Source organism: Agelaius tricolor, unplaced genomic scaffold (genome assembly GCF_023055355.1).
Source record: "Agelaius tricolor isolate 1412-34295 unplaced genomic scaffold, bAgeTri1.0.p SCAF_9, whole genome shotgun sequence".
Classification (NCBI taxonomy): domain Eukaryota; kingdom Metazoa; phylum Chordata; class Aves; order Passeriformes; family Icteridae; genus Agelaius; species Agelaius tricolor.
This window is the reverse complement of record NW_027269269.1, coordinates 1,110,292-1,182,380: the sequence shown is the minus strand read 5'-3', so window position 1 is coordinate 1,182,380 and position 72,089 is coordinate 1,110,292. Positions and strand designations below refer to the sequence as shown.

General features: G+C 38.4%; 2 protein-coding genes across 4 annotated transcripts in view; one reads left to right on the top strand and one right to left on the bottom strand.

The window, feature by feature from the left end:
• HSPH1 (heat shock protein family H (Hsp110) member 1) overlaps nt 1-3,507 on the bottom strand; it is a 23,467-nt gene extending 19,960 nt beyond the window's left edge. Inside the window, exons 1-2 of one of the 2 annotated variants that reach the window (XM_071433962.1) lie at nt 3,258-3,507; nt 2,296-2,353 (exon numbers count right to left, since the gene is read on the bottom strand). In XM_071433962.1, the coding sequence (XP_071290063.1) occupies nt 2,296-2,353; nt 3,258-3,364 (165 nt within the window). In that variant the 5' untranslated portion in view covers nt 3,365-3,507. The remainder of the gene's footprint in view (nt 1-2,295; nt 2,354-3,257) is intronic. The other variant, XM_071433961.1, reaches the window with a different exon arrangement.
• Nucleotides 3,508-18,414: 14,907 nt separating this feature from the next.
• On the top strand, nt 18,415-64,643 carry B3GLCT (beta 3-glucosyltransferase). 2 transcript variants are annotated; one of them, XM_071433964.1, is made up of 15 exons: nt 18,415-18,647; nt 26,569-26,630; nt 28,918-28,957; nt 31,898-32,007; nt 43,340-43,416; nt 45,710-45,821; nt 47,376-47,512; nt 48,358-48,421; nt 50,963-51,094; nt 52,094-52,163; nt 56,121-56,234; nt 57,933-58,032; nt 58,999-59,118; nt 59,649-59,793; nt 62,963-64,643. In XM_071433964.1, exons 1-15 carry the CDS (start codon nt 18,560-18,562, stop codon nt 63,128-63,130), a joined length of 1,539 nt encoding a protein of 512 aa, XP_071290065.1. In that variant the 5' UTR covers nt 18,415-18,559; the 3' UTR covers nt 63,131-64,643. The 2 variants fall into 2 exon arrangements, with proteins under 2 accessions (XP_071290065.1, XP_071290066.1); XM_071433965.1 differs by lacking the exons at nt 26,569-26,630; nt 28,918-28,957.
• Nucleotides 64,644-72,089: the final 7,446 nt, after the last annotated feature.

The window sequence follows — 72,089 nt, the reverse complement described above, 5'->3', positions numbered from 1 at the left end:
ATTCACTACCCTCAAAGAAAAGCATCAATTCCTGGTTGCATTAAAAATTTTCCACCATGAGATAGAAGAATTTGAGCTACATCTTTATTAAAAAGCTACTCAACTAGGACAGTTCTCCTACAGAAAAGCTCCCTGACAAAAAAAGGAGGCCATACTCCCACTAACAATCAGTAACTTTCAGACAGCTGTGTCTGTGGAAAGATGTCACACTTGGACTGCCTGCTGAGAGTCATCCTTGGTTTATTCTCATCACCAAACAGTGCTCAGCAATTAATAGTACAAGCACAAGTTAACACAGGCCAAAAATCATGCCAGGAACTATTCCAGTACTTAAATGTGATTGAGTAGTTAGGTTCCTATGTTGAAGATCGTTGCCCAGCATGGTTTTATTTATTTGTATAGCCACAACTTCAGAGTGCTTGAATGCTACGTATTTCCCAGCTGTATGGCTGAAGAACGTAGCAGCAGGAATTATTACCATGTAGTGGGGAGAGAAGCACAAACACTCTGGCAGCTTTTATAGCCTAATTTAGAATTAACCTCAAAGCCTTTTCTAAGAGAACAATCTTAAGATATTTTTAGAGTAATTGTATGCCATTAGGTCTGTAGCATGTTTTAATATCTTCCTGCTTAGTCACAATTAAGAAAGCTGAGAATTATGATCTGTTAACTAATGTACTGTTCTCAACTCCAGTGCTGCCATGCTTATCTAAAGGTTACAGAAATTCACTGAAAATTTGCTCCAGTAGCAATTTCTCAAATATTAAAGACAGCACCTTAAAGTATTTTGAGCTCTCTCACAAAATCACACAGTAAAAGTCACCAGTCAAAACTTCTTTTTATTTTGTGGGATTTTTTTAGGTTTTTTTAATTTTTCAAATGAAAACAATCATTGTACTCCTTGATTTAAGTAGCTACTACACCCTAAGACACCAAAAATGTAACTCTCAGTAGCCCATGGCAGGAAACTTTCACATTTACAAAAGAAACAATTCACATCTCAGATCATCAGCCAAACTGGACCACTTACAACTACAAAAATAAATGATCTGTCATCTTTTATCATTTAAGGTATTACATTCTTTTTTCCTGGCAAAAATATTTAGCTTCAACTTCTAGGAGAGCCAAGCATGAAACAATCAAGTAACAGCATACAGGTTAGTCTGAAGTCACAGGTGTTCATCACTGCAAATACACACTTGCAAATGCAATCTAAGAGAGAATCTGTCTCACTTGCAGCTTACTTCTTGTTTCCACAGCACCTACTGGAACAATCTAACAATACTGAAAGATGCTTGAGAGTACATCGGGTTCAGATCAATTCTCATTTTGAGTAACAATTCATTTTTGCACACTAATGAATCACACTAGTTTCTGACTTGCAGCAATGTCAGCAGTCAACTCAGCAATGCTGAAATGAAATTTAAGAAAGAAACACAAACACATGTATTTACTTCATTACTCCAAATGCTAACCTGTAACTGAATGTGCATGTGCTTGCTAACATGTGAAGTATTTGTATTGCTTCGGCTATTTAAAATTAAGAGGAGTGCTGTTACAGTGAAATAAAGTCTCCTTTAGTGCTCTCTCCATGGAAACCCACTGCAGTCCTTTGCTACATGAGAGAGATGCACAGGCCAGCCGAGGCTGCATGCTTGATCTCCCAGCAGCAGTTATGTAACAACACACAATACCTAAGGATTTGTTTCATCATTACAGTTTGTTATTCTGAGACTTGTTGGAATCAAGTTCTCCTTCTAAACTGAAAATACTACTTTAATCAAGAAAACATTTAATCTTTCAAAGCACCTCAATAATAAAAAACCCAACAAAACCAAAAACAACAAAAAAACCAAAATAAGGACTTGCACCTTCAAAACCAGCAGCATTTAATTTACAGCAAATGCAAGGGTAGTAAGGTACCCTAAATAGCTTTAAGAATCTGAGCCAAACCTCTCCCCTTACATCTAATTTTAAGAGACTATATACAGAATTTAAAATGTTTTCCTTCAAGTACCAGGAAAATCCTGTATACAATCATTAGGAAAAGAAACCCAGTGACCTTAACTTGTCAGAATATGAACATATTCCACTGGAAAGCATTACATTAATGAAGGAGAGAGCATTCTAGCAAAAACATCCCACATTTCTCCAAAGAAAGCCTGGCAGCATAGTGCAGCATTTCTAAAATAAAAGACTCAACAAGAAACTGAGGCTGTTTGGCTTTAAATACACACAGCCAACTCTCTTTACAGACACTGGTACTTCAACAGTTAGCAGCAGGCAATTACCTACCTGGTTTTTAGCTGCCACACCAATAGCTCTGTTTTTGGATCCAAATGAAACCACCGACCTAGAAAGAACAACAGGCTAATTAACTCGGTCCTGACAACAAACACGACTGAGAACTGTCACGGATTTGTTTTCTACTACTGCAGATAAAACACCTAAGTCTTTCTGTCAGTGTCATTCCTGTAGTAAAAAACTACAGGAAGACTTTTCTCCGTCTTAAAGCCTTGGCCCGAGTCCAGGACTTTTCACAATGGCTTATCCGAACGGTAAAACAGGATGATCGCAATTCAGAGCTCACAGCTGGACTACACCCTACCCGTCTATGCATGGCTGCTTCCAACTTGTCAACTAACTCTTGCTTGGAGCCAGAGGCTTTCTATATCTAACCTCTGACTAAGGGAGAGCTGCCCTGGAGCAGCTGGCAGAGCCCATCCTCCGCAGCACGAGTGGGAGCGTGTCCGCCCGTGTCCCACTTACCCCGGGCTGCCCCCCGGGGATCCTCCTGCCGCCCCCGGCGCTCCCCGCCCGCCGCAGCACGGCCCGAGCGGGCTCCGCACGGCCCCGCAGCCCCGGGCACTGCCCGCGGGACGCGCTCCGGCTCCGCGGCACGGAACAGGTCGGGACCGGGGAATACAGGGGAACAACGCGGGCGGGGATCGGGGCGGGGGGCACAGCGGGACCCAGCAGCTGAGGGGATGGGGGCACACAGCGGGTTGGGGCGGGAAGGGGAGCACGGGGGCACACAGCGGGTCGGAGGGACACACAGAGGGCTGCCGCCCGGCCCCGCCACCCTGTACCGACCCCCCGTCAGCCCTCGGAGCCGGCGAGTACCGGGGAACGCGCTGGCCCCGCACAGCGGGAACCCCCCCCCCCCACGCCCCACCGCGAAACTTCCAGCAGCTTCTCCACGGCGGGCGCTCCGCCGGGCACGGACCGGCCCCCGCCCGCCATCCCCCCCCACTCACGGCGTGCACCGGTCGCTGAACTCGTTGGCGACGGTCTCGATGCCGCCGGCCCGCGCCACGGCGATGTAGCAGCTCTGGAAGCCCAGATCAAAGCCCACCACGGCCATGGCCCCGGCGCCAAAGGGAGGCCCCCGCTCTGCCCGGCTCGCTCCTGGTACTGCTGCGGCCGCCGGTCCCCGTAGCGTGCGCGGGCGGGCGGGCGGGGAGGGGACGCAGCGGCGCCGCCGCCGCTTTAAATATGACAATGAGGCGAAGTTTCCAGAAACTGCGGCAGCCACTCACCGGCTCCACGTGCGGCTTCCGCTTCCGCCCTCGGCTGCCTTCTCGAACAATTCCCGCCAATCGGCGGCGCCGGGCGCGATGACGTAGACCGTTTCCACGGCGACCGCGGACGCCGCCGGCCCCCCGAGGGTGGGGCCAGGCGCGCAGGGCGGGGCCGTGCGGAGGTGGTGGCGGGGGCGGGGGCCGGGGAAGGCGGGGGATCCGCGGCCCCGGAATGTGCGGGAGAAAGGGATACGAGCCGCTTTCCCCGTCCGTGCCCCCACTTCAGTGCACTGGGTAACCTCTCTGGAGCTCTTTGTCACGTTGTTGTGGGTATCTCCCTCCCGCGCTGGCAGGCGAAATACTCTAATTGTACGCGCTACTGGCTCTCTGCAAAGGGCTTTTGTCTCGGTATGCTACAATCAGCTATAACATAAATGTTCTATTGCCTCCTAGCAGTCCAGCTCTAGCTTTTTGTGCAGGACCCCATCCCTATTAGAAGAAGTCTTAACCTTCTGCATTCCGTATGGAGGTGTGGTGGGTACACAGACCCTGATTTCTGTTGTCAGCAGTACATCCATCGCAGAATCAATCCGGTTGGAAAAGACCTCTGCGATCATCGAGTCCAACACGTAACAGAACCATAACAACCAGACCTTGGTACTGAGTGCCTCATCCAGTCTTTCCTTGAACCCCTCCAGGGACAGTGAGTCCATCACCTCCCTGGGCAGCCGATTCCAATATCTAATTGCCTTTTCCGTGAAGAAATTCCTACTAATGTCCAGCCTCATATCCCCCAGGCACAGCCTAAAGCTATGTACTCTCTGCATGTTAGGGGCTGCCTTTCAGGTCCTGGCTGTTACAAAGGGCAGGGAGAGATGATAGCCTTCATTGTCCTGAAGGTCCCTGCATGGAAGAGGCAAAATATTTCCACCCCCACCCCCAACACCCCTTTCTAGGAACTGTGATTCAGCAATTTCTGATAAAGCTTTGCTTCAGTGTTGAGTAGCATTCAGCTCTGCTGGATTTTGACCCCTCTTGGGGGTGTATGGGGAGGATTTGGTGTCCTAAAATAGTGTTTGCCTGTTTCAGAGGGACACGGGGCTGAAAAATTCGTGAGACCAGCGTGACTAGCTAAGGATGCAGTTTCTAACTTCAGAATGAGCTGATAGGTTGGCCTGGTAGATGTGTGTGTGTGAGCTGGTGAAGTTTCATGTCCTTACTTGACATGGTAAATATTCATGGTAATGTATTTCCAGCTTTGAATGAGGAGACAGACTTCATCAAAGTATTTAGCTGCTTAAATATCCTAATACAGAAATGCTTAAAGTACTCAAGTGGCCTCTATGAGCATCCAAAGTCCTTGTATCCTGGATAACACTTCTGTAGAACTTGAAGGTGAAAAACCAGTCTTTTAATTTATCAGTTCACCTGTGTGCCACCTGTCACCCTACCTGACAAGAAGTGGGGTACCTAGCATTTTCAGTGATTGTTTAGGAATTCCTGTTCTGGCAAATTATGGACATGCAGCATATCTGGTGGTTAAAGCGTTGCCATAGATGATAAAAGTAGATACCAAACATTCTTTCTGCTTTTTCTCTTTTGTTACAAACTGTTTATCCTTGAATAGAAAAAGAAGAAAACTTGACTGTTTGCCCAGATTTGCAGCTGCTCTCTAAAGGGAGGAAAAGATCAGCAGCGAATTTGGAAGTTACTCTGCTGGCACCATCTCTGATGGTGCAGTGCAGTGGTTGAGTTATGCCTCCAATGAACTGGAATCCCAGTATAGGAATAAAGTTTATTTTTACTCAGCCTAGAGCAGAAGCACATATTGGTAGTGACTCGCTATGCGTTCCCACTATGGAACTGTAAATGGTGTTGAGGAGGAGTAGAGAGGAGATAAGAACTGTTGAGGGAGGTAAAATTGGTAAGGTGCTGCTAGAGATGGTTCCTGCCTCTGGGCCTGGGGCAGCTGAGGCCATGGTGAGGGCTGCTCTGAAAGGATGGGCCAGTGCTGCATGCTGCCAGCAGATCTGTGGGCTGAAACCCTGTGGCTGTGGGCACAGCCCAATGCCAGCAGGAAGTGCTTTGTGCAGGGCTAAGTTTGAATGTTATGGTGTGAATAAGAACCCCCTGGTGTTCATCAGAAATACAAGATCAAGGAGGCATCAAGAAATGACACGACATTGGCTGGCTGAGGTTAACACACTGGTGGGGCCTGGCAGTGAGAACACTTGCATCTGTCTGTCCAGACTGATGCTCTGGATAAAGCCAGCAGGATTGGAATCCTTAAAACCCTGATTTACCAGGGGCTGTAGAAATGAGACAATAAGCTTTATTTCAAAAGTCTAAGAAAAGATTCTGAAAAGTCTTGGTTCTTTCTTCCAGCAATGTGGAGACTGTGTGTGTGTCTTCCTTCTAAACTAGGGACAGGAAGGGTTACATATGGACAGTCAATCCTCTTGTAGGGGTGGGTGGGAAAACACTGTAACCTCTGCTGGTGTTTGTTAGCCTTGGAAAGCTTGTGAGTTTCAGAACTGAGGCTAACCAGTGTGCTGCCCTTCTTTTTGGGTGTCACATCAGCCTTTACTGGATGTCCATGTGGACAGTAATGCTGGCCTGATGTGAAGTTTCTGTTAATGTTCTCCTTGGTCATGTAATCTGTGATCTTAATGCTGCTGGGAAGAGCAGAGGAGAGTTCCCCTCCTCCTGCTTTCTCAGTGTTCAATGGGGTATTTGGTTCTTTCATATGGCTGCTCTGTTTTAACCTTTGTGGTTTTGCAAAGCATCAACTATTGTAGTTTGTTACCAGAATATAATGACTGAGCTGTGTTTTTCAAATTTTTAAGGTTGCCTTGCACATTTAGGATGAGTGTTGCTCAGTTTACCCAAATATTCTTTCTACTTTGGTGTTTAACCTATGACAAATGGAGAGAGAGTTTGGTGACAAAAAGGTGCCTCTGGTGGATTTTTCCTCACCCCTCAGTACATGCAGGGAATTGAGCTGTCTAAGTGCTCTTACTGTGGCACTTAATGGCTTCTGTAAACATGCTCACGTTCTGACCTGGAGGAAAGAGCAATCTGACCTTCTTCAGTGCAAGCAATGCTTTAAAATGGTTGCTGATCAGGCCTTTAAAAATTATTTTCATATTTGATACTGTGGCCTCTACCAGAGCATTGATAAGGGTGTTCAGAAACTGAATTTAACTTGGGAACAGGAGTTATCTCATCTGTTAAACCAGTCCTAGTGTTGGTAACCTGCCATGGGGAGCAGAGATAGAATGACATTAGTGTCTATACAGGGAATGTTACCATTATAAAACATGACCTCAGTCAGCCAGAGGATGGGCTGATGTCCCTGTGGAAGGCCAAGCATAGGCACTTATTCCAAATTAACATAGGAATCAATTGAGTACTTGAAATTTCTGCTGTGTTGCCAGAGGCCCAAACAGAGATCTACAGGACCTCTGCTGGGACAGTAGAGGCAGTGTTCTTTGTACATAATCTTCGTATTTTAATAGAAACAGAAAACAGGAAAACCCATCCCAGTATAGGCTGGCAACATGGAAACGTTGCACTCCAAGCAAATAGGTCTCTGTCATTTATCTGGGGACTTTATATATGTTCTCACTTTCCATTTGGGGATTGAGCTGCATTCCAGCCTGTGCTATTGTTCTAATCTGTTTGGAAGTTGCCTGTGCCAGCTTTACTGCAGCTGCCTCTCTGTAAATGTGAGCAGTTGGCCCTTGTGATAGCACATGCTGGTCAATCAAAGCTTCTGCACTGCTTCTGTCTCTCATCATTTGAGAAGGTCTTTAATGCAACCTAATGAGATTAGGGTTCATTTGTTCCTGGGTTCCCAGCTAAGTTTTAAAAGGGTAAAGAGCATTTCAGGTCATTGCTTATTCCAAAGAAGGACTGCCATTCCTATCAAGTTGTGGTTCTCTGGAAATATGAATTAGTTCACTAGACAGCTCCAGTAGTCTCACCCTTGCAGTACAATCTGGTACTTCAGCTCTTGCTTTACACTGATTTTCATACCACTGTGTTATCACTGTATGGTATTTATTTTCATGTATATAAGCATGCTGTAAATCAAGTGAAAAAAAGGATTGTGTCAAGGAAAATAATACAAGTTGCCAAAAGTCTATCCAACTATGTGAGTTGGATCCAACATATGATGCTTGTATTTTCACTTAATTTTTTTTTTGTCTCTTCTGTATAGGAAGTGTTAATGATAATTCCTACAGAATTATCTTTGTTAATACCTCCATTCACATTCTTATCCTGGAGAAAGAGGAAAATTGAAGAGGATATGTCACCAATGTGGTAGTGTAAGTAGCCTGAAGCATAGCAATCTATGGGCACTGCTTTCTGAGTGTTTGAAATCTGAGCTGAGCTGTTCAGAACATCCCTACTGAGGGGAATATCCACTTTGTACAAAATGCACAGGCTCTTGGGTAAGGCAGATAAACTTAACTTGATAGATTTTTTCATGCTTCCTGATAAGAGCTTTAGCACTTGGCAAATTCTAATGAGGCTCTTTGTGGCTCTAGCCATGTGTCAGCACTTGTACACACAGCACAGCATGGATCCAAATCCCAGAGTAACCAACAGGGTGATGATGGCTTTATCTTCCTCACACTCTGAATAAGACTCTTAACCCAAAGAAACCTTCTTAATCTGAATACAAGGATGTTCCTTTTCTTGTGACTTTTTTCATTTTCATGCCTATTAATATATCTATGTTCTTATAAAATGTGAGTTAAAATAGAGCAAACTTTATTTTTGAGGTTAACATGAATTCCCCAAAACCTGTAGCTGTGAATGTTTGCTTTGATGGCTGGGAAACTACTGTTACTGTCTGATGTTGATTAACCATTATTTGTATTTAGAAAAGCACAAATTAAGAATGAAACTAACGCAAAGGTGGAGAAGGCAAGTGAAAAGTTACAGTGCCAAAGTTATTGTGAAATTCTTAGTTTTATTCCCTTGGATGTACAGATATTTTCATCCTTTCACTTAAACAACTGGATTGTCCCACTGGAAAATGTTAAGATTTTAGGAAAAAGAACATTTATTCTTTCTTTACTTTGTATTTAATAAACTTAACACAGCAAGGTAGGTATACCGTAAATGCTTTAAGATCCAAAATTATGGAGATTGGGCACATTCAAATAGTACTCAACCTGGAGTGGTCATGAATCTCAAATACTCTAATTTGAGTGATTATATGTTTATATTTCCCTCATACACTTTTCTCCTGTTGCTTAGACATGAGATATGTTTTAAATAAGAAAATCAGGCAATGTGATTATGGTTGAAAACAAAATTAATTTATGTGACCAGCTGAACATCTCTAATTGGAAGAAGGAGAGAGATGGATGTTTTTTAAGTAAATATGGAACTAGACTGTATAAACTCTCCGAGGCCTAAGTGGAATTAATAAAATAAATGTACTTGTAAAAGCAGAAAGATTGCAAATCCTCTTTAGACGGTCTGGATTAAAAAAAAGTATCAGTGGGGTTTTGACTGGTTTTTGTATATGAAATGAAAGGAACTGAATGCTATTTTTAAGTAGGGAAATGCAAAGGGATGAAAATGAAAATAAGGGATGAGGGGAATGGAGATAAATAAGCTAAGTTATTACTACTTGATCTGATAGCAAACCATCTGGCAATATGCTGCCAGATCATTATGTATCATTTATATGACTCAGTGCTAATTAGATGTGCATGGATTATGCAGACTTCTTGTGCTTTCAACATTGATAGAATGTTTTAAAAATATCACTTACATTATTAGTATGACATGTTATGAATGACTTGTTATGAATTTCTGACAGTAATCCAAACCATCTTTTCACTAGAAAGTATCCAAAGCACTTCAAAGACTGTTCAGATTTTGACTTATTTAAAATATAGAAACCAAAAAAGAAACTAATATAACACCAGGATCTTCTGTCCAGGCACTAAGAAATTAATTACTTTTGCTTTTCCAGTGACTTTCACAAAATCTACTGACTGACTGGTTAGGCCTGGACAGCATGAAAAGTTAACTAAGTACATAAATATATATGCACTACAGGTTACAGTAAACATGCTTAGAAAGATCAAGTAATAAAGCATCTTTTAAAAGTGTATGTGCATTGCACTGTGTCTATACATACACAAATCTAACACCTTTTTTTTCAAAAAGAAATGTATGTATGCAATTTCCCCACTTTCATTCTCATAAAGTCAAAAATTGCCACAAATTGAGGACTATAAAATTTTCTTTTGAGTGTGTATAGTACCTCTATATCTATACTTAGAACCTATCAACTATTATAAATATATGTCTATCTTAAATATGCTGCAACATAAACCTGTTAATAAAATGTATTCTGAGAGTTGAAAACTTCACACTGTTTTCATATGAAAGCTATAAAAATCTATTGGATGGAAGATGAAAAACTGAGAGTTAAAAATGAACAGGCTGAGTGATTAATAGGTGAAATTGTTTTCTTTTCAAGGAATGTGTCAAAGGTGGTGCATCTAAAACTACAGAATTTTTCTTAAGGAAAAAAAAAACAATATGCTTGACAAAGAAATATTATGTGCACTTTGAAAAGTAAAGGCCTCTGAAAAGAACTTGTTTATTTGTCCCATGAGCATAAGGCTTGGTTATGAATACGGTGAAAATAAGGCAGCACAAACCCATACTTGCATAATGAACCAGGGAGTGCAAAGAAAGAAGTAATATTTGAAAAAATATCAGAACATTCTTGTACAGGGAAATAGATCTTAACACAATAATACTTTTTTGTGATGTGAGTGCTTTAGTAAACACGCATGACTTGGCACATGTAGTTTGGTATTTACATTTACAGATGATTTGGAAGAGTCAAAGAGAGCCCAAAGAGCTGGCAGAATGCTTTATAGCATAGAACACATGATCTGCAAAGTGGTATAAGTGAACATTTATAGACTTAGAATTATTCATTATATGCTCATTAAAGCATGTTTCTTAATTTCAGAAGAAGTCACATGATGTTCCTCTAGTAGAGGGAGGAGGGCAAAATTCCAAACAAAAGTGGGATGTACACTTTTAACAGTAATTGTCATTAATGATTTCCTGCTGAATTTTTCCAATATTATAAAGTCTTTATTTATAGTTACAGGTGCCTTTCTAAAAAGTTACTGTCCTTTGAACACAGGCTAGATACATTGGTTTATTAAAACTGTGTTATTGTGCAAGAATTTTCATTTTAGTAGTGCAATAGTAAAGTCCCTGCCCTGCTTGAAACAGGCTGAAACTGATCTCTGTGAGAGGCCCCAGCTGAGAGGCCTCAAAAAGTGAGAAAATGAAATAATGAGGACCTTGGGAAAATGTTGGTAGGTGTTTTGACAGCTTGAATGGATTTACCTGAGCTATGCTAATATTCATGTTACAGAGAATTCAAGCTGAAACTAAAAAAATATTTGCCTGATTGGAAATTTACCACATCTGTTAATCTTATGCCTGAGCCAAGCCTTCACATACAGTTATGATTACTAATAACATTACACACAGCTTGTTGAGTTTGGGATTTTTTTTGTTATTGGATCAATAAAACCAATTTATGTATAACTTCTGGACATTGGGTGGCACCATTGCCTCATATAAGCCTTCACAGTGTTGGCTCTGCTCCTTTTTTCCTTTAGCATAACTATATAAGGCAAGTCAGAACACAGAACTGGTTGCCTTCTTTCTTTCTTCTCTCTCTCTTTTTTTTTTTTTTTCCTTTTTAGTTTGATTTTAAGTAATCATCTTGCTTTAAATAGTAACAGATTTTTAACCAAGAACTGATGTTGCGCAGTTTGGGGCAGTAGTGTTTTGATTTCAAGTGCTGAAATGGAAAGATATTCTGTACAGCCAAACTGCTTTCATGTGCATGTGCACCAGCCAGCCTGTGATGAAGCTTTACACTAATGCAAAAAGCAGGAATAGCACCTGTGTGGTTTATTGTCTTTAATAAAATTCAGTTTAAAACAATTTTTAAATTCAGAGCTGATTTGTGTCTGTAGCAGGGCTGATATATCAGATACCACTATGTGCTTCTTAAGGTCAAGATTCCTCTAGGTTTACTTTTAAGTTGTATTTAGGTCTTTTTAATTGGACTTTGATCTCCTTCCTGGCAGGGACAAAAGCTTTGCTCCCAATAAGGAGACTGTTATAAAAACTTACAACAAATATACTTTTCTTTACACCTGTATGGATTTTTTTTCCCGGGCTTCATTAAAGTTATTGTACAAAGTAGATATCTCAGGTAGGTAATCTCAGATGGTATCTCAGATAACAAAGTAGGTATCTACTCAGTAGATAACCAACAGTATTTTGTCTTCACATGAATTAAACCATCAGATACTGAATTTTGAAAGTTTTCTGACCAGTTACAAAGCAGTGACTATTGTGGAAGTAGCCCAGTAATGAACCAGTAAAAAGAAATGCAGTTTTTCCATTAATTTTTAATTTATGGCTGTGCATCTCATGTTCATTTTCTTAGGACTGGTTATGTTTTCTGTTGAGCTGTGTAAAAACTTGGTACTGCTGTTATAACCAGTGTGCCATACTGCTTGGTCACAAAGCACCTTTTCCAGACTCTTAACTGAGTGGTTCTGATTTAGGACTGTGTATTTTGAGGGTTTGGGCAATGTTTTCCTAGATGATGTTGCCATCAAACTCTGAAACAACTTCTGACTTTTGTCATTTCCCTGTGTCATGTTGACTTGGCGTTGTTGTACTTGAATGGTTCAGTACCAGATGTGTCATTCTGTGCTTTTTTTGATCCAGTTTTGATCCAGCAGAATGAAAGAGTCCTAAGGGAGCAATTGTGGGTGGACATAATCTAAAATTGCTCTGAGGCTAATACAGGCTGTGATGAGTGCAGTTGCTCTGAAGTGACACCAGGCTGTAATGGCTCCTAAGGGCCACTGCATAACTGAAAACTTCTGAGTGAGAAGTGCTCCAGTTCCTACTGTCAGTTTTGATCACTCATCTGGTTAACTATCCCAGCCCTTGTTTCCCCTTATGTCACTGAAAAGGACAAGGCAGATGTCTTTGAGTGAAGACAATCAGAATGCAGAAGTTCTTTTCAGATAATTAAATCTATTTTTTTTTTTGCATAGAAGATAATTTCATGTGGATTTGTTCCTATCAAGGGATAGTTGTTAGGTGACATTCATAAACAAGGATGGTTGGCAAGCTAAGAATTGAATAATTTTACCTTTAATGATGACTGATATAATGACTTTCAACTGCTGTTTCGCCTAAGTGGGAGCAGGCAGCAAAAACCAACCTCTGTTGTTGGTAGTGAGAGTGAGTTTACATATCCAAAGTTGACTGGCTTTGTCTACAGGTGAGTGTCAGGTAGGTGTTGTCTTTTTTTATTCTTCTCCCTACCACCTCAGAATAAGAGAATAACTAAGCTGGGAAAGAAGATTTGAGGTCATCTGGTCCAACACCCAGCTCAAAGCTCCTTCTGAAGTGGCACAGTTTTCCAGCTCTGTTTGTTCAGTGGCATGATTACTGTGCACACCCGAGCTGGTTCAAAAGAAAACTACTTCAGCTGAAGAAACTAGCTGTTATGCACCTGCCACTGTTTAGAGTGTTCACATCTAAGTATACAGCCCCTTTGCTTCTGGAGATTACTGGAATTAAAAGCTGTAAGACAGACATACCCCAAAATCTTTGTGTCACCATCTTATAGGATGGATTTTTCCAGTGTCTAAAGCCTCATTAAGGCTTCAGCCTCATGCTGGCTGAATGCCTCTGGATATTACTGTGACTGCTTGTCTCTTCCCCTCTCAGGGATTCTTTTTCTTTTTTTTGGCTGCTAAATTGGGATGTCATAACAAGGTTTGAGTTGGTTTCTGGACTGTCATGGTTTACAGGTCAGCCATAATAAGGCAAAACAAAATATATGGAAGTTATTTGTGAGGTATGGGACATCTTGAGGCACAAATGCCAGGAGATGATGCAGGTTAATCAATGCTTGAGTGATCATGATATTTACAGCTCAACAAACCAGCAGAAATGTTAAAGACAAATATATAGGACATTATTTAACCACCTACTTCAGTGTTTCTTGAACAGCTTGCCTCATTCTTTTTCCCTGCCACTATGACTTAGTACACGGCTGAGAAAAGTGGGTGATTCTTTACACCACTGTTTCTTTTCTTGTAAGAATTACAAGCTGGGGAAAGAAATTAATGTAGCCACTAAGCTCTCTAAGACTTATGGAAGCATTTTGTTCATATGTTCTTTTGCTCAGTTAAATCCCTTATTATTCATCTATATTTTGACTTTGTCAGTTGACAAGATAATATTTCCACTAATTTATTAAAAGATAGGATCAGGTAGTTTAGGACAGATTTTTTGTGTTTTTAGATAGCTACATTTCAGCAGGGAAAATATAAAGAGCTCAGATAAGCTTGGTAGAGGCAGTTATGTGTCAGATGGAAGCAGCAGGAGACCAAACAGGAGAGAGCAGCAAGTCTGACAGTTCTCTAGACAAGCTGCTCATTTGACCAAGGGAGTGGGAAACATGCCCTTGGCTTATAATCAAGACTGAACAGCTTCAGTCCTCTACACCACCTGCCTATAGAATTTTCTCCTTGACTGTTTGCAGTACAGTAGGCAGGAGCATCTGATAATCTCATCACCTGAACTCTGGGGACCTGTGTTAAGTTCCACAGCTTGATAGATCTGTTTCTTATCTGTAGCTTGGTCTGTAATAGTTCAAATTAGTTGAAATTCCTGTGTCCTGCCCCATCCCCTTAGTGCATATATTCTGCCTCTTGGACAACACTAAATGAGCACCAGAGGATATGCTGCAGATGGTATTTTCACTGTTTCTCTGCCAGAAGACAGAGGAGGTGACTGGCAGAGACAGTTAAGCACTCATTACTACCCCATAGGAAAGGAATTGTCTTTGATCCATCTTTACCATCTTGTAAGAATCTGTGGCTGATTGCTTCACACCCAGTGTTTTTCCAAGTCCTTTCTAGAGAGTGTGTGATCTAATAACAGCAGTCTCTATCGTGAAAAATTGCTTGGTTGAACTCTGTTCCTGGGATTCCTCACTGCAGCCTCACACCAGTTCTCTATAAAGCTTTGATTGAAGGCTCCATGACTTGGCTCAAATGGAGTCCTCAAATTTTAATTAAGAACAAGCCCTTCCCAGGTTAACCCAGGAAGAAGAGAGACTAAACTTAGACTACACTGTGGACTGCCACAGGGGTTGACTGGAGCACTGAGTTCCCTCAGTGATTTGGTTGTCAGATTTACAGCATGCACGTGCTGGTACTGCAATGTTATCAGTTCTCCCAAGCAAGATGGGGCAAGTCCCAATACTGAGTCATGTTTGGAGTGTAGGGGGCTTTCCCTGCTGCTGCAGGTTTCTCCCAGAGAGATCTGTTTGGGGTGGTCCAAAGGGGACAAGCTAGTGTAGTTCAGATCTGAGTGCTGCAGAGAATCAGAGCTCCCCTGCTCGAGCTCACTGCCTAGTGTTTGACAAATGTAGGTGTATTTCCAGGGTATCAGTATTTTAGGGTACATAATAATGGACTAGAACTGGCATTGAATTACTGCCTTGAGTACCTGAAAGCTGAGAATCTCTGTTTCCAGATGTATGTTGTAATTTAAAAAGTAATTGTGTGGTTCCAAACTCATTGGGATTGGTTTTGCTCGTTTCCACAGGATTAGTCATCACTTAAAGTTATGCCCGTCCTTAGGTAAGTTCCTCAGTAGGACAGAGGGATCCAATTGCAGAAGCCTGAAGAAGAGCTGGAACAGAACTTCACTTGTGATTTGCAGGGCTGTCTCTGACAGAGGTTTTCTGCCCAACCTATTGAAAGAAACTACAGAAACTCTCATTCCTGGATGAAACCTTTCTAGATGGCTAAAAGAACAAAGTAGCTGCAGTCAAGATCTCTAACTCAATAATTGCTGTTGTGTCTGGTTCATAATTTCTCTGTTTCCCCACCTTTTAGTCCTTCTATAGAAAGAGATGACAGAGCCACAAGGGTATCTGGAGGCACTGCTGCAATGCCTGCACAAAGAGCAAGCTACCTTTGAGCCATATGCCAGCCTTTGCATTGGATATGCATCTATCTATCTATCTATCTATCTATCTATCTATCTATCTATATCTATCTATACCTGCCAGCATTTATTTGTATTTGCAGCCCCTCCTTTTCTAATCTCAGAGGTGAGACAGCAGCAGTGCTACATTTGTATATTTAGGAATCTAAAATATATGTAATACTATAAAGAAAGGAGGCTTGCTGGTGTTTTAAACCTCTGTGTTCCTTAACAGAAAGTTCATTATTTTCAACTTTCCTGAGATGGAAATTCTCAGTGGGGTAGTAAGAATAACAAACACAATCTGAGAGTGTAAGTAGAGTACAAGGCAGGAAAAAGCTTTATTTCATACTTCCTCCTCACAGATCTAAATATAAGATTTAAAACACTTAAGTGCTATTTTTCTTAACAGTTGGAGAACACCATGTTTCATGGTAGAGTTTCATATTTCTTGGGGGTTGCTACAATGGAATTTTTCTTACATTTGTGACAAGTCAAAACACTTATTACATCAAAGCAAAAGGCTGGGTTTTTTTTTTCCTTACAGACTCACTGCATGGGGAAACATTGGAACATGGGATTATCTTAACCATTTTGAAAGTGAAAAGTCTTATGTTTATCCCAGATGTTGTAGGCATGATCCTTGTCATGCAAGTTCTTAAAGAAAGAAGCACAAAACAGAGAAGTGGAAGAAAGGGTGGGAAATGCTGCTGAAACTTATAAGAAAAACCAAGTAAATGCAGATATACATGTTAAGCAAAAGGTTTCATGTATTTTATATTGTTGTAGTTCTGGAAATGGAAGGATAACTTTATACTTTTCTCTTATTTTTTTCCTCCTAATGATGAGCATGCACATAAAATCAGAAATAGTATGTAAGTTTCTACTTAGCTGGCATCAGAATTATTATTCTTGAGGCCGGTAATTTATTTAGTGAGTTGGAATGTCAGCAACAAGCAGTTGTACTGTAAGGCACATAACAAGCTGTTGTTCATGCTTGTGCCTCATTTTCCCTTCTCTTGGGATATCAGGGGTGTGTGTTTAGAAAATACATAAAGCAGGTTGAGAACTGCAAAGAAGTCTGGCTAACATGTTTCTATTGCGAGAGTTTTAAAGGAAAGTGTGAGGTCTGCTACCAAGTTACTGTGATATAGATGTGCTTGCCTGAGGTTGCAGTGGGAGTGTGTTCATCACTGTGAAAAGGTTTCCATTCATCTTCACTATCACTTCCCTGGCATATTTAAGGTATCCTGTTGTAACCACTTGACCTTGAGGAAAGGAATGCCATAGATCTAAAGGTTGCAGTGTTTTGAAGAAAGATCCAAGTTGGGTCCCGTGCTGTTTGGCCTTGCTGGATTAAAAATAGTTCATTGCTGACTTGGACTCTTCACCATTTTTCTCCAGTGAAGTCAGTGCATATTGAATGGTTGGGTTGCTAGGAGGGGTCTGTGTGAAAAGTATTTGATGGGAAAATGTGTAGAAATAGACCTGGCTGGAATTCATGTTTACATGTAGCCAGCATGAAAGGAATTGTTACATAGGGACACTAGGTGTTACACTCAAAATCATGTTGAAGAGCAAAGAAGAAGCACACCTTATATGTCAAGAACTTTTTGTTTCTTGCTACTATAGTTGAAGTGTGAAATTCTAATAATTATCAATACAGATCTAATTGCTACAGAAAAAAGAAAGAATATCATTGCGCTGAAAATTTTCTACACACTGCTGAGTTTCTAGCCCTATCACTGCTTGCCTTTTTGAGGCTTCTCTAGGTCTGAAGGGCAGTAGTTTAATTCTGGGGTGTATGGGGGAACTTATAGCAAGTTGTTAACATGTGGTGTGCTTCACTAGGACAAATCTGACATTCCCATGGATGGTTTCTTCTTACTTGCGCCAGGATTCATGTTGGGGCATTTTTTTGTTTACTAGCAAGGCTTCACATTCTTGATCTTTCTTCTTTGGTCTGTGGCTCTCTTATATCCAAATTTACTGTCTGAATCATGACATATAGGCACGTTCGAATCTACTTTGTCTTCTGTGCTGCCCCTAAAACCAGTTTTGTGCAGCTCCAGGTCTGCATTTCTTTAGCCAAATAGGGTGAGTCATTTTAGCTGTGGAGTCTCCAGTGCCAAGGCTGTGCTCCAGATCCCATGCCTGTACTCCATGCTGCACCCCATGTCCACACTCCTGGTCACACAGGTAGTTTAGGAAAGGCTATCTGAAGGTGCCGTGCGCTCTCTTGGGTAAGGGTTTGTGAGGGTTGGTCTAGAGATGAATTAGGTCCCTTGCTTTGGTGGATGAGGTTCCTGTTGGAGCGCTGGGTAACATTTCACAGAATAACAGAACCAATTAGGTTGGAAAAGACCTCTGAGATCATTGAGTCCAACCCACGACTGAACACCACCATGTCAACCCCACCACGGCAGTCTTTCATTAAGCACCTCCAAAGCCGGTGACTCCACCACCTCCCTGGCAGCCCGTTCCAACGGCTGGTTAAGAAGAGTTGATGGCTAAGGAGAGCTGTGCTTACTGTGCTTATTTGGGGCAGGATGCTCACTCCCGGTCCCGGGGGTGGCGGGTGTCCCGTGACGAGCGCCCCGGGAGCGCGGGGAGCCGCGGGAGCGCGGGGCGCTGCCTCTCCCGCTGCTGCCGCCAGAGGGCGCCGCGGCCGCCGAGCGCCTCCCCCCGCTGCCGGCGCTGGCGGCCGGTCCTGCCGGGAGGAGGGAACGGGAAGGCGGCGGCAGCGGCAGCAGCAGCAGCAGGAGGAGGAGGAGGAGGAGAAGAAGGAGGAGAAGGGCGGGCAGGCAGGCGGCGACCGCGGCACCGCCACCAGCCGGAGGCCGCTCGCCCGCGCTCCTGCGGCAGAGGCGGGCAGCCGGGCGCACCGTGCCCTCCGCTTCCTGGCCGCGCCGTGCGGCTCCGCGGCCCCCGCCAAGATGTCTCGGGAGCCCGGCTGCAGCCGCTGGCTCCTCTTCGCTGCCTGCGCCCACCTCGTCTACCTACTCCCGCCGCTCCGCGCCCGGGGTGAGTGGCGGGGGCCGGGCCGGGACGCCATGGCGAGGTGAAGGGAGGAGACCCGGGACGCTCGGCCCCTCCGAGGAGGGGATGGAAGGGAGGAGGGCACGGAGAGCTCGGAGTGGCGCCGGAGCCGCCGCCGCCGCTGTTTTTCCCGGCCGCTGTGTCCCGCCCGGCGCGGAGGCGGGCGGGGAGCCGAGGTGCCCCGTTCCCGAAGTTTGTTGGCGATCCGGACTGGAGCGCGGCCGGGCGGCGCGGGGTCCCTGCGCGGCCCCGGCTGCGGGGGCAGCGCCGAGAGCGCCTCCCGCCCCCGGGGCGGGGTGCGGGGCCAGGGGTGCGGGCAGGGACAGCCCGCGCCGGGGAAACCGGCCCTGGGAGCCGGAACAGCTTCGCGGAGCTGCCGAGCCCAGCGCGGAGCACTCGTGCTTGTGTCTGCGCCGCACTGACGGAGTGCTCTGCTCAGGGCGGGGGGAAAGGTAAAACCGCCCGCCTAAAATGCCAGCCGAGAGGAAGGAAACGTATTACTCTGTTTTAGAGATGTTCTTCATGTGTCTAGTCAGCTGGGAGAAGATGAAAAGAGAAGGATTATTAGAATGTCAGAGACTGGGTTGCTACAGGCTCCTGGAGTTGGGAGCTGTTGGCGTGAGTGTAAGGCAGAAGTAAATGTTTACATCTGTTCTCTTTCTCATTATTTCTATTCCTGAATATTTCCATCTCTTTCAGCGTAGGCTTGTCAGCTTATTGTGAGCCTTTGGATTTGATTCTCTTCCACTGCTATGGCTTGTGCATCAAAATCATGCAGGGGAAAACTGGTGCTAATAAATCACAATTCCAGCAAAGTAAAACTGTGATATTTTGGTTTTCCTTCTGCTAAACACTTTTCCTTTCACAGACACAGCTTAGTTTTTGGAGAGTGCTAATACTCTACAGCTCTTCCTAAAGCAGCATTTCATTCTTTCCAGGATGAGTAGTTTTGCTCTAGTAGGTATTATAGCACTTCTGATGGCAAACAGATTGTAATCACAGAGAATAGCAGATTCAGTTTTTCCCATATCTGTATTTATTGTACATGCATAGATACCTACCCTACATGCAGGTAGAAAGCAGAAATGGAAACACTTGTGCTCTTGTTTAGTAGGTCTTGATTAATCCTTGTATGGGATTTATTCACCAGAAGCTTCCTGCAGTATCGTGGTTTTCTTTTGGTTTTTTAATACCCGTTTTTGTTGCTGATCTGTCCTTTCCCAAATATCCCATGCTTTTGAGATGGCCTGGGTAGTAAATTTGTTCTTCGAAAACAGAAATAATTGGAATTGCCTTCCACAGAAGCAAACAGTTTGTCTGTCAGTAGTTGGGTAATTTCATAAATTCCAGCTTGCAAGTGGCAGCTTACAGAATGGGAAAATGTATTCAGATGATTTTGTATGGAGTAGCTTCTAGGCAATCAGAAGGGATCATGATGATGCTTGTTCTTCTACTGTTTTTGCTTGCCTTTTATAAAGATAGTGGTGTACACAGCACTCATTTAGCCATTCCAGTGGTTCAAAGTGGTGATTTCAGCTGCCTTCTTCCCATATGTGCCATTTGTGTAAAGAAGTATAAGTAGTTGCTTTTATTTTATGAAAAGCTTCAGATGCTGCAAATTTGCTTGCATCACCCTCTCCTCTTCCTCCTCCCCCTGCTCTCTCCCCATTTTGTGCTGATGAATCTGTAATACATTCTTATCTGGCTAGACCAGAGTCTTTGATGCTGATAGGGTGGCAACTGTGAAGAAATACTATAAAAGCTTGCATATAAATACACAGAATTAATTTATAGTGCTCGCAGGCTGTCTCATAATGGAAGATCCCATCTCTTTGACTGACAATATCAGTGCAGATTTTGTCTGCAATCATGTCAATTCATATAGTGTTATGTTCTTTGAAAACTTGTAAGGGGGAAGAAACCCAACCAAAACAAAAATAGGCCTTTCATTAAATTATTACTAGAAGTGTAAAGAAATTCTGTTTTAAATGTTTTCTCTACTGCATACAATGTAATTTCTGTCTGTCATTATTTGAAGTGGTTTTTATTATCACAGTTTTGCCATACATTGTCATAGAATTGTTATTTCTTTGTAGTTCATTGAAACTGACCCCCAGCTCAGCGAGGTGGTTGGAACAACACTGGGGTCAGTCAACCTTGAATCAGACTGTGAAAGAGGAATATAACAGGAGTATTGCTTTTCTGTCTCAGGTGGATTAGTCTGTGAAAGCAAAGAGTTAACTCCTCAAGTTTAACATCCTTGGTACTTCAAGGACATATAATTTTAAACATTTGGAAGTTGTTTATGCATGAAAGAATATTACCAAAGAAAGGATTGCTTCTACATATAAAATGTGATCTTGTATAATTGTATGCATTTATACAGTGTATTGTGTTTTAATGCTGCAGTCTTTACATCCATTTTTCTATCCTGCACATATTCTTGCAGTTTGGTTGCTGAAAAATGAAAATAATTGCTGAGTTTTACATTCTAGTGTTACAAGCAAGTCTATTTACTTATTAAAATTTTAATGGAAATAATGGAACACTTGACAAAAATAAATAAGAATTGAAAGAATTGAACAGGAATTCTCATATTACATGTCCAGGTTTTGAATGGATCCAAAAATGTTGTCTAGCTTTTCCAGCGGATTCTAGTCATGCTCTCAAAAGACATAAAGATAAGACTGGTGGTAATATAGAACTTTAAAGTCTGTCTAAAATTTCTTTCCTTTTCTTATCCTCAGTTCTTGGCCATTTAGCAAAAGGAGGGGAGGACTGGTGATTGACACGTTCTGCTTGTGCCGGATGACACAATGTTAATGCACATTAACATGTGTTAACCTTCAGAGTACACAATGCATTAAATAATGAAGTGGCAAATACAAGATTACAGTTGCATTTAAGATGATGCCTTGCTGGTTTTTCCCTGCTTTGGATAGCTTTGTTTGCAAGAAACTGTATAGTTAATCACCCTGGTCTTTTGGTTACTGTGGTAGCTACAGGGCTTGAACTTTTACCAGCTTGTAACTTTCTTCCTGCAATGAATTTTCTCTGTGGTCTGTGGCAAGTCCAACTGAAGTATGCTTACTTTGTATTAAGAAACACAAAAAGGGCCTGGGGAAATTCTGGATTTTTCAAAGGTACCTCTAGCTCCAGAGATTGATATATGCTTTAGGGTGTTATACTGAAAGAAATCCATTACAATTGTCTGAATTAATAATGACGTTTGGGCATGAAAAGTTACTGGTTTGTAATAGTAGCATCTGATAGCTCCTAGACATAGGTCATCCTTCTTTGTCCATGTATGCCTTGCACACAACAAAAATATATCCTTCTTACAGAGAATTTATAGTTTCTGCCTGTGTTGTACAAGTGGCCTGGCCATGAGCTGCATCAGTGGTCCACTCCTGGGAGCATCTTTTTCAGAAACCTCTTGAAAGTGAATTGCACGTGAATGAATTAATCTTGGAGTTGTCCAGTTGTGCCAAGGCACTGTATTTTCTACCTACCCTGTGGTCCCTTTGTTGATATGTTGTAGGCCAGATAAACTTACCATGTTCTTTTCCTGCTGCCCTTTTCCCAGTAAATCCTTAGAAGAGGATATTTATTTCCATGCTGAGAGATCTGGTTGCTTAGCCAGAAGAGTCTTGGCCACAGCTGACTGCTGAAGACTGCTTTATCAAATTAGATGTGCACAACAGATTTGCCAATCAGGTGGAAGAGTGTTGCTAAGATAAATTCATGCAGTCTCTGTGCATGAAAAACTTCACTACTGTCGGGTGAAGACTCTTGAGGCTTTTTTGGTGGTGTCTTCAGGGGTCTGTTAGTCTCTTTTGTGAATGGTTTCTCAGTAGTTTAAAAATAGTCTGAACAGTTCTTGTCTTATTAAAATGTATTAGCTGGAAAGAGTCTTCCTGATATACTTAATGTAAAAGATACCAAGTCATTTTAATGTGTTTAATTGTTGAAAAAGGAGGGGAAGCTGCCTTAGTGAAATCGCAAGGAATTAAGAATAATGATATAGCAAGAGACTTTAGCATTCATTTCTTGTATTGGTTTGTTGAATAAATTATATGTGTGAGTGTTGAAATTGCACTGTGTGACAGGGTCAGAGCTGGTTGGTTTTCAGGGCTCTTGTTCTACAATAATGATCCATCCCCACATGCAGGAAGGCAGGCAAAGATGGCAGGAGGCCCACATGCACAAACAGGAGCTCCTGAGAAAGCTCAAACATAAGAAAGGAAGCACACAAGAGATGGAAATACAGTCAGGTAACATGGAGACATTGTCTGAGAGTGCAGGTATGCCATTAGGAAAGCCAGGGCCCACCTGGAGTTGAATCTGATGAGAGATTTCAACTTGTGAAAGGTAAGGAAAAGGGCTCCTGCAGGTGTATCAGCAAAAGGGAGACTAGGGAAAATAATAATAGGCCTTCTTATGAATGGAGGGCAGGGTTAAAAGAAGGACATGAAAGAGGGCAAGGAACTTGGAACCTTCTTTGCCTTGATCGATTATATTAAGACTCACCTTCAGCAAACCCAGGCCCCTGAAACTCATGAGAAAGTCTGGAGCAAAGAAGAGTTACTCTCTCTGGAGGAAGACTGGTTTAGAGAACATTTAAACAAACTGGACATACAGAAGTCCACAGGACCTTATGGCGGGCTCATACAAGAACTGGCAGAGTTTGATGATGTCAGTGCAAGACTTGATAATCTTTGAAAGGTGGTGGTGACTGGGGGAGATTCCTCAGGACAAGAAGAACATCGCCCTGGTCTTCTAGGAGGGCAAGGATAAGTTGGCTAGTGGTACCTCAGTCCCTGGGGAGGTGGTGGAGCAAATAATCCTCAGTATCACTGCCAAACAAGGAAGGATAAGACAAACATATGAAGGACAAGAGGGTGACTGGGAGAAGCCACCATATTTTTATGAATGGGCACTCATGCTTACCAACCCAAAGGGCTTCTGTGATGACATGACTGCCTTCACGGATGTGGGGAAAACAGTGGGTGTTCTTCATCTCATCTTCAGCAAGGAGTTTGAGCTCAATCCTGTCTCCTGTAATGTCATAACAAACTGATGGAAGTATGGGCTATGCCTGTGGACAATGAAGTGGATAGAAAGCTGGCTGACTTGGTGGGCTCTGATGAGTGGCATGGTGGCTCCAGTAGTGTTTAACCTTTCATTAACAACAGTGGGGTGTGCACCCTCAGGGAGTTTGCAGAGGATGAAGTGTGCAGGGGGAGTTGATGGCACCAGCTGGTGATGCTGCCATTCAGGGGGAGCTCGGCAGGCTGGAGAAGCAGGCAGACAGGAAACTTGGGAAACCGAGTTCAGTGAAGGGAAATATGAAACCTGGCCTCTGACAAAGAGGCACCCCGTGCTACATTGCACATGGGGGGCACATTGTCTGGGAAACAGCTTTGCAGGGAAGGACTTGAGAGTCCAGGCATGCAGCAAACTGGTCCTGCACCAGCAGTGTGCCATCGGGGCAAAGATGGCCAGCAGCCCCCTGAGCTGCAGGGGGAAGAGTTGGCAGCAGGGCAAGAGGGGTGACCCCTCCTGTCTGCTCAGCACTGTGTGACACACCTGGGGTGCTGCATCCAGATCTGGGCTCTCCAAGAGAGACATGGACATACTGGAGTGAGTCCAGGAAAGGACCGTGAACATCATTAATAGATTGGGACCCCTGATAGACAAGGAGAGGCTGAAGGAGCTGGGGCTGTTTAGCTTGGAGAAAAAAAGGTTCAAGGAGAAGTTCCAATATGTAAATACCTGGTGGGATGCAATAAAGAAGATAGACCCAGACTGTGGTACTTAACAGGACACAAATCAGTTTACACAAATTGAAATACAGGAAATTCTGTTTGAACACAATTACTTCTTTCTTTGGTTTTTGTTTATTTTGTTGTTTGGGTTTGATTTTATTTGTTTTTTTTTAGTTAAGAATAAGCACTGGAAGAGGTTGCTCAGAGAGTTTATGGAGTCTGTTGTAGGAAATAATCAAAACCTAACTAGACAAGGTCCTAAGGATCCAGTTCTGGGGGTTTGAACTAAATGACCATTAGGGATCCTTTCCAACCTCAACAAATCTGTGGTTCTGTAATACCAGGATGAATAGGTTGTTTAATTAATTCCCTGAAGAGCTTTATCTGTGCTCTCAAAGATGTGATGTGAAATAGGTGATCTGATTATTGTTTGATTTGTTTCAAGGATCACGTGTGTTAATCTTTTATAAAGCTTAGGAGCAGTATGGCATGGGTTATTGAATGCACTGTGGTCACAGAGGCAGCATCTCTTGTCAGTCACAGTTGTCTTAGGTTTCATGTGTAATTCCTCAGGTGCATATTAAAAACTGAAAATTAGGCTTGTGAATAAGCTGAATTCATGAGGTGACACTTCTTCAGGTTAATGCTACATAATTAATACATTTCCTGGAATAAGGATGTTATGTGTTGATCTTACAATTAGGATTGTGCCAAGAAGAAGGTGTGGATCTGGTTTGTGTAGGGGAAGTTATTCCTTGTCTGAATCTGTAAATACTGTTATATTGGGAGACAAGGAGGAAAATGACCTTGAGGTTTGCTCAGTTGGTTAGTTCCTGCTGCTCATAACATGGATTCAATCCCTGTATTGGCCATTCCTTTGAGAGTTGTGGGTCCCTTCCAAGTTAGAATATTCTGTGATTCTGATTTATGACCACCATGAGTCTGCTGTGGTAGAATGATTTTTGGAATGTCTGGATCTAGCTGTGTGGTTTGAGATGCAGGTTAATCAGGATCTGAGATGTCACTGTGAACCTCAGCTCCTGGACACTTGATGAAATTTGATCTCCAGCTGGAAGAGCGTAATGCTGTAGGTGTTCAGAGATGGGGCACCCTAGACCAGGACAATCTTGTCTTGCTGTCCTATAGTGTAGGTTTCTAGTGCATCAAGGGAATGATAATGGCTAACAATTCACTCTGAAGTCAATTTCAAGCAATAAATAATTTAAATTTGTCGTGAGACAATCCACTTGAATCTGTTTTCCGCCCCAGTTTTTAAGAAAGCCATCAATTTGACCATGAAGAATAGTATCTTGAATTCCTTCCAAATTGTAACAATTTGCTTTCATTTGCATCTCTTTAGAGCTTTTAAGGAAAGGATTTCTTAAGAAGAATCTTAGCAAGGCTTTCTTATGTTAAATGGAACTACTTTTACAAATGAGCAGACTGAGACAAATTAAGTGACTACATCAACAACAAAAAAAGTAGCACCAGAACCCATTTTATGATTACTTTTTCTAATACAAACCAGAAATGTATGCAAAGGGTGGTGTCACTATAAATAGTTTAAGATAATGCTACTTCTGTGCAGATTAGTTCTGTGGGGTCCCTTTTCTTTTTGTAAATATTTATTTGGGTTCTCATACATTTGCAAGTTTGAATGTTGTTTAAAGGTGGCTTTTAAAGCCTGTGATAGGCATCTTCACTTTTGATAGAAATTTCTGTCAGCCACTGTAAGTTTCTGTGGTTCCAAGAGAAGCTTTGGTATTCCAAACTTTAACCTAAAAACAGTGCACTGCAGGTCTCCCATGTGGTAGCACATTAGGCTGTTACCAAGTGAGCTACTGGACTGAACAGATTTTTTTTAAGGGATTTATTTGCCTTGAAGCCAAGAAAAATTGGCTTCATATCAGAGTGATTTTTTTCAGTGATGGTGTGGGACTTGTCATGCAGCAAATATATAAATTCCATAAGAACAGACTCTCCTGTTCACAAAGATTATTACAAATACAGTATAATTTAATGTGAAAAATCTACCTAAATGATGGAGGGGGAGAGGGGTTGGGTTTTTTTGCTGCAGAACTTCATCAGTTGTGAAAGTGAGCTCCTGTAATATGAAAGAAGTCTGTTTTTTCTTTCAGCTTTTGCTGTAAGTGTAGTTTCTGAAGGTGCAGAAGATGAGACTGAACTTCCAGTGCTGCAGGTAATAAATTTTAGTTGCAAGAGCAGGAACATTTTACAGACATTATGAAATAAACTGGAGTAGATCTGAGCAAAAAGCCTAAGATCTGTGGCATTGATTATTTTAATTATTGACTTCAGTAGTACCAAATTTCATGTGTTGTGTTTTTGTTCTAGGTCATATAAGTTCTTAGTACTATAGCTGTTGAGAAAAGTTTTTGAGTACATAACCTTTATTAATTCAAAGTTTTTGAGTGTATAAACTTTATTAATTCAAATTAATTCATTTTCCTTCCTTCTTGGTTTTGTTAAATATAGAATACATTGAGAGGGAAATGGCTGCCTCTCTGCCAAATTAGCATTATTACATATTACCACTCAGGTCACGGCTCAAGCAAAGCTCGTGTATGAAATTTCAAATTAACCAGATGAGGAGAGCTAATGGTCAGAGCTAGCCCTAGCTTTAAATAGCATCCTGAGTGTTAGGTGTGTATGCATGCCTGTCCTTTCACAGACTTCTGACTACCATTTTTATATGAGTACATATTTGTAACAGATATTTGTGTATGTATAAAAGAAATGTAAGGGAGGAAAATAAAAAAAACTAGAATGAATCAATAGTTAGAATCTATAGCTGCCATTTAGATCTAGTGATTTGACATCAAGTACAATAGCAGTACAGTCAGAAGTATATATTTCGAAATAATTTTTGGTTTTGATGATGATTGCTATAACTACAGTAATTTTTCTAGGTGAAAAATATCCCTATTGCAAACTGCTGATCTGCCACAGTGTCTGGGAGACTGTTGTCATTCTGTTGTCATTACTGATAGATTGCTGTTTGTTAAATTCCATTACTGTCGCAATCCAGCTGTTACCTTCTTATATAGGATATAATTTATGAAGGCTTTCCTAATATTTTAGAGTTTCAAAACCTCCCCTCAGATGAGAAGCACTCAGAGGTGCTTCCTAGACCTCTTCAGGCCAAAATACCTTTTTTTCCTTTTTTAAAAAAAATAATACTAACAGGACTATAACAGGCAACAATTGTTTTGTGTTTTAATAAAAGTCATTTTAAATATGGCTTATTCTTCACACAGTGTACCACAAAACACATAGGTTTTTGTTTGCATGGAAAATCAATCTTCCTGTGTTTTTTCTGATACAGGTTAGCTTTGAATGTTAACTGTGCTATATAACGACAGTGTTGTATATAGATATCAAAATAAGTTAATTTTATAACACATATTTTAAACTTTATTGACCCAGGCAGCAGGAAAAGGATCATAAGAATGGATGCAGTTGCAGTCATTTTTGGAAAGGTTTTACAGATGGCTACCAGGGAAGTTGGAGCTTATTCATTTCAGTGTAAAAGTCAGAGGAAAGATCATCTGATTCAAGTAAAGCTAGAAGGATTACATACATCTGATATTAAAAAAAAGGAAGAGGGCTCAGTATTTAGAAATAGAACTTGTCTCAAGGGTAGGAAAACATGTATGAGCTTATTACTGAGGAAATGTATGGCATTTCTATCTGAAGGTCTTAAAACCCTGGAACCGAGATAGGTCTTACAATATTCTTGTGCAATTAGTAAAGATGAGTTTGATTTTCCTGTGGACAAACCAGAGCACTGGGCTGCTGTCACCTGGGATAGGTTGTGCAACAAATGGAGGCTCTGTTTTCCTTCCTACAACTTTCTAAGGCAGTGCAGAGATACCTGATGTTTGTCATACCTGAGTAAATTCCAGTGGAGTGATGTTATGTGCAACAACCTATTGATATTTGTCTTGATATGAATTGCATTTGAGTCTTCCTTTAAGAATTGGCAGAAGATAGATTTGATAGATAGAATTGATAGATTCCTTTAGTTTTGATAGAAGCTTGATAGTAGATTAAATTAATAGAGTGTGTTGGGTTTTTTCCCACACTGAACAGTTGTGTTTTTATTGTAGAACTCCATATTCCAAACCTAGTGCTCAGGAAATACATAATAAAGAAAAAAAGACACTGTTAGTAATAATTTAAAGAGCTCTGGTATAAATTGATTAATGGAAAAGCATTTTCTCTTTTTTTTTCTTACTCTTACTGTATTTTCTGAGTAATAGTATGCAAGCATATAGGATATCTCCTGCAATTCTTGATGATGAATAACATTTTACTTTATTTTTCATATTCGTTTTTGAGTTAAAACCTCTATGTATACATTTATAATCTGATGAGTGCTTTGACTCCCAGTGTGCTTCTGTAGAAATATTTGAGGCTTTGTGTATATTCTTACTTGGTTTTTTTTTTTTCTTTCTTTCTTCTAGAACTCTGAAAAAAGTAGAACAATTAGTAAAATAGGCAGAGGTAAGTAGAGTATAGGGCTGTTTCACAAATACTTTTTTTTTCTTTGTTCATGTAGTCTCATCAAACAGAAAATTCTAAATCTTTAATTGTACTTGCAATTCTTGTAGTTTTCTGTGAACATGTGCACTTGCACTGTGAAAAGGATTAATTGCTTTTTATAGTGCACTATAGTTTAAAATAAAATTTTTTTATACTTAGCTGTTCTTGTAACACTTTAAGATGAAACTGAATTTTACTATTCTGCTAGGCTCTAACTGTACTTCTAATAACTAAGGTTATTGTAAATTGCTTGTAACAAATTATAATTACTTTGTAATATCTAGAAGCAAGTATTTAAGAAACACGTCAAACATTAATAGGTAGAATAGTGGTAAAACCACTTCTTGCTGCTGGACAAGTGATAAATAATGAAAATAAAAATTCTGCAAGGTTCTGTGTTCTCTGAAGACCAGTCTGATGTCCTTCTGGCAAAAAGTTAACAGACCTGACTTGCACTGTAACTGTGGACTTTTCACTCTGCTAAACCCTCAGGACTTGGCTCTGCCTGTTCTAAAAGGACCCAGCTTAATTATGACTGTCTTCTGGCATTTCCTAATGTAGTATTTGTCAATGCTGTGAGGGTATGAGGAGCACTGGAGAAAGTGAGGGGTTTTGTGGTGTCTTTCTTATTATTACTGTTAAAAAAATGTAGGGGATTAGAAGGACTGCTGGTCTGATGCAATACATCATTTTTTTTGCCTCTTCATAATAAAGTTTTTTTGGTTTGAGGTTTGTTTTTTGGATTTTTTTTTTTTTTTTAGGTCTTTTAACCCATTTCTATAGGTAAAATGTAGAGGCTTGAAACAATGTAGTTCTTGAGGGTTCTTAGTTCCTCTGATATTTCATTCTTCTCTTTTCAACTGTTATATACAGATCAGTAGCACTTTTGGAAATTAATCTTTCAAAAGACTGTTCTTTATTTTGCTTCATTAGGTGTTTCTCAACTTGAGAAACAATTGAGGTAGTCAATATTGTAACTATTCTCTGTTGACATTTTCATACACTGAATATGTCTTTTTACTAAGTACTTTAAACTACCTATAGCACAGGAAACTATTTCCATTTGATTTAATCATCAAAGTAGATGTTATCTCACTCCTACAAAGTATGCTAGTGTGGAATATCACAGGTGTTGTTAAATGTGCCATAAGGGAAACTAAGTGTAGTTCAGATGCTTCCATATCTGTAAATATACTGGTACTAAAACAGCAATTACTAAAAACAAGGTAGTGTTTGCTTTTTGTCTCTGTAGGAGTTTTTGGGGTTGTGCATGTAGATTTAGTCCTTTGACTCTCATTAGCATCAACAAAGTGTAGTTTCAGTTTTCACACTGATTTTAATTTTTGCACAGGAAATGTAGCAAAGATCTTGCTAGGTAGCAATTAGTTGCTATTCAGAAGTTTTTATTATGCATGGGATTTTTAAGCAGTTTGTTTGGTGGTTCACAGCATGAACACTGTTGATTCCTACACTGTGTGGGAAAAATGTGAAATGAATACTGATATCTAAACTAATGCTTATTCCATCTCTTTAATATATCACCAGAAACCTCATTCAATTTGACAATTGTCTTGATGAATAAGCTAATAAATGGAGGGAAAATAATATTGAGGGAAAAGTAGAAAAACATCTAACTGCAGCTTTGAGCTGTCACAGGTCTAAATTAACAAATAACTGTTCAAAGCAACAAAGCAATGTAATCAATCCTCAGGTGTTGGACACAGCAATCTTCTCATAGCCTTAGTGCAGATAATTAATGCTCTTTCTGTTCACAATGTTTTCCTTGTGATCCTTCTTCATGGACTCAGTTTTACTCTTTTTCCTTGTGATTACTTCTTTCCTTCTTAGCACTTTCCTTCTTCCTTGGTTTTTTTTTGGTGTGAACTTAATTCTCTCCCTCTCCACAATTTTCAACATTCTATACAGATCTCCTGGGCATTAGTTTCTTTCCTTGTGGCACTGTCTCAAGTTATTATTTTCTGAGTTTCCTGGTACACTTTCTACACATTATCTGTAAAGTTCAGCCTTTTGTGACCAAGCAATCCTCCTCACTGATTGATGCTTAGTTAATGGTCTTGAGTGGGTTAAACAGCATAGATCAAACTTGCTAAGAGTTCTGGAAAAGGCATCTGTCCTCTTCCTTTTATTGTCTCATCCTCTGTTGTCTGCTGTGCTCTGCTTCTGAATGGGATCATATTTTCCTGTTTTCTGATTTCCAAGTATTGAAGGATTATTATCAAGAAAATTTGGCTACCTGCTTCATCATCTATTTGTATTTTACAATAGGCACTTTTATAATCCATAAATGTTTGCAAAGCTACTTCACTATTTTCTTTTAAATTTCTCTCAGTCTTCTCTCCTGTTTAAACTTTTTAGTTATGATTCCTTTAAACACTGTGAAGACACATGTGATATATTGGTGCTGTCATATTAGATAAGGGTATCAGCTCAGTGTTCTTGTGTATGTGTCTCTCAACCTGATGTTTGTTTCTGGGGAGGATTTTAAACTCTTTCTTTGGGAAGCAGCTTTTCTGTTTCATGTTCATGTGTTTCCTGGTGAGGGGAGATGCTGGTCTGTGACAAACACCTTTTAACTCTGGTTACAAGGAGTGCTGGTGTCTTGGAGAAAAAGCAACCTCATGAATGTGGCTGCTGTTATCTGCTGCACATCTTCCAGTCATGCCATGCTCTTTTTAAATGAAACTGGAAAAGGGCTGGTTTGGATTTTTGTGTGTGTGTGTGTTAAATAATGCCTTTTTACTACTTCATGAAATATTTATATAATTAAAGGAGTATTACTGTGTAATAGATTCCTACATACACCTGAGTTCTCAATAACTTTGGAGCAAATCAGAAAATAATTTCTTTTATCTTTAAATCTTCTTATTTTCTTGTTTACAGAATTAAAAGGAATTGTATTTGTCATCCAGAGTCAAAGTAATTCTTTTCATTCCAAGAGAGCAGAAGATCTAAAAAGAGATATTTTGAAACAGGCTGTAGATCTTGGAAAGGTAAGTTGAGATAATATTAAGTGCACCTTGTTATATATTCTGTTGCCGCATTTTACTAAAAATATTGGGGTTTGTTGTGCCTTTTTTCAAATCCATTCTATTTCTTTTCTAATTGCTTTTTGTGTGCTTATAGAAAACTATTTCAGTGGTTATCTACTGATTGTACACTGTGATTTATCACTACTTTAATTTCAACTATCAATCTTTTTGTGTAACAGCTGTTTTTGTTTGGATGGCATTTGGTGCAAAAATGATAAGAAAGACTTGGAAGAAGGCAGTTTTTCAATAAGACTGTAGTGTGTTTACAAAGAAAAAAAAGATGCATTCTTTATGAAGTGAAAAACATAACAATTTAATTGTTAGTTGGAATAATTTTAGGTGAGTATTTTGATAGAGCCAGTGAATGTGCTGTAATGTAGATTTTGTCAGAATTCCATTGCATAGTTGTGACATGGTGGCAGTAGAACAGAAATGTGTGTGGACGTTAAATTCCTAAGGCAGGATTCCCCCCCACCCCGTTCCTGCAGCAGCAGTTCTTCACACCTCTGTTTTTCCTTCCCTAACTATTCCTTGTTCCTCTGCCACTCCTCTGCAGACTCTCCCCTTGACCTGCTGGTGGGTCACACTGACCTGAGAGCTGCCTGTTGTACTTTACATTCTAATGGGAAATTTGATTTGTAACGTGTAAGCCTAGAGAGAAGAGGTTTTTAAGAAACTTACACTGAAAGTTCAGTGTGCATAAACAATTCTTTATTTTCTTTGTGTTTTATAAAATTAAGAAAAAATTAGGAGTGGCATACATCCCCTCATATGAAATAGCTTGCTGTGAGGTTACTTGACCTATTTTTCATTTCCACGTTCTTTGTTGTAAAGGACAAAGAAATCTGGTGTAAATTGTCTTATGTGCATTAGTCTTGTAGTGCCTAAATCAGATTGCTGGATGTTTTAGGCTTCATTTATCCAAGCTTATCAAACCTGTTGTAATTAAATCCATTCTAAATGCAATTTTTGATCCTTTAATGAAATCAGTCATGTGAACAGCCTTTGTTCTGCAGAGTTCTATTCTTTCAGAGTCCTCTTTGGAATTGAGACAAGTGTTCAGATACGATGTGTGCAGAGAGGATTATGGTGTCAGTTGTTAAACCCAAGGATTTTAGTTGAGTTCTGTAACTGATGTTGCAGAATATGAGTAATAAAAAGTTCAGCAAGTAGAAATAGAAATGGTTTCAGTGAGGCCAGAATATAAGCATGTTTTGTGGGAAAGAGGTGAAATAATTTTGTAATCAGAGTTGTACCTGAAATTGACCTGGCTTCTAAAAACCTTTATTGCCTATTTGAGAAGATGCTTTTATGGAAATGTTGAAATGGTGATGCTTTTCCAGTATTAACAGTTACCTCTTGAACTGCAGTCATGTTGTCTTAAGACAAGCAGTGATGGAAATCCCACCAATAATCTCATATCTGAAATTTGGGAAAAGGGGAAAGCCAACAGTGTATAGGAAAAAATAAACGGGCATAATCAGCAGGTTCTTGGTACATCTTGATTGTTTTGGTCAACCCACAATGCCACTGAGAGACACTCTCCAGCAATGCTGATTATGGACATGGGGCACATCATCTCTGCAATCCTGCCTATCAACATTTGAAGTTGGCATTTTTCACTGCCAAGTTAAATCCTTGCGTTTTCAAGGACAACTGCTGTATGAAAACAAAAGACTGAATCATCAGGTGGACTCCTCTGTTGTTACAGGCCCAAGCAATAGATGTTTAGTCCTTAAGGTTTCATTAGTTATTTTCTGCTAGTTTGAAATGAGAAATGAACCCAACTGCTGGATTTGTGTTACTTCATTAAACCAGCACATATGCCTCACTTCAAAATGGATTAAGTAACTGACATTAATCTTAACAAGTGATTTGTCCATTTATTTTCTTTTATGGCGCACTTAAAACATTTTTTTTAATGTGAAACCAAACTGTAATTCCGGTCACCAGTAGATGTCAGTATTTTGTTCTTGCTTAAAAAACATTTTCCATAGTGATTTATTGAATATTAGCCAAAACTCTTCAGTTAGAATTTAGCAATGGCAAAAATTCATTTCAGTTTCTACCAATCTTCTTAATTTTTTGAGATTATGGAACATTTAACCTCTGTAAATTAGACCTTCATAAGAAGCACCAAAGAAGAATAAGGAAGCTGTTGGGAGTGTAAAATGGTAATATTTGGGACTATGCCCTTTCTGTCTAAAAACGTCAAAATCAGGATTACTTTTTTGCTATTACTTTCAAAATGAGAAAAGAGGTAAAATAAAGTTTTTGAAAAATTATCAGTTTAGGTGCAGTCAGTGCTCTTTAATTTCCTGTGATTGTGACACTGTTTAGAAGACAAAAGTCTGTATATTTCCCTATGAAAACTGGTCTAGTAGAGTAGGAGATTTTTTTTTGCTTTGGGTCCTGGAGGGTTCTTGCATTGAACACCCTTGGCCAATTCAAAAAACTATAATTTTTCCTGAAAAGTCTAAAGATCAAATGGGGTCCTATTAATAATGTTGTGGTTATAGGATTTAGTGGAAGAACTTCTGAGTTATTTTTTAACTGATTTGTATATTTAGATAAAATAGACATAATTTGCTTGAGACTTTCCAAAATTAATGTCATAAATTCAATGCAATCTGTAATATACCTCTTGCTTCAATTTTCAGTTACTTGCTCAAATTCAGGATTCTAGTATGAAAATCCTGTTTACTTCTCTCCCTCCTGTAATGGCTTCCCATTTCATGGAAGCCTCTTTCCAGCCGAGACTGATCAGGCAATTCATTTTTTGATCCTGCAGTTTTAACAAGGTTTAACAGATTATATTTAAGTGAGGTGTCAGGCTATATTCTGACCTGCCCCTCCCTCTCCATGTCTACAATAGTTTTTCTTCATGGCAAGGTTTTCCACCATATCAAGATCAACCCTATTTTTAAATTAAAACAGGTATGTTTTAACATCAAAATTTCTCAGTATTACTAGATTGATTCCCTTTGGTTTTTTGTGTAAAATAATAGTGTGCCCTTTATTTCTTTCCTAGCAACAACTTTTTTTTTTTCCCTACAAGGATTTATTCATTCTTGTATTTGCAACATCATCCACAACTTTAATATTTGCATATATTTTCCAAATCTGTCCATAAAACTATATTTTTATTATGTGGGGAGAGCTTGCAGTACAAAACCCTAATAAGAGTGTGCATTTAAGTGGTCAGTGTATGAAGTTCCTATTTCTACTTTTTTATCCATGTTAGCACCTGTGTTTGTTTTATGTTGTGTTACTTATTCTGCTTGCATACATTGCCTAGTATCAGTATGCTCTTGGTCACTTTCCTTTGTTTTTCTTTGTAATGCTTCATTCCTTTTAGGATTTGCATTTTAAAGTGCAACTACTCATTCTGGGGCTTCAATATTTGGGTGCTCCTGTTGTGAAATGCTTCTAAACTCTGTTCTGTAGAAATGAGAGGTGCATTCAAAATAAAACCTTTTGAAAGTGGTCCAGGAAAAGTGTACAAAAGATACTGCTTAGTTTGGAAAATGTATTTCAGAGTTGTCTTAAATCTCTTCAAGGTCAGCTTGCAGGGCTTTACACATTTGAGTGACTTTTGTTTTATCTTTGCTTTCCTCCAGCTGTTCTCCTAGCTTTTGGTTCTAATTGTTTATCTTTGACTTTTTACTATGCCCTTGCTTCTCATTCTGCAAAGGTACTGGCGTCCTTTTGACAATTGCTAGGCTTTGTTATCAGCAGAATTGATGCCTTGCTCATTAGCTGTAGGAACTGTAAACGTTACCTACACTTTGTGCTGGAAGGTAAACAGGATCGTTTTCCTCTAATGGATGCTCAGCAGATATGAAGGAATTTTTGGCAGTTGGATAATTCTGCACTAATGAGATCTTTTAAATGTTTTAGCAGTGATGAGTGGGCTGCCCTCAGCCCTGCCTTGCAATCACAGACCATTTTTATATCACTGCTTTTACCAATCAAATATGTGGTAGCTTCCTTCACTTTTTTAATGCAGAAAATAGGACCTGTCACCTCACAGAGATGTCTTGACATGTCAAAATATAAATTGACAGGCAAAATATAAACAAGACAGGGCAAAATATAAACAAGAAATTCAGAAGTTTAAAATGCTTTAGGCTAAGTGTCTCAGCCCCTTCAGCAGCAATTTCTGCATGCTTCATAGGATTTGAACAAACCCATTTTACTAAGGTATTTCTTTTCCCAGTAAAAAATGGGAGATTGCTATAAAGAATAAGAGATTGCTTCCTCCTCCACTATTGTTGGCTATATAAAATTGCTCAGTCATCTTTGAATAGAATGCTCTAGTGTACATGAGACTAGAATTACTAAATCATCAGATTAAAATCATTACCTAGTGACAGTTGTTTTGTTCTTGTATATTCTCCTGAGCATCTATACTGGTACTTGAAATACATTCACCAAATTTCTTGCCTTGTGGAAGCTATTTTCTGCTCTCCTGTTCCTTCTCTTCTTCCCTAGTTAAAATAGGTACATTAGGTTTATTTGGCCAGAGCCTGTTGTGGGGAAGGGACCTGCTCCCCCATGGATCACACTGATTTAGCTTGGGAGACAACTGTCTCAATCTTGCTGTCAGTGAAAGATGCTTCAGGCTTTCCATTAATATAAATCTGCTTATACTGCTAATCTTGCTGATATTTAAAGAAGCATCTGAACCCCATAAATTGCTTAATTTCGTTGCTTCAATCATAGAATCATCAAGGTTGAAAAAGATCTCCAAATCATCAAGTCTTTGAATGCCACCACACCTGCTAAACCATATCAGGAAGTGCCACATCTGCTCAATTTTTTGAATACTTCTGGGGATGGTGACTCCACCACTGCCCTGAGAAGCTTGTTCCAATGCTTAATCACTCTTTCAGTGAAGAAATCTGGCCCAATATCCAACCTGAAGTGTTTTTATGCACTAGTTGCCATTGATATAGATTTTGCTTTTAAGTAAAAACTCACTTTACACATGAATATTATCAACTACAATACTAAAATCCTATCTTAAACCCATTCTAAACAAAGACCTTACTCAGACCAGGCAACATAATTATAGTGGTTCATCTTTAATATTGGCTTTCATGACTTACAGCTATGTACTGTATACCACACATCTTTCTTTTGCATGATTGCATTTATTTAGAATTCATGTAAACTGTGAGCTGCTGAGAAAGTATTCCTCACTGCTTTTTATTCACTCAAGTGAAGAGCAAACAAATGACACTTTACTGCAATATGTTGTTGTCATCCTAGGCTACTGTCTTATTATACACATCTGTGGTAGCATTTATAATAAGCACTCAAAACTTTTCCAGATTTTTTTCCACACCTTTTTATTTGTCTTGCTACAAAATAAGGTCTGATTTGTTAATTTGCACACAGTACTTGCTGTGTTTTTTTGCACACAGTACTTGCTTTATTTTTTTTGCTCTTGATTTGTGAAAGCTATGGCCTTTCACTGAACTCTGTGAAATTACACATAATATATTATGAAAACTCAGCTCTTTTTTAAAACGATAACCAGGCATCTGAGAGTAGAACAGAAGGAGAAATTCTCTCTAATGGAAAATAGTACATTATGCTTTATTACTTTGGGCTTCCTGAGGAGCAAAGATTATTAAAAACTGTGCCTTATGAGAATCATGGGTTTTGTTGTTGTGGGAGTTTTTTACACCTTATTGTGGCCTTTCAGTACTTAAGGGGGGGTTGTAAAGAAAGAGGGGAACAGACTTGTTAGAGAGCCTGTAATAATAAGGAAAGGGTAGAGTTTTTAAATTAGAGTAGGCTGAGACTCAGCATAAGGAAGATTTTTTACAGTGATGTTGCTGAAACACTGACATTTTGCCAGAGAGGTGGTTGATATCCCATCCCTGGAAACATTTAAGATCATTTTGGTTGGGGTTCTGAGCAACCTGATGTAGCTGAAAGTGTCTCTGCTCACTGGAGGGGCCTGGACTAGAGCTTTAAATGTTCCTTCCAACTCAAAACTGTTCTAGGATTCTATGAATGAAGCCTAAAGGAAGAAATAGAGCAAAAAATTAAAAGGACTGGACAACTTTGGAGAAGCTCCTAAATAACAGATATGTTAAACAGAAGCAAAGTTCTTTTACAGTGGTAATGTATAATAGTACTTTAGATCATCCATGAGTTTTATTTGAATGGGATTATTGAAATAATATTTTGTCTTGGATTCTTGGAAATGAGGCTCTGATAAAATTTATATTTGTGTCTTTAAAACATGAAAAATAATTTAAATATGTATTGTAATTTTCAATATTTAAGGAAATTGTTAGAATATAGAGAAGATGAAGTGTTTGGTGCAATGTTTGAAGCTGGAAATTCCCAGTAAATTGTCTGACCCGCTAGGCTTAGAGGTAGGAGATTTGCTATTACTTTCTTTTACTATTGCTATTGGTATTACTTTATTTTAGAAATCCTTCAGGATGTCTACAGAATTGGCATGTTTTTGAAAATAAAGCTGTGGGGAGACTTCAGTATGTATTCCACAGCTCTACTTTGTCAAAGTAGTCATAACAGATGACTGTAAGAGCTTGGCTTATTTCACCTCCCAAGGGAAGGCTGAGAAGGTAGGCTAGCTCTGAATGTGTCTTAGGATTGATTACTGAAAAGAAGATAAGAGAGGAGGGAAAATGCTGTTATGTGCTTGAAGGGTATGTAGAGATAGGAAAACATTTCTGAGTCTGGAGCTGTGCAGTTCAGCAGCAGCAGCAGTGCTCAGGGTTTAAGGACCCCACTCCTACCCCTCAGCTTTGGGGGGAGTTTAAAAGGCAGTTTAATGAGCTCACAAAGCACAGAGATAATAAATGCAAGACACCTACACATATGAGCAAACTGGACTCATTAGGAGCAAATTCCTGTACTCTACTTTATTTTTCTCTGGTGTATTACAAGATGGCTTTTTGCTCTGCTTAGGTGACTCAGTAATATAACAACGAGCAGATTACCATCGTGTTTTGCATTTCACTGCAGTTCCGGATCTGTTTCTATGCCTGACTTGCAAAATCATGTCACACAGGACATATAATTAATAGTGCTGAGCCAGATCTAGTGTGAGTTGTGTCCTAATAAAGTGTGTTCTCACAAAAGAATACACTTAGGGCAAGGTTTGGTTATGCTTAGATGAAATTCAGTGAGCTACTTTGTAGAAAAACAAAGCAAACTCAGTTCTGCTGGAGGATCATAGAGGATGTGACCTAGCCTGGAAATCCCATTTTAACTGGATCTCTGCCATCCTGGGTGCATACAGAAGCCCATTTTGGCCTTGTAGTCTATGAAACCATAGCATTTCCTTTTGGTTTTACCCTGTACAGTTTTATTCTATATAAATTGCACATTTCTCATATAGGGTTTGGTAGATTGATATGAAATTCCATGTAGTGCAGAAAGAATACAAATACTTGTTTCACGTTAACAATTCTCTTACTTACTTCTTAATTCTTTTATTCTGACTTGCCTTTTCTTTATTGGATATGCTAGTCCTCCAAGTTTTTTTCATGTTAATGAAGGGAACTTTCAATATTTAGATTCAAAAACCAGAGTTCTCTTGATGATTTAGTGTGAAATTGATTGTGTCATTAGAATATTCATACTTCAACTTGCATAAAAAATACTAGATGATTTTAAGGTACAAATGAGGCTGTGTGAGTCTGTCTCTTTGGAATTGGCTTGAAAATGTGGCTCTAACCCCTTTATTCACACTTAGTTTTTCATTTGTGTAAAGTTTGCCATTGTCATCTGTAACAGGTATTGCTGATCTCACTGTGCTGATAGAGTAGGTGGTATTTGGAGTAAAAACATCTCATACTGTATTTCAGACCACAAGCAATTCCATGTCTTGGTTTTGCCCTTTAAAGTCAGCTCAGTTGCATAAGTGGGGAGAGTAGTTTCTCAGTCTTCAAAAAGTGGTTAAATTATGTTATTTATATTTCAAGATACTTTACTTGTGTCATATGTAGAATGTTGGTAAGTGTGAAGACACATGTGGTTTGTAACTGTGGAAACAATAGTTCCAAGCTAGAATAACCTGTGAATGCAATACAAGACATGGGTGCATTTGTAGGAGAGTTTTATGAGATAGGCACAGTGTGCAAGTTACATTTCATTACCTTGACTGCATGTGCCCTTCCACTCCTCAAAGCTGACACCAGATACATTTTTCTTTTTTGTTCTGTCCTTGTACTGAAGATGGAATAAATAAAATGAATAGGTCAGACCAGCACCACTAGGTTCAGAGTAAAAATGAGAAAGGAAAAGCAGCAGAAATGCTCCTGTATTTTTGAAAGTGGCTGTTTTAGATGTCTAGAGTGTGTTTTAGGCATCGCCTTTATTAAATTAAAATTAATGCATTGTTAGAGGTGAGTAGAAAGAGAGGATCCTGCAGGATATGTATTTTCATGTTTTAGAGGAAGTTGGGTAGAGAAAGAGAGCAGGTTTATGACAATGTCAAAGAGAAAAGATACCTTGTAAGAGTACTGAATTAGCTCAAGAAAGTGCTTTTTCTCTATCATCACTCCTTTGCTCTGCACAAAGTAAATAGAGTATAAGGGTACAGCTACATAGATTATGTAATTTACTTAAATCTTTTTCATGGGTAAATGCTGCTTTTATCTAAAATTAATCCAGTTTCAGCCTTCAGTGTAATAGAGACACTGAGTATATTATTATTAACTACTGTTTTCTTTGTCTTTTGTGCATTAAATACATGTCTTCCTACAAATACTAGCAGGTTTTGTATGCGTGTAAAAATAAATGTTCTTGTAAAGACAGAGGTCTGCCCTTTATCTTCCTATCTACAGCCCCTTAAGTAAGCATAATTTTGTGGTTTTACCATAAACTTATACTAAAAATAAAAATAAATAAATAAATCCAAGTAAATAAAGTCAATAAAGATAAAACTATACCCAAGTAAATTTTTCCCATTTTCACATTTTAGTGAAATACAAGGTGTTGAGAATACTATGACTAAGATTTGCCACTTCCACTAAAAGCTCTGAACTTTTGTTTTTTCAGTAAATTGAAAACAAGCAGAAACATATTTGTTAGGTTAGTTTGAACTGGAAGCATAAATCACAAATGCTGATTTTTGAGATGCAGGTGAATATCCTGTTACAAATTGGAGTTTTTGCATTGTTTCTTTTCAATTTGGGTCATTCCAATAGCATAAATCCTTATTTTTGTGTAAGATTAATGCACTCCTGAGAGACGTTATTATGTTATTCCTTAGAGCAGTAGAGATGTTTTCTTTAGTACATGAAATGTGGAGGTTTTATATATTTCTAGATGCTTAACTTAGGTGCTTAACTACCCCTAAAAAGGATTTAAAGTAAACTTGACAGAGTCAGAAAATAGTGCAAACTTTATCTTAGAGCTTTTCTTAGAAAATAAATTATTTTTGTGTTCACATGTGAATTTTATGTTAATGGTATGATTCAGAAAAAGCGTTCATCAATCAGGAATGTTTGGCACGTACAAGCTGTAAGTGGAAAAGGATTAGGGCCTAGAGAGACAGGTGAACCCCTACAACTCATGGTCCTTTCTCTGGTTGTGGGAGCACAGACCTCCAAACACAGATACACGGAGCCTCCTGCCCAGGAATTAGAAATGTGTCACCATCATATTTTCTGGAAAAATCTCTTTGCCTAGGATTCTTCTCCTGGGAAGCTGAGAAGTCTCAGAGAAAAAGGAAAACAATATCATCTCATTTGCTTCTCCTGTGTTTTGCTGCTTTGGAATGTGGTTGGAGATTGTTTATCCAACAGGTGGTTGTTTCCTTGGTTTCATGTCAAGTGTTTAGACTTAATAAGCAATCAGGGTCAAGCTGTGTCGAGGCTCTGGAAAGAGTCACAAGTTTTTCTGTAGTATCTTTCTAGCCTTCTGTCTGTATCCTTTTAGTATTCTTTAGTATAGTTTAGTTTAGTATTCTTTAATATATTCTAGTACCATAAAATAATAAATTAGCCTGCTAAGAACATGGAGTCAGATTCATCATTTCCTTCCTGCCATGGGGCACCCCGCTAATACGAGAGAAATGGAATTTAAGGAGAAGACAGGACAGAGTGCAGTGATCAGAGCAGGCCATGGCCAGACAAGTGTCCTGCCCAGCAAATTGTTAGAAGTGACCACCTCCCTTTTTTCCCTGTACTTACAAAGATTTTTTCCTCCTTGTCTTGGTTTCAGCTTGGGTAGGGTAAGAGGAGGGTTGAGTGAGCAGCTGTATGGTGCTTAATTTCCAGCTGGGCTTAAATCACTCCTCAAACACCATGATCCCTCTTTTCCTGACTTTGTGCTCTTTCCTAAGCATCTCATGTGACATTTTGTGCTAACCCAAAGTGCTGTTCCCCTGAAAGCTGTGGTGAGTCCCATGCTCCTGTGGGCAGTGAGCCCCTGTCAGGCTGTCAGGTGAGCAGGGAACCTCTCCCTTATCTTTAGCTGGTGTCACACCTGGACAGAATGATGCTGCAGTGGGGGATTGCACTCACTGAAGGAGTAGGGTACTGCCTGTGTATTGAGGGATGTATCTGCATCCAGCTTTTCACATGTATTACAAATTGTGCACTTTGGTTTATTGGAAGGCTGCGTTTAAATGGTGTTCTCTTGGAAACTACCTCAGAATTCTAGCTTATCTGCTAGACACTGGGATCTGCCACATCAAAGAAGTTTCAAGTAACAAAAGAGCAAAGGAATTTTTAAGTATTTGCCTTTGTAGGAAAGCTTCTTTGATCTTTCAGGAAGAAAAAAATGCTATCTCCTCATTTTGATTTTTCTGTAAATCCATCGGGTTTTGTGGTGATGTTAGTGTGACAAGTCAAAGCTCAGCTCAAAGTAAAGAGCGTTGGAACTCTCACTTAAGCTGTGTGTAACGTGATTGTCCAATGGGAGTCTTTGTAGAACACCCTTCATTATTTATAACTATTTCTTCATGGGATTTTATAGTATGGCAAGGAGATTACTATGATCTATTGATTACATGGGTTCTTATGCAAAGCATTGAACTCAAAGTCTGTTAGCTTTATAACAAAAAGGCAATTACAAAATTACACGTTGGAAGAAGCACCATCCCTAACTTGCAGTTCACCTTGTTTCATACCATCCTAAGTTATCTATTCTTCAGGGCTGCTTGCCAGTCAAAACCTAGAAACTAACTGGAAAACTAATTAATTATTCCAGAATAATTTTTTAAAGATTGATTGATGTTTAGGAAGAAAGTACATATAATTCAAGTTTCATGGGAATATTTTTATTTTTCTTAAAGGAATTGCCTACGGTTCTGCTTATACATCAGATCGACAGGCATGAAGGTGCATGGACAATATTGCCATTAATGACAGAGTAAGTGTAATGAATGCCAGTCACTTTCAGAAGTTTTTGTAACCAAGAATATATGTATTAGTTACTCAGACCTTTGTTTTCAGAAGCAAAAAATTTTTAATGAGAGTTGCAACTTTATATTTTAACTATCTTACTGTACTTTTTTTTGTTTTATAAAGCAATTTTCTGATAAACTTAATTAAATCAGAGAAGCCTATTTAAAATAAAAGAACAGTAATAATAGAATTTAACTGAGCAACAACCTTCTTCATATCATGGTGCATTTAAAAATTATTAGGGAAGTAGGCTAGTCTAAAGAAATGGCCTTTTTAAATGTGTATTTTTCTATTTGGTCCCCACTTCTTACAGTGTAAGGTGTGAGGTATTACAGAAATTTTGATCTTTCAGATTACTTGACTGAATAAAGTGGAATAAATGAAAAAAAAAATAGATCATAATACTTGTTTTGGGTTTTTATTGCTTATAGAGTTTGTAAGAGGCCGTATATCTCTCTAGTGAGAAGTTTTAGCTTTCACTATCTTTTTAGATGCTTATATGGCAAATTTTCATATTAGTATGATAAGAAAAGACAGGCAGTCTCAAATATCTTTTCTTCTTAGCTTATGCAGGTGGCTCCAAGGAGGACATGCTGCATTTACATGGTAGTATCTTGCAAACTGTCAGAAAATTGTTTTAGTAATCCTGAAGCTCCCTGGTATTGAAGACTATCTTTTGCCTGAAACTTGCATTTGAAATCTGCAGCCTACTGAGTTTTAACTTAGTTAATATAATTTATTAGATGTATTCAGGGTGAGGTTTTTATGTCAGAGTGGTTGCAGGACAGCATACTTTTCCTTCTGCTTTCCATTACTTTGTGTGTAGAAAAATGTAAATAGTGCTTGTATAGCAGCTGTCTGTAAGATATATGTAAACTGTGAAAAATAGCAGAAGAGATTTGAAGTAAATTGAAAACTGGAAGATGATGTTCAAGCTATCAATCATCTTCCCTGCTTAGCTCCTGTTTCAATGACCTTGTGGTTCCTCTTCTGAATTATTTATGTCATGGTGATAGGGTTTACAGATACAGCTCTTATAATATAGCAAAACTAAAAGAAAAAATACAAATGCTCATTTGTGTGAGAAAGCAGAAGCAGATTATTTAGAAATCAGAAGAGGAATCTTAAGTAGAGGATTTCCATCTTGAGATTTCTGGAATATGAGTTTCCTTGTGTGTACTGTTTCACTTAATACTTTTGGAAATGAAGACATGGAGTTTAGAAGTATGTTGATGTTTTGAAGTTTGTATTGTTTTGTTTTCTCAATGGACAAAAGAGGAAGAAGGGAGTTCAGGCCATCCTGTAGCAGGTGATGATGCTTTTAATTGTGATATAAGATGCATCTATATCAGAAAATTGCTTCCAAAGAATAGATTTCTCAGTCCTGTATCTCTCAGCTACATTTTTAAGGAGGTCTCTAAGCAGTTGTGAAAAATTTTAATTTTTAGTTCTTGGGCACAGGTTAAGTTGGACAAAATATTTAATTTCAGAAGATGCACTCAGTGGATGTTTCATGACAGAGTATCCTTACTGTGCCCTGAAGGCCTGCTACATTTCATCTCATTCAGCAGAGAAGAAATCCCTTTTTTAAAAATTATCCAAAACAGGATCTTACCATGGTATCTCCAAGGTCTCCTTGCAGTCTGAACTCCAAACATTTGTGCTCTGAAGTCTCCATTAGACTCTCTTGGAGGTCTTAAGTACTCAGCCTTCGGAATCATTCCCAAAAGCCACGCAAAGGAAACTGGAAAAATAAATATAGTAGGGTTTTTTTTTTTCCATTAGGATGTTATTAATTAATATGGCTCTCTTTTGATGAGTAGGGGAAGAATTAAGGCTAGAGGAACAGAGAAACAGGGAATGTCATTTTTCTGAAGGAATTGGGAATCCTGCATTGAGATTATTGCTATCTTTGAGGATTCCCTTCAGTCTGTACAGGTTCACTGTACTGGAAAAGCTAATGAAGTTTTTACATTACATTTATATTTTGTACATTTCTGAATGGAAATTCTTTATGTATCTCTGTTCCCTTCTTTGTGGAATAACTGGTTTTTTTATAAATAGATAGCAGCAGAGTCAGTATCTTTATCCATTCACAATAGTCCTTTGATGTGTAGTTCTAAATCAGTTGTAAAATTTTTCACTTCTCTGTAAATGAAGAATTGATGACAAATTATTTATTTTGTGGAATGTGCCTTGAATTTGCCATTTTTGTTCATAAATCACCTTATTAGTAAAATGTTTCTTTCTTTTTTTAGCTTCTCTGTTATCTATGGTAGGAACTCCTCATGGATTTTCTTCTGTGAAGAAGATACAAGAATACAGGTCGTAAAACTGGTAGAAACACTCAGAAGATTTGACAAGTCCAAGGTGAAATAAAAATTTAGAGATTTGACTTTCTTTTTGAATGAGATTGAGTGTGTTTTGCCAAATATTGGAAAAGATGTGTCCAAACACCTTAAAACAGGGGTATAGATTTCTGTTGCTGAGGCTGAGAGCAAGGTATTTAACATGAAGCAGTACAAATGCCTGTATAGCTGTTGAATAACTGTTAAAATTGAGCAGAGAAACCATTTTTTCTGTGAATAGCCTGAAAATTATGTACCATAAATAAAAAGATTAATATAGTCTGTTTTGCGGTCCCTTCTCCCAATTTTCCTCTCTGTTATCAATTCTGATTGTCATCAGATGGAATGACTGATGTTAGTTTGTCTCTGATGTAAAATAGTAGGGCTTTTTCCTTGCATTCTGTTTCTGATCTGTCTTGGTGATAAATATTCTGTACCTGTTGGAAAAAAAACAACACCAAAAGACTTGTAGAACAAAATAGAAGTACAGTCACCAAGGAGCAAAGCAAATTTGGCAATGCAACTGACATGAAAGGTGCTAATATTTAGAATTTTCAGTGTTCAGAAAAAAACCCCACCTTGGTGTCAGTCCTTTGCTTGTAATCAAAGAAGCCAAAATCTCCTGTGTGAAATATGTTTTGCTTCTTTATTGTAATTCTGCTTCAGGACTCACTTTAGCGTACTTACTTCTTTTTCAGGCACATGGCCATGTGTTTTCTCACAGTTCTTTTCTAAAATGGCAATAATAATAACAATTCAGAGGTCTTACCTTTTGAAACACTTGGTCTTCAAAACAGAGGACTGAATATATTAAGACTTTTGGAATCTCCTTTTTTTTCTGTTTAAGAAACATCTACTTGTAATTGATATTCTCAGAATAGAAACATGAACATTTTTGTTCTAGATGCTGTCCTTTTGCCAGTTCTACTCTCTCCTTTGCATTGCATACAGAGTCTAATAAAATAACAAATTCCAACCCACAATAAAAGGAGATAAAACACTTTGATTTTGTACATAGTAATTGTCATCTTAGTTTAACAGTCCATCCCTGGTTGCTTATATACAGTAGTAGTCCATCAGATAGGAAATTCAAGGTGATTTATATCAGAGCTCCTTCAATATTCATTTTAAAGTCTCAGCAGTCTGCATAATAATAAAAAGTTGGTATACAGGTGGCCCAGAGAGATTGTGGAATGTACTCAAAACATGACTGGACAGAGTCCTGGGCAGCCTGCATTGGGTGATCCTGCTTGATTCCTGGGGAATTGGACTAGGTGATCTCAAGAGGCCTCTTCCCACCTCAGCCATTCTATGACTCTGGGATTTAGTGTTCTTTGAACAGGTGGAAGCCAAGGCATGTTCTGGAGTTTGAAAATACAGCCTGTATTTGATTTCAGAGTACAATTTTTAGTTTCATTTCTCACCAAGTACAATTTTTGTCCAGATTATTAATTGTGAACAATGTGCTTCCCTTGTTTTTGTTTTCAGGTTTGCTTTATTCAGCATGAATGCAGTCATCAACCTCACTAAAGGGATGCTGTAGATGAACAAAATTGTTTCCTATATTCCTTTACAGGAGTGGTTTTTAGGTAAAGCATTATATGATGAAGAATCTACAATAATTCACCATTATGCCTTTGCTGAAAATCCTACAGTCTTTAAATTTCCGGATTTTGCTGCTGGTTGGGCACTTAGCATTCCACTTGTTAACAAGTAAGAATTGAATTTTAAGTAACTTCCCATTTATTTGCCATTATTCTGCACATTCCAAGTATAATCATTATAAACACTTCAAAATTAAACAAGAGTGCAGAAATAGATTTCTGTATCATTGCTCTGCATGTGATTTATTTTGCTTCACTCTGCCTACATCAGGTAGCTAATCCAGTACTAACTGTTTAAGTAGTTCAATTCTGTATTGTAATTTTAAGAATGTATTCTCCCCCAGACAGTGGTTTTATTCTTGGGTTGTAGAGTGCTGCATTGCCCTCTAGAAGTGTTTCTCATACTGTACAGACAAACTACATACTTATTTCTGCTTAGACTCTTAGGTGCTTTCAAATGAGTTTTGAAAAGTTCATAGATTTCAGAAGTTGAAATCATCATTTCAGAGTTGTACCATAGCAAGGATCAAGGTCCTCATGAATTGAAAAGTTCTTAAACACTATGCTTTGAAATACACAGAAAGATAATATTGTCTATAGTTTGAGATGCTGATCAATACTGAGCTTCAAATGTGCTGCTGCTTTTAATCTGTTGCAAATTTTATGCCAGACTCTCTACCTTCTCCAGATGAGAACTTTCTTCTTGTGTAGGAAGAATGTATCAAAGTGTGTGTGTTGAAAATTAATGTTAACATCATGACATTGTCAGTTTTTTTTTAAAAAGGATTTATATGATAAATACAAGTTGCTTCTTGAGGCAATAAATACAGAAATGTGATTTATTATTATTTTTCCCCTTATAAGATGGTCAGTAGTACCAGCCACACTTTCCTGCCTGCACTAGTGATTGGGGTTTTTTAATATGTTTAAGTTTCTTCATCTCTAATTGCATAGGCTTGCGAAGAAGTTGAAGAGTGAACCACTCAAATCAGACTTTACAATAGATTTAAAGCATGAGGTAAGCAGTGGTGTGATGAAAGAAAAAATGGTCTCAAAGTTACATATTTGAATGGTGTTAAATCATAATGGAAATAAAGAGATTATTCTTAAACATTGCTAAAACGTTTGACTGCAATGGCATGTTAGATTTCTTTTCCTTCCTTTAGAATATTGCAATACTTTAGAACTATATTTTAAGCACAGAAAAATTTATTAGTAAGCTTGCACTCATATAAGAATGCATGCATGGTTGTATACATTAAGGTATCTTCTAAGGATTGCTCTGTAAGGAAGGAGGGGGACTTCCAATTCATGAACCATAAGCTGAGGTGAGTAGTAGCTCAATTCTAGCCAGTCTCACCTTCTGAATCAGACTCTCAGAGATAAATATGGTGGGGTTTGCATTAAATACTCTGAGGAATCTACCTTTGTGTGAACAAGCAGTGCTGCAACTTGCAGCTTGGAAGTCTAGAAGTCTTCTTTTTGTCTCTGGTGTGTCACACTTTCAAAAGGTTGGCAGAAGGTATTTCAGACAGTGAGTGAACTGACTGAAAGGAACATGAGAAGGAGGCTCTAAAAGAGTCTCTGTGCTACTTTTTTGGAGGCCTTTTTTATTTTTTCTGCATTTAAAGTGTTTGTGCTGTCCAGGGTTTTGTACTGTCCCCAAAGTGAACTTCTGAACTAGGGGTTCAGAAGTAAGTAGGATGAATTTGGAATAAGCTTCTGGCCTGAAATAAGAATATGATTAAGATTCAGATAAGGAATGTGAAGCAGAAGGAAGGAAGAATGGGATTAAGATTTTGGCCTGAAATTGAGTGACCCTGAAGTAGTTTTAATTATTTTAACACTCCTGAAAAGCATCTATAAATTGTAGTTCTGGTCCAGAAAAAAAAACACCTTTACATAACACTACTGCTGCTTTTTCATATCTCATAATGGTCATAGACCTCCTCATTTACAACATAAATCTATGGTGTATTTATAGAGTGTAGATATGTAGCATATTTAAATAAATTTGGTTTTATGCAAAACCATTTTTTTATATAATTCCCCCTCATTTTCTCAAAAACAATTGAATCCCTCTCAGCTTTCATTTTTGCTGTGAGAAACAAGACAGGAAGGTGTTTTCTTCCTCTTGTTAATTTTTCTCAATGCAAGACCTTGGGCTTCACAATGTCATTTTATTTTGACGTTATTTTTCAGACAAAATCATTCATATATTCCTAGTATGACAGTCTACCTCAGCATTAAAAAATATCTAAACATATTGTCATAAAAAAAAGATCATTAAAGCCGCTTCTTTATGTGCCACAGATTGCTTAGTAAGAAACAGTTAATCACTCGACCAACAAAATTACTTCCATCCACTTATTATTCTGTTAGCAGGTCTTTGCATATGTTTTATTTCAAATTTATTGCCATTGATAACCTGCTTCAGCCCTGGAGTTATTCTTTCTGCACAGTCTCATGTCTCCCTAGAGACAGTTTCACTCCCTCTCATTTATTTAATAAATCACCATCTTCTCTGTCTTAAATAATAATTTTTTTGTCTATGCTCTTCTTGTGTGAATCGAGATTGACAACAAATCAAAGAATATAATCTGTTGTTTTTTATGATTGTGTATAATCTTAAAGTTTGTAAGAAATATTTTAGTTTCAGGGACTCCTAATGACATACACCTCTAGTCTTTGGTTTTTTATTGTGCTCTGCATCCTTTTTGTTATTTCTTTTTTGTTTGTGTCACCTTATTACTTTCCAAGTCCCTATTCCTTATATGCATAACATTTATATCACTTTCATATCCTCCAGATGTGGTAAAGTGTTTTTGTCATGCTGCTGCTCATTTGTAGGTTGTTGAGTAGACTTTTTGTAACTGTACAATATATAGCATATTCCCTGATGCCTATTCAAAGCTGGAATTGAATAACAGATTTTTTTATACATCTAGCATTAGGTCTGAACTAGGACTAAGACTGTTTTTGTCTTCGTGTTGTAAATATGTTTCCATTGTTTTATTAACCTTGTGTCATCCTGTGCTACAACCCAAAATGGCACTCTGACCTCACTTCTGAAATCAAATAGTTTCACACCATTCTAAGGCTTTCCATTGAAATTTCATTTTTCAGTGGGAAATTTAACACATTGTGAATTTTCATAAATAATTAATGATAAGTTACAGTTGTCAAATACTCTGTTGTCTAGGAGCATTGCTTCTTTGTTGGTTCATGTGATAGATATTAATTCTGAATATCTGAAATCTGAACTAATACAATATCTGAAATGTGAACTAATACTAATAGATTAAAGGACCCAGGAGCACAAGTACTGTTCTCTATCCTTCCACTTGGAGGGAGTGACAGGAAGAGCCAGCAACCAATACCTGGCTCTGAGCATGGTGCCACCAGCAGAATATGAATTAGTTAATCAGCTCAGGAACAAATCTGCTACACCATCCCACATCTTTCACTTTTCTTATTCTTTGTTAATATGATTTCTTTGTATGCTCTGAAAATTTTTATTTCGTTTAATTACTGATGTGGATGTTTCCAATTTTGATAGATTGCCCTGTACATTTGGCAGAAAGGGGAAGGACCACATCTTACTCCAGTGCCTGAGTTCTGCACAGATGATGTGAATTCGTATAAGGTTGATCACTGTGCAACAACTTTCAGTAATTTTCTGCCACTTTGTGTAAGTACAATATTTTAAATACCATTTGGTTAGTAAAAGTAAAACTCTTACTAAAACATGTAATACTTGAGTTCAAAAATCTCAAAACTTGAGAAAATATTTTAAAGTAAACTAAAAAATACCCCAACAAAATAGTTTGTTCTGACATTTATCTAGGATGTAATTTGGATATGCTTTCAGGCTTCTGTGGCACAGAATATTTCCTGGCAACTAATATTGTCTATGCTTTAATGAGTCTTTATACCACAATGTTTGGTTGGCACATGATCTATAAATTATTTGTCCTTACACTCCTTACACAGTGAGATACTGAAGTATAGATGATCTTTTTTTGTTTTTTCCCCACAGATGGGAATCTAAAACTTGTTGAGGCTAAAGATAAAATGTAATATAGTATTTGGTGCCTTAAAGTACAACCCATCTCTTCCACCTCTAGGAGAACACATTTATTATATTATGAGTTAAGTGTAGCTCGTGGCCAGAATGTGTTCCATGCTTCCAGGAGAGCAAAATTCTAGGTGCCAAAAAGGATAACAAATCAAAGTGGTCAAATGGTTTATTACAGTTGAGGAAATTAAAAGATTTCTAGTGTGTATCATTTAAGCTGTTTTTTCCAAGTGTGATACAATTTGTGTTCTCATAGTGACTGATTTCAAAGAAATTAGGAAAACATTCTTTTTCAGATTAGTAAATCTTAGTTCAAGATTTTTCTACTCACGGTCTTTTCCTAATGATAGGTGTTTTAGTTCTTGTCAGAGTACTACATCAATGGAAAAATTTTCCAAGAATGTTATTTCAGGAATTTTAAACAACCAATGCCTTTTTTTTCAAGATATAAAAAATTACTTCCTGGTGTGTCACGAGAGCACTATTCTGCTTGATAGGCTATACAATGAAAAGCTATTTCCTGTTTTATTATATGTAAGGACATACATATCCTATAAAATACTACAGGCACAGCCTGCACTTAAAAGATTATTTTTTGTTTTGTTCATATAGGGAGAGCCAGTGAATAAGGAAGATGTTTTTGTTGCTGTAAAAACATGTCGAAAATTTCATGGTGACAGAAGTAAGTTGTTGGCTGGTCAAGGTAGTAGTTTGTTGCAATATAGTTCATAAAATGAATATTTAAAAAGCAAGCTGATATATGCTGTCTCTGCAGCTCTTGGGACTAAATGTTTGCAAAATTGACTCAGAAACAGGAAACTTTTGGAATTATAAACAGCTTATCTTTCAGGTAGAATCTTTTTGCTGTTCAGAGTCCTCAGGAGTGCTGTTAAACATTTAAGATTAAAAATGGTTTCATCATTAGTGACTGTTGTCAAAAAACTTGGAATTGAATACCTAAATTAAAACATGCATAGGATTAGCTGATATTGTTGTAAATTGGAACTGTTGCAATTTGAATTAATCCAGGAGCTATTAATATCCTTCAGTGAGTTTCCCCCAGATAATTGCTTCACTTCTTTTCTTTGTGCCAGCAGTGACAATCGTGCAGCTCTTTGGTGGCTGACTTAGAAATCTGAACAAGCTGAAAGGTCCCTCATCTCCTCCTTTCTTTTGTCCTGCCCTCCTCTCCAGTAAAAGGTTGAGCAGCTTATGCTGTCATGTTGCTCCTAGCTGTTCCATGTGCACATCTACTTTATAATGGTTGGAATGGGAAAATCTGTCCCTTCCAGAAATCTGGTCATGTGTAGTACTTTGTGCAACCAGTGGCCCAGATCAGGAGTGTGTGAAACACGATAGCATATTTCACCTGGAAGTTCATGTGAAAATTGTAGAGTTACACAAGCAGCTGTAGTCACCATGCTAAAAACAACAAAAAAAAAATGCCTTAGTGCAGCCCAACAAGATACACACAGTGAGCATTAACTTCCTCCTCAGAGGCACAGAAAACAGACACAGAGAAACTCTCAGCTTCTGCTAACACAAAGTAATGCTCAGCTGAGTTGAGGGAGATCAAGTCTCAACAAAGCTTGGAAGGAAAAATTCCAAATCCAGTTATTGAACAGAAGACATTCCACCTACTTGATGCCACCTACCAGTCTGTTCTAGTTTGCTTTTAGACATTTTGTTACTAAGGAAGAGATTTGTTTCCAGGAATTTGCTTGAATTTTGTGTGCTCTTTAATACTCCAGGAGCATAATAGTCTCTCCATTAGACTTAGTTTGTTTATAAGCATAATTTAAAGGGATTATAATTGGCAAAAAAAATTGAAAATCAAGTAATTGGGTAGTAGTTGTACCAAATTTTGAGGGGTTTTTGCCATACCTGTTGTCAGATGACAAGATGAAAGTAAAAGCTCTTTTCTTAACTAAGTCTAGTTAAAAACAGGTGGGATTTTTTAATAATAAGATTTATGGAATTATTCTCTTAATGCTACTACACCTGATGAAAGCACATTTGTAGTGTTTTAGTCATGTAGTTTTTAGGTTATCTTTGAAGTAGCTTTTGACAAAACAAAATTGACTGTCCTGTAATTGGAGTTCACTGAAGATTCTCCTTCCTGGATCCATGTTAATTTTTTAACATTAAAATTTAAAAGAAGAAGAAAAAAAACCCAAAAACCTAGAAAGTCAGAAAGAAACATAAGGCCTCAAAAAGATAGCATAAACATCTTTCAAGAAACACCTGTTGAAGACTGAGGAAAATTCTTGAACTTTCCTCACAGCTTCCAGTGTTATGCAATAGAGGATAATCTTACTCCAGATTTTGAAAGATTAATGGATGCCAGCTTCAGAGAGCTCTTTTTACCTGGTAAGTCATTCTTTATTGTATGCCAAAAACTACATTAATGCAGCACTAAGGCTTGGAAATCGATGTGCTTTTAAAAGCAGCTAAATTTTACCTCAGAATTTACTTCAGATACAACTCTCCTTCTTGCACATACCATCTGTAGTTATAAAAGAAATTTTCAAGACTGCAAACATGCATCAGAGTTCTAGAAAGAGCAGGAATAAAATGTCATTAAGAGCTTAGAGCTGACCTTTAAATATCTCTAGTGGTATTCAAACTTTGGTGTGATCACAAGTATTAATACATATTGATAAATATTTGCATGGTCATCTAGTCCAAAATTTCAAGTAGTTTTCTTTGGAAGATACAATTTGCCAGAAATAACAAAGTATTGTGGGATTCAGTTTACAACTGACATTAATCTGCATGGTGACACTTCCATCAAGACAAACAAGGGAAAGAGAAGGACACTTCAGGTAGCAGCCCCTTCCTAGAGCTCTTAACTGAGATGAGACTCAAGTCCTTGCTTCAGTAAACTTTTCTTCATTTATAGAAAGAAGGGGGGGCTCCACCAAAGGAATTGAGAGGTTCAGCTGTAATTGCAAATATTTCTGTGTGTTAAGGGACCCTGCTGAGTTTCAGGTCCTTGTCTGGAGAAAGATAAAACAACCTTCACAGGTGCAGCTCTTCTGCCAGGAGAAGTTTGGATGCTGTTGTGTATTTGTGATTCTTCTGTTCTGAAGCCTTGTTTTCAGAAAGCTTTCTGGTTTTGTTCTGCTTAGAAACATTTTTAAGTAAAACATTTCAACAAAATAAGAAATTAATTTCCTGCCCATACATTTTTTGTACGTAATTCATTTTTTGATTTTTTATGAAGAAATGAGAATGCTTTTTAAGAACTTTTAAAAGTAGTATGGACTATTGCAATATGCTACAAAAGTGGGTTTTTTCCTTTTTAAAATATTCAAGTCTTTCCATTAGTGCATTGAGTTCTTATTACTCTGTCTTAACACTAAAAGGTAACTGTTATCAAACTGAGTGTTGATCAATCAAGAGTAGTAAATTCTGTGTGTTCAGAGTAGAGGGAAGTGAGTAACTAGGTAGGTAACAAGCATCAAATTAGATGATGGATGATTCTAGCAAGGGGCTAAAGTGAGTTGTTCACAAGCATCAGGGTTGTACAGCAGCAAAGGGAAGTTATGGAAATATTTCCTCCATTTGAAGCACTACCTGCTACTGGTGAGACCTCCTGGATGGTGTCAGAGAGCGTAGAGCAGAGCAGCAGTAACAGCAGAATGCAGAGTCCTTGCTCATCTCAGGCCTGACCTCCTCATTTTTAAGAATGAAGAGACATCATTATTTCAATCTGATGGTCTTCTTCTGAACACCCTGCAGATGGCTGGATTGTTTTTGTGTTACCCATAATTTATTCACTTCTCAATGTAATGTAAACACTCATGGCATCATTATTAGAATTTTGTGTGATCAATTTTAAAACCTGATGTGAAATGGCAAACTGGTAAGAAAAAGGTGGTTTTTTTAGAGAAGCATTAAGCAATCCTCCTTTGAATAGAATCTCCATGGGATTAAAATTGATTGTGTGATATTTATAAACTACACTAAACAAATACTTCTTATTTATAAATGAAACATAAATATTTATATGTTTATAACAGGAATGGTTATAAAATGTCTTGTGAGTGTGTCTCCAGAGACACACTCTGAAGCATTAATATGATCTTGCTGTCAGATAGGATGTGTATAATACCAGTAAAGTATTTCAAAAGGTACATTTGGTCTGTTTCTGATTCAGAATATGTTACAGACTTTACAATTGGATTAAAATGTGCCATTTCAATACTGGAAGAATGACTAATTTCTGATAGTGTTTGTGCTGATGTATTCTATGAATTGTACAATAGCAAGTGTAAAAGCAGAATTCCATACTTTGGTTATGCTTTGGTTGGAAAAATGTAAATATGACAGTTTTCAATTATTAATATTAATAATAATATCATGAAACCATAGTCATATTTTAATAATTTTAAAATAATTTAAATAAAGTTGTTCTGACTGGCTTTCATAAAATTTAAAACTTTTTTTTTCTCTCTAAGTATTATAGGAATGAAAATAGAATGGACATTTAGAATCATGATGCTGTATTTGAAGCAGCATTTTTATAACCATGTGAAGAAATGTGGCTAACAAAACGTGGTTAACATGAATATTTGGATCAAGTATCTATTTTAATCAAGTTCCTTGTGTTTGAATGCCAATCATTGTTTTGCAGTACCAGTTGTAAAGCAGACCTGGGAAAGAGAAGCTGCCCTTATTGAATACTACAGTGATTATGCAGACATCTCCATTCCTACTATAGATTTAGGCATACCTAACACTGACAGAGGTGAGCTTTTGTCAGTTTTGCACAAATGACTGAATCAATAAGTGAAGTTTTATGGATGATACATGTTTTTCATGTCAAGCATGTCATGTAGAAATTCTGGTTTTCTCTAGCACATATGTGCAGCCTAAACTAAAGAATGCTCTTCACACAGGAAATGGATGGAGAGTACATTCAGAGTCCCCCTGTGTAGATAATATGTTCTTTTAAGCAGAAACCCAGATACTGAGATTATGGAAGCATGGTATACTGATATACTCCAAGAGAAAAAAAATGGTTTTATTACTTGGGGTAAGAGTAATAACTCTACAGTTATTTATGATTTTCAGTAGGATCATTAACAGTGAAGAAGACATAAATTTATTTCAAAAGACCTCAGGCAGTGCCAAGTGGTTACTAAGCATAAACTGCTTGCCATATGGTATTCATATATTATATCCATGTGCCTTGCAGGTCTTGATTTAAGCATAAAAACTGAATGTTAGGATTGAAACACCTTTCTATAGCAAATAACAAGCACTTAAATCAATTTACTTTGTGTTTGAATATAAAAAAGGCTATGGGTATGATGACTTCCTTGAGTAAAGTAATTTTTTTTTCTTTCATTTGATATATTGTTCTTAGACTGATATTTTCTTTCTATAATAATAGAAATACTACTTCTAGTATTTCTGAAATAGTATTTCTATTATTATAGAAGTTACAGGTGTCCAGGCAGAGTGGCCTGTTAGCCTTACTTGGCCCACTAGGTCAGTTGTTCTGACCTCTGGGTTATTTCTGCCCCTTTGTTTTGTCTGTTAGAGGCAGAGAGAGCATAGGCAGGGATTTCTGTGTGCACAGGTGGAGTGGGACATGAGCAAGCAGAGGGAGTTTTCAGGGGGCAGCAAGCCTGCTGGGCACACATGGATCAGTGCTAGGAGCTATGCCCAGTAGCTCTAGTGGTGCCAGGAAGCTTCCACATTTTTAAATAGAGTATAATATAAAAATCTTGGGTGTAATTTTGGATATGTTCAGATATCAGTCTGTGTTAAATTCACAATCTCACAAAATCACCAGAGCAAGGTCTTCCTTCATGTCTTTAGCATTCTTTTATAGAATTACTGCATTTTCTCACAGAATATTTTAACTAAAAGTGTCTTCAAATATAGTGTTATTTTTGAGTGGTTGTTTACTAAATATTGATAGCAGTAATTACTTTAGACAATCAACTGTGATGAGTAAAGACTGAAATGAGGTTTGTCCAAGATCTAAAAAAAACTCAATAGAAGTCTGAAACTTCCTGTTTCTCAGGTCCTGCTTATTCTGAACAAGGGTTTTTCACTTCTGCACTCCTAGCAAAGGGTGTCTTACCTCCTGAACTTCCTTATAATCTTGTGATAAATGTTCAGACCTTTCCTTGGAGGCAGTGATCAGGACCTGAGTTGCCAGTGAGGAGTACAGTAGATTAAAATAGATTTCAATATTTCTGTAAAAGCAATGGATCTGCCTGATGCATCTTGAAATGCTGTGACAGTGTCTTGGAGTATTTTGCAGAACATTTGCTTCTATCATAGTCTCCTCATTTTTACAGCTCTTTAAATTAGGAGTAGCAGTTAGTCCAGTATTGTTCAACAGCTTGACAGATAGCTGGAATAAAGGTGATTTTTAATTTAATTCCTGTTTTATTTAAGTATATATTCTGTTAATTTATCTTCTTTTTAGGTCACTGTGGGAAAACTTTTGCCATTTTGGAAAGGTTTTTGAATCATACTTCTCCCAGAACCCCTTGGTTAGTTGTAGTGGATGATGACACACTGATAAGGTATATATTGCATTACTTCAGGAGCTGCCACTCTTTTGTCAATAAGAGATTTAGCAATATTCACCTATCCTTTATTTAAGAGATACAGCTATTGTATTAGTCATGTGGCTTTATATTACTTGAAGAAAAAACATTGTCACTTCCCATAGTATTCTTTTGACAGATATTAAAAACAATGTTGTGGCCTGGTTAAAACTGTGCATATCAGTGTTATTGTGTGATCATATGGTCTGAATACGCCACATTTTGTGAGTCCTCTGTGTAGGTACATTTGAGCTGATAGGGTTTAGTCATTTGCTAATAACCTTTCTAAGATGCGTTCCTCAGACAAATGTATCAGAAGAAAGGTTCCACAAGCTCAGGTCAGTTATCCAAGCTGCCCAGAATGGTGTTTTGGAACTTGCATTTGCTGTAAAATTAGATCCCATTCTCGTAAAATCTGACACTGCAACATAAGCAAAAAAAGGCATAGTGAGCAGTGTGCGGGATCATGTGGTCGTGAACAGTGGTTCAAGACTTTACATTAAATCATGTGACAGAAGAAGAAACAGTGAGAGGATGTAACTGTGGGTAATGCAACATTCATAAAACTAAATCTGCCTTTTCAGTTTTCAATTTGTAAATGTTCATAGATAATTTGCAAAGATCATATTGCTCGGAAAGTGTCATTTCATGTTTTCTCTGAGATGAGATGCACTTTTGCTGACAAAATGCCTACTTAAAAAAATACTTCAAGCTAATTTGTTCATCATTTGACCAAATTGCACAGTCATATCTCATAGTAAATTATCCATCATAAATTTCTCTTTAGCAGTTTGTATCTCTGGGGCAGGTTTTTTTGGGTAGAATTTCAGAATTTCTCCTGTCATCTTTGTGCTATTTAACAGAATGCTGTTGAAGGTAGCAATGTCTGTTGCAAAAAGAATGTTTACAAGATTTTTTTTTTAATGGCTTTTCATATTATAGTATATTCAGGCTCCGAAAATTGCTCAGCTGCTATGACCCAAATGAACCAGTATTCCTTGGAGAGCGGTATGGCTACGGCTTGGGAACAGGAGGATACAGTTATATCACTGGTGGAGGAGGGTAATTTATTTTAGTTCCTACCGAGATCTGCATTCGTTCCTGGTTTGAGTTTTGCAAATATTTTAAATTACAACCCAAATCAGTTTCAACAGAAACAGTGATGTTTTCCCCAAATGTGTGCAATTTACCTCACACCTTCTGTGTAGTGACACATGCAGGTCTCAAGTCCCCAACTCTTCTCCCTTACATTTGAGTAAGATAGAGGAAAACACCCTTTTTGAGTCCAGGCCAATTTTAGGAGGAATTCTAAACTGTAGTAAAAATGGTTTGTAGCTAAATTATTGTTGGAATAACAACAATGGGTATAATTGGTGTAATTAGTTTCCAGTATAAAAATTATTTGTCTTTCAGAAAATGCTTCTTGCACTATTTGTCAGTTCTTACCCCTTAAATTTTGAATTTCAAATGTGTTGTATCAGAGGGCAACATTCAGTCGTACAGTTTTTAATAATTTAGCAATATTTACTAATTACAGATATTTGGTGTCTTTAGAAGTTTTTATACATTTCATGTGCTTTTTTTAAATTCAGGATGGTTTTCAGCAGAACAGCTGTTCAGAAGCTACTTGCTAGCAAGTGCCGGTGTTACAGCATGGATGCACCCGATGATATGGTCCTTGGGATGTGTTTCAGTGGCTTAGGAATCCCTATAACACACAGTCCTCTCTTTCATCAGGTCTGAGAGCTATTTCTGAGTATTAAAAATGTATTTCATTTTTGAAGTGTACACATAAAACAGTCATAAATATTCAAATTCCATCAATATGTAATAACACTAACCAAGATGCTGCTGCTGCTTTACCTTGATTTTCAGCAGAACAAGACTGATCAAATAAGAACATTCTCTTACCATGGATTACTACAATGCTTTGCTAGTTTATGTGATATTTTAGCTAACCTATAACTACATTTAATTAGAAATGCAGTCAGAGGTGAGGATTTTGAAAAAGAAATAGAATTAGGAGCCACATGCTTTGAATAGTTGTCATATGTCCTCTAAGGGAGGAAACCTACAACACAATACGTTTTTATGCAGATAATGGAGAATTGAGTGTAAAATTTTTCAATAAATCCACCTGCTCTACTTACCTGATTTTTCTATTGATTCAGTATTTACTATTCTGAAATACCTCATTAGTGAAGGTATAAAATATTAAATTATTACTTTTATGGTGGATTCTGAAGAATGGTATAAGTACAATAAATTGTTCTATGCTAGCACGTGGGAAAGAGAGCTTACAAAACATAATTTTCATGTGAGTTTGGGAGAAAAGGGCTGGAGTAGATTTGAATCTTGTTTCTATCTCCCACAGTATTTAACAAGCTAACTGTAGTGTCACAGTGGAAAGCATGGTGCATTTAGGCCTATAGAGATTTTCTTCCTTGTAAGCCAAGTAAACCAAATCCTTCCATGGTATGAACAAGAAGCACTAAAGATTTTTTTTTCCCAAACAGTGCACAACTTTTTTAAAAGTCAATGTTTAAATCAGTGTAGCATTTGATGTTTTTGAGGTGTCAATCTAGTTGAAAAACTGGGAAGACCTGCATATCTGAATATGAGCTGAGAATAGGATAATAAGCTACTTGAGAATTAGTAAATTACTCTGTAGGTCAAAGCAGCTGTCAATGGAGAGGGGGAGTTTCTTATTTAAATGATCAGCTTTTCCTATGTTAAGATTCCATTTCTGATTACATTTACTATTTAGAGAAATGGGAAGATGAGAACATACTATTCAATATTTTAATTCCTTGTCCATATAAAAAAATTATATCTGTTTACTCTCCTGTTTTATCATTGCTTACTCTGTTCAATATAGAAAGAAGTCATGCATATTATAAATTCAACAGTTACTGAATAAATTTGCTTGCACAGCTGTTAAAAAAACCCAAAACAACAAACCAGCCTAATTAAAGGAGAGTCAGAACAGAACTCATTCTCCAAAATTGTAAGAATTATTCTTATTGAAAAAAAAGGACCTCCTTGTAATCCTTAATAGTGTGCATTTGATACTGAATCACTTTGAAAGTGAAATCCTAGCAGTTTGATTTTCCACACAGAAAATTGCACTTTACTTCTAATTCATCTTTACTGTTGCTTGTAGCAAATTCTAATTTAACGTCCCTTGAACAAAAATTAACCTGTGAGGAAAAACCACTGAATAAAAATTGAATGTTCTTAATCTACTAAATTCACTATTGTGCAAAAAAAGATTTAAAATGAGAAAACCAATTTTGGATTTTCCATCAACCAGAAAAGAACTTTCTAAGGACTTGACTGAAATATTATGATGTGTGATGTTCCTTGAAGTATGTGAATCTAAAATTGTACTGAGACAAAGATTATGAAACAGAAGCAAAGATATCTTCATTCTTGGAGTGTCTATGATGTGTTTGCTCAGTCTTACTGGTTTCCTGCTGCCTGCTTGCTGAGGTAGATACATATTCTGTAACCTGTTCCAGAGGTTTTTGACATGATCGGACTCTTAAAGAGAACAGGAACCTTCCCATGTTGAGTAGCATCCAGAATTTTGGTCTTAAATAAGAAATCTGGGCTAAAGCTATATATTTGACTTTTCTAGAACACCAAATACAAATGTTAGCCCCAAAAAAATTACAGTTATTAGAGTAGGTATCATTATTTTAGAATTATTGAAACACCAGAATTTTGTCTATAGCTTAATAAAAAGCTGATTCATTTTTAAACAGCAAAAATCCTTGGTCTCAGATGTGTAAAAATGGTCTCTATCCAAAATAAATTCTTCAGGTTCTTGAAGCCTAAATGTTCTTCAAAGTGTTTTTCAAAAGTCATGAGGGATACAGATTCCCTCTTGCTTTCTCCAGTGGAATTTTTAAAAATAAGCACTTTGTGTTTTAAATATCAGAATTAAAAGACCCAAAATGCTAACAACACATACTCAGATTTCATGTCAAATTCTGTTGCCTAATTTTATGACTGTAATGTATACAGAACTGCATGAAGAATTCATAAATACCACCATAAGTAGGTGAAGCGTGCAGTATTGATTCGGTTACCAGCTTAGGCATCAAATCAATTATTTGTTATCCAAATAATTCCATTTTCTTCTTGTTTGGGGTTTTTTCCCCTAGATGTAAAACACAAATTTTTGCCTTCCATGCATTTTTCTTACAAAAACTCTAATGGCAAAATGTAGTTATTTTACCAGGGACCACTGCAGGTGGGAATTTTTCATTTAATGATGTACTCAGTGTCATTGAACTGACAGAGAAAATGAAATATATGTGGAGCATCATGACAGCAGCTGCATCTTGTAGCTGTGTTGTAATTCTGTCTGGTTTGATATAGCCTGATAAAGAATAACAACACAGTTTTCTGGCACCACAATGTATCCCATGTTTGGAACCTTTATTTGTCATAAACTCTGTATATTTTGGCTGCTTATGGCCTTATTATAATCCTACAATCACAGTGGCAGTGCTGACAACTCTCATTAGAGGAGGAAGAGAATATAGTTTAAAATAATTTTGTCATTATTGAGCCTAAACTGCATATTTAAAAAGATTTCATACCAGCTACACTGTTTATCACTTGATTTCTGAGATGGTGGCCATTTCATCCTGAGAAACGGCATATTTAGTGTCAGTGTACTGCATTCCTAGCATGATGACTGCCATGTGAGTTGAGGATTTAATCTAATGGTGTGTCAATTGATTTAATAGAATGATGTAAAAACCCCTTTGTTACCATCTTGTGTATTTTGTCAGCGCCACATTGTTGTGTCACAGGGGCCATTGAGCAGTGATGTCTTTTTAAAATTATTACTGATCATTAATACTGGTGCTTTTGCTTTATTCTTCCATCTTAGGCAAGGCCAATGGACTACCCAAAAGACTACCTTTCCCACCAAATTCCAGTATCATTTCACAAGCATTGGAATATTGATCCAGTGAAGGTGTATTTCACATGGTTGGCACCAAACACAGAAGAGTCAAGCAATGGGAAAAAAGTTGGATATAACAGAGAGGATTTATAAGCAGTAGAAGAATGTAAGTGTTAATTACTGTTCTACAGCTGAGAGACAGTCACTACTGTGACTTCTGTTTTGTTTTCACGTTGCTCATCTGTTCATGACATAGGAAGACACTGTTTTGTTCCTGTTGGTTGCATCCCTTCAGAACAATGGAAGAAGGCACTTAAATGACTTTTGCATTCTTTTCCTCCACTTGCTTACTTTTTAGAATTATTTTGGGCTTTGTATACCAATGAACTTGACTCACATTTAAGAATCTTGTACAACTTTACCTGTGTTCTGCTTTGGACTTGGTTCAGGCAGCATCGATTTACATTCTGTTCCTTTGCTTTCTCAAAAGCTGAATTTATGTATTTGGGAGCCTAATATTGAATAAGAGTTGAACATCTATTCAACATCATCTCTCACTGTCTTACAGAAAACAGTTCTCTAAAAGGTTCTGGAACAGTTTCTTCATAAATCATGGAGGACACTTCACTTTTTTTCTGTGACCAGGAGCTAGATTGTGTGAAGGTTGTGCTCCTTATGCTCATTTCTGATAGAAATACTGTCCTTTGCTGGAGTAGCTGGACCAGGCATGAAACCACTGTTGTACCTTACAAGTTTATTGGCATTGGCATTTGTGTGGAATGTCATGTACAAAATGGAAAAGAAGGTTAAGGATAGGGATCTCTGAGGTGGCCACGGGAGGTCACTGTGGCTCTTTTAGAAACCCAAGTCACCATGCATCAATTTGGCAAACATAAAAGTGACTCCTAAGGATTTTTGCAGAACTAACATTTCAGTATTTCTGAAGTGCACACATCAGTATTTCTGATGTGTGCATTTCAGTAGCATATGAATGCCAGCTTTAAAAATTTTGTAGTATCCCTAATTTATATCATCAAGATAAGTAATTTTATGTATACAACATGTAAAGTGTGATTCATATTTAAAACATTCTTGAATTTTTTTTAGTAATTCATTTTTGTAAAAATGTTTGTAAAAAACTGGCTTTAGTATGTTCTAATCTAATTTTTATATTGTAAAACTGCTTCTTTTAAAATGACAGTATATGGCACTTGTATGCTGTTATTTAACTTGGCTTGCTATATTGTAACCAAATACAGGGTCTTAAAGCCATACTGTTGAAGTAATTCATGTTTTGGTTCCTTTTAGTAGGTTAAAAATTTATTCCACTCCAAAGAAAAGCAGTACTTGCTCTAGAGTTGAAGTAGGGGAGCCACTGATTCCTGTCTCGGTAATCACCGAACTTGCCTAACATTTGTTTGTGAATGTAGCTTGTGGGTTTCCAAGTGTTGAATAGCAAGCACATATTCATAATAGATTCAAATTCCAATTAAGAAAGAGCAATCCATGTTATGTCTTTTTTTCTTCCCACTACCAGTGCCTTATACAGTAGACATTTTACTGATACCAGGACTATGTTCTCTGATACTGTTGGTGAATTGTTAATTATCCTTACTGTTTAGAACTGTGAAAGCTGAAAGCTGAATAAAAGCATTCTTTAACCTTTTGTGCCTTCTGGCTCTTTGCAAACCAAGTACAGGATTCTTTAAGCATCAGTGAAATAAATTCATCACATTAATTGTAATTACTGTCAGTTTTATTAAAAGGCAGCATAATCTTTGGGGTTTTTTCATGTTCTGTCCTGACTTTCACGTTAGGTCAGTTTTCAGCCTCTAGTTTTGTGCAAATGGAAAATGCTGTTTCAATGAATACCTTGTGGTTGGGAGCCTTGATGCTGTCACAAAACATATTTCACTATCAAGTTCTCCAAAGGTCTTACAACTCAGTCCAGTCAGGTCCAGCGTCCAACTGGTGATATTTAATCTCTCCTTGGGCCCTCTGGAGGCAGATTAGATCAACAAAAGATGATAAGATTTGAGTCCAGGCTGTGTTGTACCTCTAGACTGCTTGTTTAGATGTGGGAAGTCATTGACTTGTTGATTGATTGCTGACTTGACTTCTATTTCTGGTTTGACAAATGTAGTAGTAGCTGTCCCAAAGTCCATCTTTTCCCTTGCTGTTAGCTCTGGTTTTACTGCAAGGTTTCTGGAGGTATTTGTAAGCATCATACTTCTTATTTTAGTCTCCACAGTTTTGAAGGCAACAAAGCCATAATTTGCTCAAGTATTTTTCCCCCAAAACTCTGAGACACTGCAGCAGCATAAAACAAATGACCTTTTAGTCCACCACCTAAAAAAGATTTTTTCAAGCAAAAGATCACAAAGAGTTTATATAAACAAGAAATGAAGCCTTCTATGTGAACTTGAGTTTTAGAAGACTCAGGATGACTGTTACTAGCTGAAACCTAAGGACAAAACTGTGTGTTAATGAGCCTGAACAGTACTAATGTTTCTAATGAAAATTAAATGGATTATAAATGGTGTAATGTTAAAGAAAATTAATAGAAGAGGCATTCAAAGTCACTTGGTAACAGGCAGATTTAAACAGGTCTGCAAAGTTGATTGACTGGTTGACGTTTCCTTTTCTGGGACATTGCAAGGTTGTGGCATGAAAAAGAAAATCTGGGAATCATTATTGACTATTTGTTTTTAATGTTTATAGCATGAATTTTTTCCATGTATTAAGATCTTTCTTTCACAAAATTATTTTGATAATTTGGTTGGTTCATCTGCCAGGAACCAAAAAACTCCCTTGTGCCTTCAATAGAGCAGATATGTAAATAAAGAGTGATGAAGTATTTGAGGCCCACATTTGATCATGAGCAAGAAGGAGGGCTGTGAATCTATTTTGATTTCCCTACATCTGCAGATGGCCCAGGGATGGAGAGACCCGAAAGGATCTGACTTTTGTGTCTTCCTCTGTGATTTGGAAAATGGGCAAGAGTCTTGAGGCAGCTTCCAAGCTGGGTAACTTTGTGTTTGTGCAGGAACACTTTGCCCTGACACCAGCTCTGATGGCTGCTGGCTGGAGGGAGGAGTCCAAATTACCTTATTTTCAATTCTATAATTTCTCATAGATTTTATTATCAGGGCTGGAACTAGAATGTCTCAGCTGGAGGCCTGAGACACCACTCAATGAGATTCCTGGAAGGTGAGATCAGCACTGTGTAAGACTGCCATAATTACTTACTGTGAGCACCTCCATGGAGAAGTAGTAAGAGATTTGCTTTTTGCAACACTGTGAAACTCTGAATGCTTTTGTGCATTGGACACCATGATAATAAATATATTTGAGTTTGTGTCAATGCAATTGCTTCTTCTTGTTGTTCATATGAAACTAAAGGAAAAATTTAGAATTCTGAGCAAAAATGCTCCTTGAGGGTGTCACCTCATCATACATTGGCTGAGGAATCTAAGAGCACTTGACTCTGCTCCATTAGTGCTGCCTGGTGTAGCTCTGGCTCTGAGGTCCCAGCTCACATCAGCATGGTGGCTTCACCCTCTGTACCACCCCTGTACACACATCTACTGTGTCAGTACAGAACAAATTCACCTCCCCGGTCACACTGAGAGTTTTTTCTTTAATTAATTGTTTCATTCAGCAAAGAAATAGATTTAATATTGATTTGTGGGCAACTAATTTATCTGTTTCAGTTTGTGATGCACAATGTGCATGTATAAATAATAGCTTTTTTAATACACAGTCTCATAGTGGTAGCCATTGTGTAACAACTTGATTTAAATTCTGTCCTGAGAAGAAAAGTCCTCATGCTTTTCACATCTCAGCCTGTTGTTTACAGGAGGAGACCTGTGGAACTAGAGGAAGTAGAGAAAGGTGAACAATGTGTTTTTATCTACCTGCTTTTGCAGATTCCCTTGACTTGTTTATTTGTGCCCGTGTCAGCCAGGAGGCAGAAGTACCTCCACTGAAATCAGTTAATGAAATTTCTTCTGCTAGGACCTGCATTTGCATGGCAAGAATGAAACAGCTTTGGTGGAGTGTGTGTGCACTGGTTAGTTCTGAACACAAGGGGAAAAGACACAGTAGAAATAATTTACTTAAAGATGAAAAGGTAAGTAGGCATTATGCAAATGCATACAGAGGCCTAAAGGACTCACTGTCAAAGAAAGGAAGAACTGGTTTGGAAAACAGGCTATGGAGAGGAGTGATAGGAAATTACATCAATGGAGTTTAATGAAACATTCTTTTTGGAAAATCTATAGGCATGCTGCTTTTATAAGCCAAAAATAACAATGCTAAGCTATTCCTGTGAGAAATAAAATTTTAAAGCAATGCTTTTGTAAGTCTGAAGGCTTAAGAACCTGACTGTTAAACAGAACAACTCCAAAAAAGTTGAAAGCACTAGGCTGTTAATATTTTACAGAGTCAACTTACAAAAAAAACCCCAGTGTAAGTAGATTGTTAATTAATAAGAAGCCATTAAAGAAAATTATCTACTGGGAAGATTATTGTGCATCATCAACTGATTTGTGCCCACTTCTCATTTATGTATTCCTAGCTGGGACATCCTCCAGATGAAGGTCTAATCAGACAGTTTATAATGTACCCCATCAAGGTCGTCATAGCAGGAGCTCACGTGTTGCCCTGGTTCTACAGACACTGCACCCCATCTTCACAGGGGTGCTGTGTGACTCTGTGTGACACCTGCTCCCCAAAAGCTTAGGAGAACGGCAAGAAATAAAGCACATATTCCTCAGGAAGGAGGGAAACTGTAGGACTGAAGACTTGTGAGTTCCTCAGTTGTCTTAAGGAGAGCTCTCACTGATCCTCCTTCAAAGTAGCCATTCCCTGGCTAGCAAGGCAGCAGAAATGATGTGGGGTGTAACCCTCAGTAAAGACAAATATGCAGTAATAGCCTGAAGCAGGTTAAGCTTGTTTGTAGCTCTGGAGGCATTGGTAGCTCTAAGGACAGTCAGTCACAAGTGCTGATGGGTGATGTTGGCTAATTTACCAGCCTTTTTTTACAGAGACTTCTTAAGATTTCTTATGTTGCTAAGATTCAGCTTGCAAGCTCCTTGAGGGAGCCCTTTACACAGAGCAAGGTGCTCCAGGTGCAGTGCTTTGATGCAGCCTATGCTGTGGCTCATGGCCTCATTCTGCCCAGTCATGACGCTCTGCTGAAAAGTTCTCAGTATTTCTCTTGTCCTGACAAACCAAGTTATTAATTGGTTGTTCCTCTTTCTGTTGCTGTTTCTTCAGGCTAGAATTTTCCTGTGGATGGATTTTATGTTAACTAAAACATCTGATCCTACAAATGCAAGTTCTGGAATGACTTTATACTTAATAAACAGTGAACAATTTTAATAGTGAAACAGTGAACAGTGAAACATTTTTAACAAAATAAAATGTGGATAATTGTCTATAGTTACCAGGTTATTATGTTCATATGAAAAACTCTGTCAAGTGCTGTTTGAATGTCAGAAAAAGGATACAATTTTGTTTCATAAGAGCTGGCTTACCTCTACCATGGTTTGCCCCTTGTTCAGTTAAGTGGTATGATTAACATGTAAACAATCCTTGCTTTAGAAGCTCAGATTTGTCCTGCCACCATTGTCCAAACCCTGCTCTTGGGTACTTGGTGCTTGAAAGCTGAAGCTCCGAGCAGGGAAGTTTCTTTCTTCTCTACAATTTTCTCTTGTGCTCTGTACATCTGCAAAATCTGTGTAACCCTGAACCTGTGAACTGAGCCATACCATTGTTCCTGGCTTGAGAAAAGGAAGATGGAGCCCATCTCTGGCTAGGCTGAAATGCCTGCTCCAGGTGAGTATTTACTGACTCTCATCAGCATTAATCACAGTTGGTCCCTGAGAGGACTGGCATCAGGTCTGCACCAGCTTCTTCTGGGTGAGCAGATCCCTCGTACATCGTGTCCCTCAGGCAGTGCCTCGCAGAGCTCTTTCTCAACAGGAACAGCACATTTGCAACACAGAACTCAGAACTGCAAAACAGCCCAGACTCCTCTGGAGGTCACCTGGTCCAGCCCCCCTGCTCAAGCAGGAACACGTCCAGCTGACAGCTCAGGACAGTAACACCAAGGATGGCTTTTGAGTAACACCAAGGATGCAGACCCCACCACTTCTCTAGGCAGCCTGTGGCAGTGTTTGACCATCCTCACAGCATAGAAGGATTTCCTTATGTTCAATTGAAATTCCCTGTATTTCAGTTTGTTCCCACTGCCTCTTGTCCTGTCATCGGGCTCCACTTGGAAGATTCAGCTCAATCTAATCTACACCTTCTCATCATGTACTTAATGGTAAGATCCTCTGAGCCTCTACCTCTGAGAAGTCTCTGAAGCTGCCTAAGTGGGGTACAGAATCAATTTGGTTCTGTTTATCTGACAGTTTCTCTTTAACATGGCAAGGTGACTCCAGGCACTTTCCACCAGAGCCTGTTTACAGGTTTTTAATAACTGTCACAGTGCTAGGCGTTTGCTGCACGGTGAGAAGCTGCTGGGAATAATTAGCAGCGAGGGGAAAATGTCAAAGAGATTCAAATGTAACATTTATACAAAATGCTGCTGCTTTTTAAAATTCTGATCAGCAGCAGCACAAAGCCTCTGTGATTCCCTGTACCCTGAGGTTCATGCCACCCACACAGCTCTGCAAAGCAAGTTCCCCCCTCAGAATCCCATTTCTCTTCCCTGCAGGAGTGGTGCCAGCAGCACTGGGAGCTGCAGAGACCCGTGAGCTCCTCAGTGGCCCGGCACCCTGCACGTGGCACCTTTCTGCCAGCCCTGCTATCCATGGATCATGGCCCTGTAGGAAGTTGCCCAATCTGTCTGCATCACTCACATCACTGCTCAGGCCTTCTCTCCTGTTGCCTCCCTGCCCTGCTTGGTTTTGCCTCCAGCCACCCTGTCGCTGTGCCAAGCTTTCCCGTTCTGCACATCAAGCCCCCAGTACCAGCCATGAGTTATGTGGCATGTTCCTCCTGCTGCCCTCATCCCACTACAAATCAATGGCAGTTACTGTAATCTGCAGGTTTTGAATCATCTGCATGTGAAGGAGAGTCAGTTTTCCATTAACCCTTTGCCCCCTTGCAGGGTTCATTACCAGTATCCAACATAAGGTGTTATTGCATCCTCCCTGAGGATTGTACTGCTTCAGCTGAAGCTTCCAGGGAAGAGATTTCCTCCAAAACCCACTTGCTCTGTGGCTTCTTTGTACTCCAATGCAGAAGTGCCCTCATCTTTCCAGCGCAAATGTGACCTGCTCTTAAAGGTGCATGCTTTGTTGTGTTGGTATTTTGGGAGCCAGATTGAGGCTTCTCCTTCCAGAGCTTCTCTCCCAGTGCAAAGAATGGAGGAAAAAGTGTTTGCTGCTGAGGCTGAGTGGAGGGTTTAAAACATTTGAGGGATTGGTGCTGGCATCTATTTCCCTAAATGTTCACATGGTAAGAAAAATTTTTTTTTTTGCTTCCATGGTAAGGAAAAAATTAATAAATTAATTAAATAAAGAATTAAAAATTTAATAAATTAATAAACATTTTTCCAGAGATACATTTTGATATATTGATAAATTGATACATTTTTCCAGTAGGACTGAAGTGCCAGTTTATATCTTCAGAGCAGGTTTATATCTTCAGGAGCAGACATTTAGCTCCACAGCAGCCCCACCACAGAGTGCAGAGCAATATAACTACTTTTATTCAGCTCTTGGGGATCTGACCTATGGGTGGTAACTTGGAAATATAAGGTGTTTAAATTGGTAAGATACAACTACTGTTTTCTGTAATATCCCCAGGCCTATAAAATGTTTTCTTTCCTCCATTAAGTGCTCCTGATTAGTGAAAAAACAGTTATTATTGCAGATTTCCAGATAATCATGATATATTGTTCTCCCATCCACAAATAAAAAAAATTTTAAAAAATCAGCAGCAATCTCTTTGGATTGTATGCCTAAAGAGAATTTATAGGTATGTGTTCTACAATATATATGTACATTTATAGGACCTCTTTCAAAGACCCATGATTCTGTTGAACCTCAGTGTTAATAGCTCCAAGAAACTGATTTTCTGCAGTCACCACCACTTCAGTCCTGTGTTTACATTTCATTATCCCTGGGCTAGGAAATAATGGCACAATACAGGGGAGCATATATATACAGATAATGATTTTTACTGTCCTGTGTAATTTTCTTGGGTGCTCCTCATGCCTTGGTTGGCCAAATCCTTTCTGAAATGCCCTTTTCACCTGTGCTGAGAAGGAGATGGAGTGCCCATATCTTAAGTTTTAAGCAGAAACACTCCATGCTCCCTGGAGCCACTGGACTTCTGGGCAGGTTGCTGTTGCAGATATTTCATTTTAGGTGGAGTACATACACACCCAGAGGAGCAGTCCACAGATCTCAGGTCTTGCCCTGTAGTGCCTGAGCAGCTGCAGGATCTGTTGAGATAAAGAAAAGGGGTCCCTATTCAGGTGACAAGGCTGTAGTTACCTACCTTTATACTGAGAAATGTTTAGTAAAGTTGTATTTGTATCGCTGTGGATGCAGAGCACTTCTCTGCAGTTGAGGGTAATTTATCACCTCCCAGTAATTGTGAGCCAGAAATAAAAAAAATACATGTGGTGTACGCTAGTGAATACTGGGCTTTTACCTCTCAGGCACTGTGAGGAATGTAGCAAGGCTTTCTTCATTCTGTATTTTTAGAATTTATTTTAAAATGCAGTCTTTCTAATTTATGTCATGCAATGACTATTGTACAGATAGAAATATCCCCCATTAGACAAATAACAAATCATGTTTGAGTTGACCAAATCATCCCTTTCAGGGTGAAATTAATTATTCAAGAAGTGCACATCCAAATGTTACATAAGAGCTCCCTTCCTTCTGAAATTACCAAATATAATTAAAAATGTATAAAGGAGGAGACAAGTAGCTTCAAATAACTTTGAAAACTTTTAATTATTTTCAAAATAGGTTCAAAGCCAACATAAAACTTCCATGTTTAACTCTCATGCCTCTGTGTGCCACCACTCTTCCCAGGCAGCACCAGCCACAGCTCATCTAAAACCCTGGTCTGATTACAAATG

Coding starts and splice junctions, on each gene's coding strand:
- B3GLCT (XM_071433964.1), top strand. CDS start 18,560: ATGTCTCGGGAGCCCGGCTGCAGCCGCTGGCTCCTCTTCGCTGCCTGC. Junction 26,631..28,917: donor CTGAACTTCCAGTGCTGCAG/GTAATAAATTTT, acceptor TCTTTCTTCTAG/AACTCTGAAAAAAGTAGAAC. Junction 59,119..59,648: donor TATATCACTGGTGGAGGAGG/GTAATTTATTTT, acceptor TTTTAAATTCAG/GATGGTTTTCAGCAGAACAG.